The sequence below is a fragment of the Diachasma alloeum genome, unplaced genomic scaffold, assembly GCF_001412515.2.
Source record: "Diachasma alloeum isolate Michigan unplaced genomic scaffold, Dall2.0 Dall_scaffold_01213, whole genome shotgun sequence".
Classification (NCBI taxonomy): Eukaryota; Metazoa; Arthropoda; class Insecta; order Hymenoptera; family Braconidae; genus Diachasma; species Diachasma alloeum.
In genome coordinates this window covers 1-56411 of record NW_021681322.1, presented here as the reverse complement: position 1 = coordinate 56411, position 56411 = coordinate 1, and the positions used below count along the sequence as shown (strand labels likewise).

Below are 56411 nucleotides of genomic sequence, written 5' to 3'. Positions count from 1 at the left end.
ACTGGACCCTGACTTTCATGGCAGTTTATATTTTTTGGTTACAGAGATTAAGGGATGAAAGAGGGTTAATTGATGGAGAATTTAATTCTCCGTCGAACTGCCCTTTTTTCATCCCTTAATCTCAATTAGGAGGGGAGAGGTGAATTTTTAATTACCGGGAGTCACTGTGCGCCGCAAAACAATTATTTTTCTTACTGGCCCCTGAATTTCATGGCAGTTTTTAATTTTTTGTTACAAAGATGAAGGGATGAAAGAGGGTTAATTGATGAAAAATTTAATTCTCCGTCGAACTGCCCTTTTTTCATCCCTTAATCTCAATTAGGAAGGGAGAGGTGAATTTTTAATTACCGGGCGAATGGTGAATAGTCAGTGTGCGCCGCGAAAAAATTATTTTTCTTACTGGCCCCTGACTTTCATGGCAGTTTTTATTTTTTTGTTACAAAGATTAAGGGATGAAAGAGGGTTAATTAATGGAGAATTTAATTCTCCGTCGAACTGCCCTTTTTTCATCCCTTAATCTCAATTAGGAGGGGAGAAGTGAATTTTTAATTCGCGAGCGAATGGTAAAAAGTCACTGTGCGCCGAGAAGAAAATCATGTTTCTCCCTGGCCCATGACTTTTGTCGTAATTTGTATTTTTTTGTTACAGAGATTAAGGGATGGAAGAGGGTTAATTAATGGAGAATTTAATTCTTCGTCGAACTGCCGTTTTTTCATCTCTCAATCTCAATTAGGAGAAGAGGTGAATTTTTAATTACCGGGAGTCACTGTGCGCCGCAAAACAATTATTTTTCTTACTGCACTGTTATTTGCATGACAGTTTCTTCCATTTTTTACAGAGATTAAGGGATGACAGAGGGTTAGTTGATGGGAAATTTAATTCTCCGTCGAACTGCCATTTTTTCATTCCTTAATCTTAATTAGGAGGGGAGAGGTGAATTTTTAATTACCGGGAGTCACTGTGCGCCACGAAACAATTATTTTTCTTACTAGATCCTGACTTTCATGGCAGTTTATATTTTTTGGTTACAGAGATTGAGGGATGCAACGTGGATCGATTGATGGAGAATTTAATGCTCCGTCGAACTGCCCTTTTTTCATCCCTTAATCTCAATTAGGAGGGGAGAAGTGAATTTTTAATTCGCGGGCGAATGGTGAAAAGTCACTGTGCGCCGAGAAGAAAATTATTTTTCTCACTGGCCCATGACTTTGTCGTAGTTTGTATTTTTTTGTTACAGAGATTAAGGGATGCAACGGGGATCGATTGATGGGGAATTTAATGCTCCATCACACCGTCTGGGTTTCATTCCTTAATATTAATTAGCCAGCAAATGAATCACCTGAAAAACATTAAGAACATGTTGAGAGACGAGGAGGGCATAAATTGCCCTCCGAAACTATCCCTGTGACAGCGGGACTGCTACTGCCGAGTTACCCGCACAGGCAGTTCGCCCAGCCGTTAGAGTCGCCCGTGGCGCTATCCCTCCGTTGGGGTCGAACTATTTTTGGCTTGGGGTCACTCCAACCCCGAGATCTGAGCTTCTACTTTAGTCAATCCTCTTTGGCTACTGCCGAGTTACTCACGCACCCGACTCCAGGGTTGGGCATATCTCGCAGATGGAAGTTTATGACGTGACATTGTCAAATACCGGTAATTTACCTCTGGGNCAGTTTATATTTTTTGGTTACAGAGATTGAGGGATGCAACGTGGATCGATTGATGGAGAATTTAATGCTCCGTCGAACTGCCCTTTTTTCATCCCTTAATCTCAATTAGTAGGGGAGAAGTGAATTTTTAATTAGCGGGCAAATGGTGAATAGTCAGTGTGCGCCGCGAAAAATTTATTTTTCTTACTGGCCCCTGACTTTCATGACAGTTTCTAATTTTTTGTTATAGAGATTAAGGGATGAAAGAGGGTTAATTAATGAAGAATTTAATTCTCCGTCGAACTGCGCTTTTTCATCCCNAACAAAAAAAAGCAAGTAGGTTCACAAGGATCAAACAGGTCACTAGGTCACGGCCTAGTTATCGTGATTGACCCTTATGATTTACCTACTTTGTGATTGTTTCTTGATCCTTTGTGATTTTCCTGCTTGCCTGCGTCTTAATTTTAACTCTTGTGATTTTTCAACTTATCTCTCCTGTAGGCAGAACAATGACAAGGGTGGAATGATCATGAATTAANGGAGAAGTGAATTTTTAATTCGCGGGCGAATGGTAAAAAGTCACTGTGCGCCGAGAAGAATCATGTTTCTCACTGCCCCATGACTTTCGTCTTAGTTTGTATTTTTTTGTTACAGAGATTAAGGGATGAAAGCGGGTTATTTAATGGAGAATTTAATTCTCCGTCGAACTGCCCTTTTTTCATCCCTTAANCCCTCGCAAGTTATGATTGCGACGATTAACCCTCACGAGGCATAACCTCAGTGGGTATGATTTTTTTGAATTTTGACCCTTGTAACTTTGACAGGCGGTATTCTCGGTAAAAATCTCCTGGTTCCCCAAGGTGCTAATAGATGGCGCCACCTAGGTTTTTGACAGGTTAAAAAGCCGACAACTCGCCCGGGTAATTTACCTACTTTATGACCGGTCAAAAACCATGTAATTTACCTAAGGTAATTTACTTGCCCAACCCTGCCCGACTCACATTTACCGACAATTCGACCGGGATGCCGCCATTCGGGTGGGGTGTCAACTAACTTTTTTGGACTCAGTCAAACCCCCCGATTCGGGCCTGTACTCAGGTCTATCCTCTTTGGCGTCATCACTCGGCGGAAAAATTTCTCTAAAATTACGGTCGATAATTGAAAAAATCCCGCCGTCTAAAATCTCTACCATGCCGACGTCGATTGACGACCCGAACATGAAAATCCGGCGTTGTTCTCTGTAGACTCGTTTTCTTGTACAGTTGTGTTCTGTAGACTCGTTCTGCGAGGTTTCTCACTAGATGGTAACTTTCCCTAGATGGTGTCGTCTCCATGCTCACTGGGAGGTCGCCATGACAGTTTTCACTCATGAATCTTTTTTATTAGGACTAGCGCCGCCGCGGCCGCAAGCGGCCGCGACGTTGATGCTCTTTTATTGTGCCTTTTTTTATTGTTTCTTTTGACAATTAATGATTTATCATCATTCCATTATGCTGAGTGTTAACACGCACAAAAAAAATTCATAGAAATTCCTAGCGAATTCGCTAGACAATTCTATTGTATTTCTACTGGACTTTTTATTAGTTTTTGGCCCTTTCCATCGAAATGTTCAAGAGAACATATTCTATAGAAAAAATCAATAGAATTCTATTTTTCTATACAAATTATTCTATAGAGATATTTTCTGTGCAATTTCCTTGGCTCACATTCTCTAATTTTTTTTTGTTCAATTTTCTTCATGANGAATGATTTGGATATCTATAATTGATTTGTCAATCGAAAATACAGAGAAATTAGGTACAGAATATTCATGTCTTGAATCAGAATTTAAAAGTAACTTTCTATCTTCACGCTGTTAAGACATTGAATACCGTCTAATTTTCAGTAGAATTTCAATTTTCATGATTTTTCCCTCTCAAACTGAATTANCAATTTTCTTCATGAAAAGAAAAAAAAATAGAGTCAAAAAAACTTGGAAAATTTCAGCCGAGGAAATTTCATAGAAAATATCTCAATAGAATAAGTTGTATAGAAAAATATATTTCTATTGAGTTTATCTACAGAATATTTTCTATTGAACATTTCAATAGANCTCTAAGAATAATTTTTCCTGAATTGTAACAAATTTTGCCGATTTCAGAACTTCACCAAAAAACGATTTCATAGGAAAAAATTATATTTTTGGAAGGTTGAACTATTTCTATTATTCATTCCTAAGAAGGGAATTTTGAAAAAAGCAAGTTTGTGGCATTCCCTTCGAAAACCGTTGCTAATCCATGCTTCATTTTCGATCTTCTAGCCAATTTAATAATGATTGAAAATCTTGACATAAACAGTAGTCAGACTTTTTTTTTCATGGAGAAAATTCAATATTCTNGGGAAAATTCCCGAATTATCCTACATTTGGATGAAAAAGCTGACGATTCTCTAATTTTTGCGGGAACTTGCGAACTTCCTTGAAGTTTCTATAAATCATTCTCTATTCACCTTTTCAGAGATGAATGTTATATATAGAGAAGCTGAAATATATATTCAATAATGAATTAATTAATTTCTGAAAATGTTCTCTTAATGAGTGCTCATATCGGGAATAGGACCTACCCTAAAATTTTCATATTCCTAGTATCAATAGTTTCTGATTTGCATTATTATTTCAGGCAACCTTTTCACATTTCTAACGCAATNAAAAATCGAATAAAAAAATTTTAATCGAATATTTTTAGACTTCCAATTTTTTTCATTCCATTATCGACATTCAAGTTTATCTAATTATCAATCGGTCAATCTTATTAGCTCTTCACACTTGTCACCAAACAAAAAATTTTTCATTCCAGTAATTGTAAAAAAATTCTTGTGTAGAAAATATACACTGATGTATTCAATGTATGTATATATACGATGCTTGTTTCTTCTTTTCGAGGTAAGAAATCAAATTTGTAATTCTCGCGCACTTTCTTGAATAGCGCCGTCGCAGTCGCATTGCTCATCCTCATGAAAATTCACATGAGAACTCGCCAAAAATTCTCATCAATGTGCCCATGAGCNATAATGAATTAATTAATTTCTGAAAATGTTCTCTTAATGAGTGCTCATATCGGGAATAGGNCAAACAAAAAATTTTTCATTCCAGTAATTGTAAAAAAATTCTTGTGTAGAAAATATACACTGATGTATTCAATGTATGTATATATACGATGCTTGTTTCTTCTTTTCGAGGTAAGAAATCAAATTTGTAATTCTCGCGCACTTTCTTGAATAGCGCCGTCGCAGTCGCATTGCTCATCCTCATGAAAATTCACATGAGAACTCGCCAAAAATTCTCATCAATGTGCCCATGAGCAGTGCACCATGACACTTGCGGTAGCCGCCATGACAGTGCTCTCCTTTTTTAGATAGGATAGCCCCCCAGATTAGCTGAATTGATTGTATTTTTTAATTACAAAAAAAGTTGAACCTGATGCTTTGATCAATAAAATTTGTTTTGAATTATGAAAATTTTTTCGTCTTCATAGACCCCAGGTACATATGTTTCACCTAATGAGTGTATGAAGGTCTTCGCAAGGGATAAGAGGCAAAATGAACATTGTCAAATATCATTTGACTGTTGAAATACACCTATTAGATTGTACAGGTCAGAATGTGACGTATATTTAAAAAATAAATCCCAATCGGCTGTATCCTTGATACAGCCGTCAGATTTAACGTGGATACGTCTATGGACGGAAATCCTCATTGGCAATATCCTTTTTAACGTAATTCGTCACAATAATTTAATGTTATATTCAATTCCATACGTCCCTATAATTTCATAAAGAATTTCAAAATTGAAAAATTCGTGAATCATAATTAGAACCTGCTTAATTGACGAATTCCATGGAAATACTCAAGAATTAGGGCATTTTTATCAAGCTCAACGCAGATGGCACCATGTGGCCATCAACTGTGGCCCCCTCGCCTCCCTCGGCAAACATTTCGTCTAGGGACCTGACCGTCAGGCCTCAGCAGCGCCAGCAGCGTAAGCAGGAGTTAGGGCCCCGGCCTGAGTTCGACTGACGGTCGATAAAACAGTATTCTTGCCACTCGTGCCCATGTGCACACGCAACAGCTTTCAAAGTCTTTGTATTAATCATTCTACTTACCTTAAGGGTGTTAAATAAATATTCAGTTGACAGTATCCCGCAATCTTTATTCTACGGAAATACCCTCACATTTCCTACAAAATTGGTGACCCCGACGTGATTCCGCCGGATATTGTCACTAACCTCTAAACTGCACGTGCAGCGTCTCATTATGTCGCTTCCCAGGACACCTGCAAATATCAATCGCACAATGCCCGTGCTGAGTCCTCAGCCTGACAGCAGCAGACAGCAGTTCAACCTGTCATTGATCGAGCTGGATGATTTCACAACGAGCCTCACCTCCAACGGCAACACGAGGACACAGACCAACGCAAATCCCCAGGTTCTGGCCTACGACAACGTCAACAACAACATCCAGCCTCGGTCAGTACACTTTCAACTCACCCATGTAAACTCACAAAGTTCATTAGAACAAATCCACGTGCATGGTTCAGCCAAGTAGAGTCTGCATTCAACATCTACAACGTTCTTGATGAGATTTCAGACATTTTACTAGACCCTCCCGTCGAAAACCAGTATGGTTATCTCAAGGAGGAGATCCAGAAGCGCTTCACTGACTCAGTAGACAAATAGCTCGAAAAGGCATTGTCTCAGCTGACTCTTGGTGATCAAAAGCCTTCCCAGCTCCTTCACAAAATAGGAGCCTTAGCAGCAGGACGAGCCTCTGAGAACATTCTACGGGTCAGATGGCTTTCCCTCCTGCCCCTCGACGTTCAGAGAATTCTCAAGGCCACCAGGTTCACACCCTTGAGCGACCTCACCCCCATCGCAGACGAGCTCGTGGAAGTCTCCTCGACAGCATCTAAACAACTAAAGACAACTAAACTTAAAGCCCCTGGTCAGCTGTGTGAGACTTCTATCTACAGCGTCTCCCCAGTTGAGCAAAGCCCCAAGCTTCCTCCATTTTATAGCGAGCTTCTCCACAAGTACATTGATGTCACGAAGCCAGCAGCGATCCCATCCATCAGCACCAGCAGTCGAACGGCTCACCACATCCCCACGACTGGTCCCCCAGTAGCAGAGCGACCACGTCGTCTTGCTGGCGAGAAGCTCCAAGCAGCCAAATACAACTTCGATCTTCTCTTGCAGTATGGCGTTATTCGCCCCTCCAGTAGCTCCTGGGCCAGCCCAGTCCACATGGTGCCAAAGAAAAATGGTGGCTGGAGAGCCACAGGAGACTACAGACAGCTGAATCGGCAAACACTGCCCGATCGTTAACCAATTCCACACATTGAGGACGTCATCCAATCCTGTCATGGCAGCAGCAACTTCACAACGCTCGATCTTGTACGAGCGTACCATCAGATCTCTGTCGCTACCGAGGACATCGCAAAGTCCGCCGTCACCACGCCCTTCGATCTTTTTGAGTTTGTCGGCATGCCCCCTGGGCTGTGCAACGCCGCACAAACCTTCCAAAGACACATGGACGGCCTGCTTCGGGACATCGACTTCGCTGCGTGCTACATCGATGACATCATAATCTTCTCCAAGGACCCTGAAGAGCATCAACGACATGTGGAGATCATCCTCAAGCTACTGCTGGACAACCACCTGTCCACCAATCCCAGCAAGTGCCAGTTCGGTCAAGAAGAGGGTGAATACCTAGGTTATATTATAAATAAACATGGATATTCACCTCCATCAGCCAAGGTTGAGACTATCCTGCAGTACCCCAAGCCCGAGACAATTGAGGATCTACGCCGATTTCTCGGGATGGCGAATTACTATCGACGTTGCATTCCCCAAACCACTGCCATACAAGCTCCTCTCAACGATCACCTGAAAAATGCCAAGAAGAAGGACAAACGCAAGGTGCCATGGACCCCAGAATCCGAGACAGCTCTGGAGCTGTGCAAACAAAGCGTTGCCTCCGCAGTCAGAGCCTCTTTCCTGTCCCCTGTAGCACCACTGGCCCTGTCAACAGACGCTTCTGACTCAGCAATCGGAGCAGCCCTCGAGCAGTTCGTGAACGACACCTGGCAGCCCCTGGGATTTATCTCGAGAAAACTGAGCACCACAGAGACTCGTTACAGCACGTACGACCGCGAGCTTCTGGCCATTTTCTCCGGCATCAAGTACTTCAAGCATATAGTCGAGGGCCGTGAGTTCGTTGTCAAGACAGACCACAAACCCCTCGTCTACGCTTTTCATCAACATCCAGAGAAAGCATCACCGAGACAGGTAAATCAGTTCAATTTCATCTCTCAATCCACTACTCAGATCCTACACGTCAGAGGCGAAGGGAACATTGTAGCAGATGCACTGTCTCGAGTAAATTCCATCAACATGCCCAAGAACCTCAGCTCAGATATCATCCACGAGGCTCAGCAGGAAGACGACGAACTACCGCAACTCCTCACTAGCAGCTCTCTCAAGATCCAGCCCATTGTAATCGAAGGTCACGAGATCTACTGCAACATATCCACTGGATATCTGCGCCCCTTCATTCCAGGTGCTCTCCGCCAACGTGTATTCAAAGTTATCCATAACCTGTCGCATCCATCTGGCCGAGTCACAGCTCGTCACCTGAAGGAGAAATTCGCCTGGCCTGGGATCAAACGAGACGCCATTCGCTGGTCACGTGAGTGTTCACCCTGTCAAAAATCCAAGGTGCAGAGACACAATCGACTCGATCCGATGCACATCGATGTCCCAGACAACCGATTCGACCACATCCACCTCGACATAATCGAGCTTCCATGAGTGAACGAACTCCGCTATTGCTTAACAATGATCGATCGATTCACCCGCTGGCCTGTGGCCGTGCCACTCTCCTACATTGAGGCAGACACCATTGCCACTGCTTTCTACGGACATTGGATTGCGCAGTTCGGCACCCCGCTCACAATTACCACCGATCAGAGTAGCCAGTTTGAGTCGAGACTCTTCACGGCCCTCGCTCGCATGGTTGGAGCAAACAAGATCCATACTTCTCTATACAACCCCCAGTCCAATGGGATCCTGGAGAGATGGCATCGGACAGTCAAGGCCGCACTTATGTGAAACGCACCAACACCCTGGCCCGAGCTGCTTTCCACCGTCGTGCTCGGCCTGCGTATCTGCATCAAGGAGGAATGCATCACCAGCTCAACTCCTTTACGGTACTGAGCTCAGGATTCCTAGAGACTTTTTCGTCTCAGAAGACCTCCCAGCGGACCCGAACTTTTTCCTGGAGAAGTTCAAGGAACACATCAGGAAAGTTCGTCCATCACCAACCGCTCATCATATCAAAAGCCGCTGTTTTCTCCTGAAAGACCTCTACACCTCCACCCACGTCTTTGTGAGGATTGACGCAGTCAGAAAACCGCTCGAGCCGCCTTATTCTGGCCCCCACCGAGTCGTCAGGAGGATCGATGACCGCAACTTCGTCATTGACCTAAACGGCACTGAAAAAAGCCTCTCGGTAGACCGACTCAAACCAGCATATGTTGCCAAGGAGTCAGCTTCGCCCCCAGCATCTCCAGAGGAGCCCCGCCCACCTGCAGCACCTGAGAAACCCAGCCGACCAGCTTCACCACCACCAGTACCTGATTCATGCCCATCAAACACGATGGACAGGCCCTTCAGAACGTACCCTGCAAGGAAGAGAGTTTCGTTCCCTTCATCTGTACCAGACCAGGTAACTGGGGAGGGAGTAGATGTGGCCCCCTCGCCTCCCTCGGCTGCCACTTCGCCGAGGGACTTGACCGTCAGGCCTCAGCAGCGCCAGCGGCGTAAGCATGAGTTAGTGCCCCGGTCTGAGTTCGACTGACGGTCGATAAAACAGTATTCTTGCCACTCGTGCCCATGTGCACACACCACAGCTTTGGCAAAGTCTTTTTGTATTAATTATTCTACTTACCTTAAGTGTGTTAAATAAATATTCAGTTGACAGTATCCCGCAATCTTTATTCTACGGAAATACCCTCACATTTCCTACACAACCGATATTTGTGGCGGGAGTGTGTGAATAGCCAATTCTATGGAGGTTGGGACGGGATGATGTTTAATTATCTTTAATTATGTGTTATATCTTTTAAAAGTATATTGAATCATACAAAAAATGGACTATGGACAGATGCCAGTGCCATTGTAGTTTGTACGGAGCAATTTTTCAAATATTTCGGTTCTGTCTGTGTCTCTCTGGTTTCCCTCAATCTCAGGTCAATCTGTGTCTCTTAACTCTCTGCCTCTTCGAGCTCTTCTAGCTCATCCAACCCTTCATATGAACAATAGATATTTTCAGAATTTTCATCAGTACTCGCCTCCTCTCAACAAAAGTCCACGTCCCCCACACCTACAGTGTCGACATGCCCTTTCATTATCCTTCAAAGTCCCTTCAGCTTACCGTCTTCAATCCTCTTTATGCCCTCAATATCTCGAAGTTCCTCTGCTTGATGGTCTTGACATATTCTTTTTATTTTATCAGTATTTCCTTCCATCTCCAAGGACGTAGATCTGACATGTTTCCCAGGACTTTCAAGGGAAAGTCTGGGAACAAGGGAGTTATGAGGGTGAGCGTGCGAAAAGTTGAGCACAGTTGTTCCTTGACCTATCAAAACAAATCGATATCTCATGAGAGTGTAGACTCTCTAACACGAATATTTTTCTCTCTCTTCTTTCTAATTAACGAACCTTTCAAATGGCCCTCCTTCTCGAGCGATTTTATCGTGGGAACAGCGCCAGTCTTCAACCTCTTTCTGATTAACTTTTCTCCTAATAGACCAGTCTGTATTCAGAGGAGGGTGAGGTGGAATGGACATTTCATTTTTTTTTAAATATTAATGACTTTGGATTGTTCATGAAATGCATTTTTTTTATTTTCAAAAGAAAACTACAATCGTTACTCTTTGTGATGAGCCTAGACTGAGTTTAATTGATAAAGAATATTTTTAAAAAATAAGTGTACATTTTAGCCCACCCTCTTATATTTTCCAGTACCTTTGCCTGATGTATGCCAATGTTAACTGAACTCCTCCATGGAGAGTTTTCTCTCAATGACCAGTTATGTGAGTCTTGATTGTCTTGGGATGATAGCGGGTGTCTTAGCATCTGGCTCCAGAGGTGTGCGCCTGAGCCGCCCGCCAAGACGAAGCGTCTGATCTTCGTCTAACCATGGTGTTAGCTTTGCCAGGGGATGATTGTGCCAGATCTCTCATCCATTCTTGAGTCGATTGATGAGTGCCTCAAAATGTTCGTTTTGAGTGAGTTTAATCCAATAGATTCTGACATCATCCAGCTCTTCAGGTAGTAAAACTGGAGAATCTGGTACCTCTTGCTGTCTCATGAGCTTGATCGCTCTCATGACCCTTGCTGATACTCTCAGAACCTTGTCAAGTGTAGAATACCTCTCCAACAAGTCCTGAGGTTGTTCCACGTGTGCTACAGGATGAGCCAGCACTGGTCTTTCCTCCAATGCTGCTTCCGTCGTCGATTCCATTACCGTTGATGAAGATGCCCACTCCTCCTGTGGTGACTTGAGCCATGGTGGACCATTCCACCAGAGCTAATGATCTACCAGTTGACTTGGAGATAGTCCTTTCGATGCACAATCCGCTGGATTGTCTTTCCCACTGATGTGTTTCCATGTTGCTGATGGTAAGGAGTTTTGAATTTTAATAACTCGATTTTGGATGAAGTCCTTCCATCTTGATGGGTGTCCATTGATCCAAGTAAGTGCTGTTGTTGAATCCGACCAGAGAAAGAGTGATAAATCTTCTCTCCCCAGCATCCTCTGCACGTAAGTAACCAGATTTGATAATCATACTACCGCTAGTAGCTCCAACCGTGGGATGGTGATCTTCTTCAGTGGTGCGACCTTGGTTTTCGCACATACCAAGATGATTGATGGTTCCAAACCGTGATTATCTACCCTGATATACACCGCAGCCCCCATGGCCAGATTTGATGCATCAGCAAACCCATGAATGTAAATCCTTGATGATGTTGATGAGGTTTGAAGCCATCTTGGAATCTGAATCTGTCCGAGTTGAGTGAATTCTTCTCTGAATTCGTTCCAACGTTTGATGTGACTCATTGGCAATGGGTCATCCCAATCGATTTTTAATAGCCATAATTTCTGGATAAAGATTTTTGCTCTGATGATGACTGGTCCGATGATTCCCAGAGGATCGTACAGTTGTGCGATCTCTGAGAGAACATTCCTTTTGTTGATAGTAGCCTTTGATTTTTCTTTCGCCTTGTAGGTGAAGACATCTGAGATTGGATTCCAGCACAGTCCCAACACCTTGACCGTGCTATTCTCAAATTCCACTGTTCTGGGGGGTGATGATGTCAAATGAAGTTCCTGGAGAATTTCCTGACAGTTTGAATCCCATTTTTGCAGGGGGAGGCCGCCCGCCGTGCAAAGTCCGATCAGTTGATTGATGAGTTCCTTTAGTTGATCCTCTGATTCTGCTCCTCCGTAGATATCGTCGACGTATCTCCCTTTTGTCAAGAAGACCGCCGCCATTGGAAACCGATGACCTTCATCTTCCACCAATTGTTGAAGAACTCGTAGGGCCAACCATGGAGCACAGGTTTGACCGTACGTGACCGTTGTAAGTTGATAGGTGATGAGATTGTTGTCCTCATCCTTCCACAAGATTCTCTGAAGATCCCAATCCTTTTCATTCACGTTGATTTGACGAAACATCTTGACGATATCTCTTCCGACTACCCAACGATGTGTTCTCAACCATATGAGAACGTCTGATCCTTCTACCTGAAGCTTTCCACCAGAATGAAGGATTTCATTCAGTGAAACTCCTGATGATGTCTTGCTCGACCCGTTGAAGACCACCCTGAGCTTGGTCGTGATGCTATCTTCCCTCAGAACACCGTGATGAGGGAGATAGAAGACCGGTGATGGTTCTGATGCTTCTAAGACTCTTTTCATGTGACCAAGAGCCTCGTACTCGTTGATGAAATCCTTGTAGAGTTTCCCATATGATGGATTTGATGATAATTTGGTAGATGTTCGATTCAACAGCTGGAGAGCGTGTTTTCTTGACTCACCCAGTGCTGATGGTGTTGTTTTGAGTGGAAGACGTACAACGTAGCGTCCTGAGCTCTCTCTTGTGTGTGTGCGTTGGAAATGTTCCTCACATTCCAACTCTTCAGGGCCTAATTCCATGTTCTCGTGTGATGGAGGTTCCTCTTGAACCCAAAACCGTTTGAGTAGGTCTAGAAGCTGCTCACTCGACGACTCTCGTACTGCAGTTAGAGATGTCTGCGGTTTACAACTTGTACAGCAGACCGTCCCTGATATTATCCACCCAAATATGGTCTGTTGTGCAACAGTCTGATTATCAGATGATTTGGGGATGTTGTTACCAATGATCTGACCGTAATGATCTGCACCGATGATGATATCAATTGACCCAGGTTTGAGAAAATTGTTATCTGCCAGTTGAAGCCCTTGAAGATGATCTAATTCCGCCTTAGTACAATGGATTGATGGTAGAGTTGATGTAAGCTTCGTCAGGACGTGAGCAGTGACCTCGACTTGGTTTTGATGATTAAATCGAGAGTGAAGATTGACTTTGACTGCTCCACGTGTTGACCCTGACTCTAGCCCGCCGATTCCGAAGACCTTGATGTTTGTCGACTTGCGTCGAAGTTGACGGATGTTGACCAGTTTTTCCGTGATGAAGATGACCTCTGATCCCTGATCGATCAAAAGTCTGACGTGATGATAGGTTCCGAATGATGATGCTGCAAGTGCCTTGGCTGTTGCCAATAGCACTACCCGTTGTTCTGATGTTGATGTTTGATGAATGACCTTGGGGTCGGCTGATTGCTCAACTGGTCCAGTTGATGATGATGGTGATGCCAGTTCCCTTGGATTTGTTAATGATAATCCTGATGATGATTGACCTGGGGGAGAAAAACACAGGATGAGGGCCGTATCATTTGCCAAAGATAATAATTAAGAAAATGATACTTAACCTCTCAATCCTGAGTTCTTCGATGTCCCCAGTTATATTCCAGAACTTCCTGGTGACGGCTGACTCAGCTGAGTCTGTTGTTGAAGTTCCCTGCGATATTCTGGTGACCCCTCATGGATCAGTGTGTGATGATTCCCATTGCAATCCTTAACTTTGCATCTTTCTTTGCTGGTGCATGTTGGAGCTCGATGAGGTCCAAGACAGTTGTAGCAAAGGTTCTTTGCTGTGACGATTTCTCTGCGTTCAGCTGGAGTCTTCGCCCTGAAGCTCTCACAGTTGAACCTCAGCCAGTGATCACCTCCACAGAGTCGACACTCCTTTACTCCTGATTTTGATACCTCAGCTGGAGCCTTTGCTTGGCCTCCAACCCCAGAAGCATGATGAACTTTGACTTGCTGATGTTTTCCTTTGAATTTTGATGAAGAATCCTTAGAAGTTTGAGCTGGTTTGTCGTGTGCCACATTCTCCAGTGCACGAGCCCTTGCCTCGATGAAGTCGAGAAGTTCTCTGAGTGTTGGAGGATCCCTTGATCCACCGAGATGAACTTCCCAAGCTTTCTTGGTATCCAAGTCGATACAGCGTCTCGCTACCCTTCCAACGATTAAGTCCCAATGATCAACTGAAGCGTCAAGAGCCCTCAGCGCGTCCAGTGCTTGCGTGATGATGTTGCTGAGATTGCTCAACCCCTTGGCTGGGTCGTCAACCACAGGTTTCAATTCCAAGATTTTGTCGATGTGAGCTGCTATAATCAACCTCCTGTTGTCATAGTGCTTTACCAATTTGTTCCAAGCAATCTCGAAATTGTCGTCAGTAACTGTGAGATTAGAGATCATGTTGAGTGGCTCTCCTTTGAGTGATCCCTTGAGTCGAACCATTTTTTCCACACTTGGAATGCCTTTTACCAGTCTCACCATAGAGTTAAATAGATCCTCATATGGTTTCCAAGCCTCATACCGACCATCGAATGTTGGTAGAGCGATTCTCGATAGATTTCCTCGATTGTTGTCCATTGATGTTGATGACCTTGATCTCTTGATCTCGCCCCTCAATCTTCCGATGATTGTGATGATGTCACTATGAATAGTCATCGTGAGTCCATGAACATTCTCCTTGTAATAATCTGAATCGAGGAACTCCTCTGTTGGAGCATTTTGAAATGTGTTATGATACGTATTGAAATGTTCAAAATGCTTATCTGCGATCTTTTCCATCGAATTGAGCTCCTCCTCCGTGAGATCTTCCACCCTTGTATTCCTCAGGCGTGCAAGCCCTCCCTCTAGATACGCCTGACGTGAGTATTGTACCCCCAACCGAGCTATCATCATCTGAGATGGTGTGAGTGGGGCTTTTGAATCAGAGCGAGGTGGTAGGTGGAACTTGGTCTCTCCACTGCTTTTCTTCATCCCCACCACCGTGTAGAACGTCATGATTCCCTTCCGGATTATCCCCACCAGTCGATGCCATGATTCTTGTAGCTTACCGGATTGATTGAGCACCGTTGATCCCGTGAATTTTTGAGAACCCCTGTCTCTCGCTTGAGCCCGAGTTTAAGCGACTCGAAACAATGTTTGATTTTCCGCAACACCGATGTAAACAAACCCCGTGATACTCTCCCGACACTGATCGTCTGTCCAAAATGTAAACACTTGATAATTTCGCCTTTGTTGAGTGTCCTTGACGTCAGGCAAGCCGTTTTGGGCGTTGCCCACGCGGTCGATAATTTTATGAAGATGATTTTTTCCACTAGTAAAACACACGAATCACTAATTTCAACTCCTCCAAGCCGGCTCGAAGGACCATTTGTTGCGGATTGAACGTGTGGGTGGATGGGGAGTAGGTTTCGTGTGTGGAAATTTGGGAAAGTATACTGGGAAAAATCAATTACGATGATGTAGCCGTAAGGCGAGTCGATATATTTTCAAACAAGTATTTACACGACTATTTGTCCACTAATTCACTGATAATGTTCACAAAGAATTGTTGATAATTGTCCAATAGAACCGAAACTGATAACTGACCAATAAACGTGATTATAAACTCCGTGATAACAAACTGAAATGATATAATTCCAAAGATACAAAATGCCTGAAATTAACTTCCAGAACGATATAAAAACGTGTTGTCTGATACAATTCCGAACGATGAGTGAAGCGCGAGGGGTTTTTGGGTATTTCCCCCTCTTCTGATCATGTGACCGAAGATGGCCGATGACCACCGACTGGTCTGGATGCCTTTTCAGGCCGAATTTCCAACAGACTTAGTTGATTAAGAATGCTTTCTATTCAATCGCTCCTTATCTAAGAAATGGTACTGTCTTCGGCCTTGGATCATTTTAACCCCACCATCGACTCACTAGCCAATCAAAAGGTTTCTCCCCACCATCGACTCATTGGCCAATCAGATTTCTAACTTCCCACCATTGACTCTTCAGCCAATGGTGAGTTTTTGCGTAGTAACCTTCTATAAATTTAGTGCACCCAATCCGCCTGGGCCATTTCGTCTCGAGCAGCAGAAGAACAGGGAGCGGTGTAGCAGAGTAGCAGAACCAGAATTCGAAAACGAGAAAGGAGGAGACGAAAGAGGAGGAAGGGAGCACTCTACGAGAGGAATCTTTAGCTTTAAACTATCGATAGTCATTTATTGGAAAACTCAATTTTGCCTTTGAGATTTAACTCTAGTCTTCAGGAAAATCTCAGTTCTCGCTGTACCCAAGAAACTCAATTCCGCTGACTAATAAGGAAAACTCAATTTACGCTTTTAAGCATCGCCGATAGATGGCGCGGCTGCATAAGCATTTTTTCGCCGAGTGACGACCCAAAACGAAACCATAAACGTATCTACGTCAAAAATTCAATAGCCAATTCTATTGAACAAAAAATCCATTGATTTATTTCTAATTCCCATTATATCACAATTCATCGAGATATGTTGTCATTTCTTATACCCCAAGACCTTCGAAATAATCGAAATATGATCGTTTCTTCATTAACGTGGGAAATTTCACATATACCCCCACAAATCCAGTTCATTCCAACCTTCAAAAGACGTCGTAATATCGTGAGCGTCATCACATGACTTCGGTATTTTGATTGTTCATTATTGACCCACAATCACATCCCCATGAACTCAAAATAACAACAGCCTGTCATCGTCAAGTATTAAATCTCACAAATTCAATTAGTCCCAAAAATTCTAGGGTTTTCATTTATTAAGCTAACAGATCGCTTTAAAAATACACAATTCTTTTAATGATATACCATTTTTTTCCTTTGCTTTATTTACATCCATGCTCATTTGTATGACCACTCGTGGCAATCGCTACCAAAAAATTTACTTTAATATCGTAATATTTTTTTAAACCCTAAACATGGTTATTTTGTTTCAATTTTTCTACTACCTACATACAAATCATCCAAAAGAAATAGTCAGTCTGTTTAGTTTGAAAAATCGAGGAGGTATTGGCCGAGAGTTGTACAATCCCTCATCATTATGTACAGATTTTTATTTTTTTTTCATCAATTCATTTTTTTTATCTCCAACAAAGAACACTTTGAAGAGAGACTTGGAAGCCAGATTGAATCAACGAAAAGGTTAAAAGAACTTTTTTTTCGTTTTTGTCATCCATAAGGATCAATTAGTGTCTCAACAACTAACAGATTGTAGCGAGCGTTGTGGCAAAAGATCGTATTTATACAACTCAGTTTCCCGATATGGGCTTGTATTAGCAGCCAAGAAGCGCATGGAGTCGATCTGGATGATTTTGATTCTAGAAGAAAGCACTCCTAAAATGCACAGATAACCCTTCGTGGAGTACCAATAATATTCCGTGCAAAAGGTTGGCTGGTACACAAGCCAATCTTTCACATAGAGCCTCGAAAGTTTTAGTACCGGAGAAACAGTTGTATCTTCGTACGATAGAGTGTTTTCAAAATTAATTCTCAAATTACTTCTCAGCATATAAAATTTCCCGGACTTTGCTCCACAAACTTCTAAATACACTAATTAATTAAATAACCCACACAAGCTTTCACCACAATTCTCATGTTATTAATAAAATACCAAGAATAATGTGCGTTTATCACTCATATAAACGAAAAAAAAACAATCTTGAATCACGCTCGACGTAAGAAGTATACATAATAAATATATATGTAATACACATATTTTCTTTCGTGCCCCGAAGAACGATGAGTACATGACTAGTCATCTATATAATTGAATGCCTAAACGCTTTCTCCTTAAAGTTCTCTACGTAATGGAGAGAAGAGCGAAACTGATGATTGAACGTCAACAGCTATGGCATTTTTTTTTCTTTTTCTGTTTTCAAATTCTTAACAGTGATTTATTCGCTATACAATACCACATGGAGATATACAATATCCAATGTTCACTGAAAACTGGAAAATGAATAATTTTTATCCCCTTTCATCGATTCCTATCCTGTCTTTCTTTCTTTCTACGTTTATAATCTACCTCTCAACAACTTCCCATTTCTCCTTCAGTGAAAGTAACTACTTATGCCAGTGGATACATCTCTAGAGATAATTATTTTCATCGTTTCTAGAGTGAATATAAAACAAGCCCAAAAATGTCCTCCAGACCGTTTTGTAGATATTCTTCAAAGTAAGAGATCCAGCGGAATTAGTCGAACATCTTGTGCATCTCTTAGAGATCTGATGGAAAATTCTATGATGAATGAACAAAGAGAGATTCTCAATATTTTTTTTCTATGAACTGGTTACAGAGTTATTTTCAAAATGGTCTGCATGATATTTTTCGACTTATTCTACCACTTTCCTGCATTATTTTCATCCTGATACTGCAGGAAACTCTTAAATATAATCACTAAATCATCTTGAAAAACTGCAAAAATTGAATGAAAATGCTTTGCCTAACAACATTATCGACCAACATGGTCACTGGTTAATCATTCAAAGAGAAACACTCGAGATTTGTCATGTTACTTGTGTCAATTTTAGTCTCATAGTTTCAGCACCTCGTTATCGAACGAGATACATTCTTCTTTTGCATTTTTGTAAGGTACAAATTCAGCTTCACGTGGGAATCAATTATGAAAAGATAAAACAAAACGAAACAAAGGTAATATTAAATTTCAGAGCGGATCAACTTTTTCATGAATGTTTTCAAATCGAAGATATATAGATGAATGAATCTTTATAAGAACCTTTTTCAAAACTTTAGATTTTGATCTAAAAAAAGGCCTCGAAAAAATTTCATCGTCTCCCTGTAATCCTAGAATATCCCAAATAAATTGATCTAATGTGTCTGAAGTGAAACTGAGTCATTCGGTTCTATCATTTCACAATGAGAGCAATTATTATCGGTCGATTTTTTTCCTAATTGAGTGCAGTGAATTTTAATAGTTTATCGTCACATAATGACAGTTGAATTTCAATAGTTCATTGCCACATAATGATCATTCCATAGTCCAGTGATTAATTATATGAGTGAAGTAATAAAAGCAGAATGAATGGGTAACGTATTATTTCGCAGATACCTTTAAAAATAAAAGGTTTTAAAAAAACAATCAAAATTTTAGGAGACAATTTGGTGAAGTACAAAAATCATTTCCTAACATTCTGTTCTAAACTCAATAATTTCCGAAATAAGAAGATTTCACAATGAACACAATGCAGGCTTGACACAACGCTTTTAATTGTCAGAATAATCAAAAACAGTTTAGTGATTGTTTTACGATTATTTTAACAATTGCAAGCATTGCATTAATGCGACTCGAGCGTAGTTATATATATTGAGACAAGCGAAGGTTTTTTTGAGACATCCACACGGTTTTTTGACTGAAGGCCCGGGTGGATTATCTTTCGAACGTTATCTCGATTGTTTTTCCATCTTCATAATGTAAAATATATCATAATTTCCATTGGATTTTACGTCACGCAGGAGTCCCTAAAAATTATGATTGTACAATCAAAAAATGTACAAAAAAAATGAACATCTTCAAAGAGCGTTTTTAATAAAGATTAAGAAATAAGTCCGATAGAGAGGAAATAGTAAATGGATAATTTATCATGGTAACTAACGATCTGACAGCCATTGACTACTATGACAAATGACGACCTCACAGCCATTAGATACATCAAATTATTAATTTAAAATTTCCTCCCTATTGCGTTCATTTCCCAATATTATTCAAAAACGCTATTTAAAAATGTTCCGCTTTTTTCAACGTTTTTTTCATTGTGCAACCATAATTTTTGGAGACTCCAGGGTTATGTAAAACTGAACAGCAATTGGAGATCATTTCCTATTATCAAAATAAAAAAACCAACCAAGATCACGTTCGAAAGATAATCCACCCGGGCCTGAGCCAAAAAATATGATCCTTAGCTAGAAATTTACGTTATTTCATGTGGCTGCGGCTGAATTAGATCACGGGTCTTTTCTCAGTTGGAAAATGGAGTAACTCATAATGCAAACTTGTGAATTGGTTTGCACCCATACCCTACTTGAGTTGGCTGTCAAACCAGGTGGCATATTTCCATTATAATTCACACAATTTTTCAGCAGAGTAAAAATCTCTTATCTATTTCAGCCGCAGTTGGATAGAGTAAGGTACATTTCTAGCTAAGGATCATATTTTTTTATTCACCCATAAAAGCGTGAGGATGTCTAAAAAATCACATCGTTTTTGCAATATATATAGCTACATTCGAACCGCGTTAAGGCTGCAAGAGTTATATTCATCTCCTTAATGCGTACAATGACTCAATAAAAAAAAGATAAAATATATAATGGCAAGAAAAATTCTCCCCTATATGAAACCAATAAATTAATGAAGGCCTTGTGCAAATGAAACGTCTGAATGTCTAAATTATGGATAAACAGTCGTAAAGTATCTCTACCGTTGGCAACAATGTGATACACTTAAGATTACACTTTTCAATTAAAGTACGGCACATAGAAGAATATCATTTTTGTTCAATCTACCATTATCGTATAACTACTCATATAAATTCTGATGTATATATATATTTGTATATGATTTCTTTTCTCATTTTTTTCAATTAATAAATATTTTCTTTTTTATTCTCTGGCACACCTGTTCTACTGAAAAATAAAGGTACCGGATTTAATAATCTAAACATTGAAATATTTCACGTATAATAAGTCGAGAAAAATAGACGTATGTTCTTTAGAAGTGTGCACTAATTTGTTTGTAAATTTTAAGCATCAATTCTCTAATTTTTTTCAGGTGATAAAGTACAAAAACTACAATGGAAAAATCTTATTTGTTTCAGAATTAATTTAAAATATAAAAGGTACATTTGTGCATAGTTCCAATCAATGAGTGGAATCCAATACTCAGAGAAGAGAAAGTGGTGGTAAAGCAGTACCAACTGATTTTTGTTATCCTCCGTTATTTTGGTGAGAAAGAATTTTACATTATAAGAGAGTATGAGTGGAAGAATTAAAGAAATAGTATATTTCGTAACAAGTGCAAAAAAAGTGTTTTTTGGCGAGTGGGAGGTTTATATCACGAGCCGAAGGCGAGTGATATAATCCCACGATCTAAAAAACATTTTTTCACGAGTTGCGAACAATATTTTTCATCACAATGTGGCGGAAATTGGACTTTTAGGCATGCGGAGCGTGCCGAAAAGTTCACTTTTCGTCACAGCGTGATGAAATAGTATATTATGTCATCAGGCGATAAAAGTATTATATGGCGAATGTGACTTCGCCTTCGACTCGGATTATAATCACATTCGCCAGATAATGCTTTTATCGCCGTGTGACATACGATATTTTATGTCAAAAATCGCGATTTTATCGGGCTTAATGATATAAAGAGTATTTTGCAAATATCTTGAAGATTATTAGATTCAGAGAAAAATTTCAAACAGCTGCCGTGTTTGGAGAATACACAAAAGGGCTTTTCGATGAATTTCTCTGAATATCTCAATATTTTTTGCTAAATAACCACCTATTCTTTTACAATTTTACTGTTAAATTGAAATAGTGGACCGTGATATTGCTTTACCACTAATAAATACTACTAAATGCTCAGTCTACATACATAGGGAGAATAATTACTTATTGTTCAAAAGAAAAACCTGAAAATGGAGGCGGTGAGCTGCGTGAAAGAGTTGAGTGCATTTTCACTGGTGTCTGCTTATCAACATTGCGACTACTGCTCCTGTAGAGCGTAAAATCGCAACTGCGCTATCGTGATCTGATTTCGTGAAATCAATACCGTCGACTTCGAGAATTTTATCGCCTGGGCGGAGAGTTCCTTGCGCTGGACCGTCTGGATTCACTTTAGTTATGATTATGCCCTGCAATAATCAAAAGAATTGATAAAATCATTTTTTTAAGTAAGGAAAGCAAAATAAGGAAGTTTTTTCTCACGGTTTCGTTTCCGACCACTCCACCAGCAATACTAAATCCTAAGCCTGGGTTTTTTCTCACTTGAACAGGAATCTGTAAACATATTGAAACAAAAACTTTCAATAAGGATTTTCGAACAAATTAAAATTCTATTCTTACGTTCGGTACATGTATAGATTCTTATTATATAGATTAATTGAACGGAAAGTCTTAGAATTATCCGTTGTTTTCTGTATCTGTCAATTCAAATTTTCTGAAAAAATTGGTCTTGAATTGCGTCTTGAAAAGGGAATTTTTATTTAAAAAATAATAATAATAATAATAATAATAAATAATTGAAAAAAAAATACATTTCGTTTGGTTTTGTTGATGTTGAAGAAGTGGACAAAATAAACATAAGAGGCATTCCATACTATTTCAATCGGCTTTTTGTCAATTTCCATGACAATGGAATGATGTAGAAGTGTTACAAGTATTCCTTGAAACGTCACAAAAAAAATTGAAAGTTATGCTAAACCAAATTTTTTTGATTGAACCAGGTATATAATTTTTTCTCTTCTTTCATTCTGTTTGGAAGCTGAAAACTAAAATGGCAAAGAAAATTATATAAAAATCATATAATTTACCACATTAACGTTTCTATGTGGTCCAAACATCCACTTGAGCTTGGGTCTACTCTCATCTCTGGCTTTTGATCTTTCCACTCCATTAACATCTCCCTCGCCATTCCTCATCGTTGTATTCCTTCCAGAATTCCTCTCATTCTGCATCTCAACCGAATTATTCCCACTCTGTCCACTCAATCCCTCTAGTCCCTCCCTAAAACTTCCATTAATTTTCCTCCCTCCGTCAGAGTGTTTCAATTGGTTATATGCATTGGACAATGGACTTCTGTACTTTCGCCCCGTCACAGGTGACACTGGTCCCTCAATGCCACTCAATATTACCTCATGACTTCTCTCTCTATCATCAAAAACATTAAATGCCAAATTGCAATGTCCATCATCAGCGAAATTACCCTCAACGTCACAAATACTTTCGTGATTTTTCCCTCTTAAAATAGGAATTCTACTGGGTCTGTCCTCCATAAAAATTAAATTCTTGTCATGCGAATGATCTATTATTCTACCACCAACATTTCCATCAATTTGTTCATTCTCATTTTGATTATTATTTTGACACGATTGTATTTGAGGAGAATCGTTAAAAGAATTTCGTGAATGATTGTCAGCCGTCTTGGAAGGTGTCGACATGTCATCGATCAAATCACATTGATTAAGCTGTTGGAAGAGTGCGGCCTTCTTCGAGAATGCTGCAGCAATGTGATAAGGTGGAGGTGCTAATGGAAGATCTTGAGTACTTTTGCTTTGGTCGTTGGGACTGTTTTCTGGATTCTTATGAGCCTCAGCCAGCTTCTCGGATTCTACTATTTTGGCTGTGTTCGTTCGTGAATATTCTTCTGGCTTCCAAGTTGAACTTACGTAGTCCGCGATAGTCGGGGGTCGTGAGAGGTATTCAGAACCTGGGTTTCTTACGCATTTGGCTTCACGAATTTCAGGAGTCTTTTCCTGGGCCAGAACTGGCTGGTTTGGTTCTTCTAAGGGGTCATCATGTGATTTCGGAGGGGAGTGAACAGGGGATTGGGGATGGAGTTGGGAACTGGAAAGGTTGAGGGATGGAGTAGATTTTGCTACAACTGCTTCTTTTATCACTCCATCTCTTTCAAGGTGGATCTGAAAAAGTGAAATTAATCATCAGAGAAATATTTCAATGTCTGAAAGGTTCCCCGACTTATTACTGGTAAAGAAAAGCCCGCAACACAATCTCCACGGAGAAACATCCGTCCTAAAATATCTTTCCGAGAATACATTCAACATTTACTTTTGGATTATTTAATTGTTGAGCTTGGGGTCAAGTGCATCGGGATCCATTCATCAGAATTCCTGACTGTTCGAATTACAGAAGACCGTTGTCCGTAAATTCCGAAAATTGAATGTGTCGCGTAAATGAATGACCGATACAGAAAATATCCATTTTCATCTTTAAGCATACATAGTGTTGTTATTACATGCTAAAATTAATGTTTTTCAGTCGATGAATTAGATTAATTTTCCTGGTTACTTTCTTTTATACAACGGATCTTTGTTGTCTGGATTTTGCAATTCATTGCATATTGTCAGACTATTCAATTTGACAAAGGGTATCTGTTGAGGATACTACTGAAGTGAATTTTTTAACGTAAGTTAACAAGATATTTTTGTCCATAGAGTTTCCAAGGATTGAGGTTTCGTTCCAATAATTCATTCTATCGAATGTTGCTCCCAAGAGATAATGAGAAGTAATTATTTGCAACAATTGAGAATGTGATACCATTCGATTTAAGAAATTGGCATTTCATAATGTTGGAACATAATGATTAGACCTCATACACGAAGCGACATAACTTTTATGATACGAATTACGAATTGTCACCCTCGTCATTTGAAACAATAGAGTGAGAGTCCCATTATATATTTTTCATGAAAATTCTTTTATACTATCCAACGAAAAAACGAATAATTTTCCAGCTGATTAGATATTTTACAAATTATTAATACGTACAAAAGCTAATATAACGGTTTTGTTCATTGTTAATATACATTCTATCGTTCATTCACCCCCGACCATATCAATATACGGTAGTTACATCTAGGGACCTCTAGTATTTCAAATTGCATTCTGGGGCCCTATTCTCGACGTTGGTGAATTCTTCTTCGTGCACGAATCGGCAATCGTTAACGAATCTTCTATACAACTACTATACGCAGTTCGTCAACGAACGTCGATTCGTGGACGAAGGACTATTCACTAACCTCGAGAATATGGCCCCTGCAAGAGACGAATGACCAAGAAAACGAAGGTTCCTTCGTGCAAAGGAAGCATTTGAGCGTGGGAAAATTGATTTATCCCAATACCTGTTTTACCGATCGCGACTCCCTCGCCGGGGAACCGACCGAGTTTTAGGACAAATCAATTTTCGATCACCGTTGGATTTCAACCGCCAGATATTTGGATGCTTTCATTTTTGATGCATGTAAAATCAATCGATTTCAATTTCAGTATATTAACTAATTAGATGACGAAAGATTCTCAAGATGTTCACTATGGCACGTCTAATTCATACAATTTTCCCACTTGAGAATATCCCATTTTGAGGTCGCGTATCGGCACGTTTGTAATTTAACATTACGAATCTTGTAAATAATATAAATTATTCGAAATATCGCATAGATAAATTTCTTCCTCTTGTTACGATCCATTTCGGCCTTCTTTTTTGGCTCTTCAGATCAATTTGTAATCGAAAATTGATGCTGTTGGTGGCCTCTACCAGCATGCCTACAGATATGTACGAATTTTGTTAAAAAAGTTCTTTGCGTGCACAATTAAAATTTTTTTTTCTGCGCCACGCTTCCTCTATTGATTCATTTTCTGAACTATTGTAATTAATTTAATAATTCAAATTGGAAAATTCATGGTAGTGTTGATTTTTTCAGCGTAGGAAAGTTAATGCAATCCATTTTTGCATCGTGCATTCATAGGTACTTGTTTAAGTATATTCAATTCAGATGTGCATGCTCAAATTTCGCGTATCGTCGGAAGTAATTATCCGGAAAGATTTTATTTCAACTATTTCACTATTTATAGAAATAAATATATGCATCAACGATTCTACTCAATTCGACACATAACACGTTTTGAATTCTCAATTCATTCTCCATCAATATATACTTTCGATAGTCCACTCCAATAACCTGGTAGTAACGAATTCATACGATCAATACGTATTGCAAGCCATGTCTTGTTAGTATATTGGTTTTGAAAACTTATTTTCCATGATTCAGTACAATCGGAAATATAACTATTTTATTCGAAAAAAATTCCTAGACATATTGCGGTGGGGACCGTTAGATTCGTTCAGAAGTCTCCCGCGTATTCTTCAATTCCGATGCACTTGACCCCAAGCCGACTGTTGTATTTATCTCTTATACGCTAGCTACGTATCTGATGAAGGGCACTAATAACACCGTCTCAGCGACGTTCTTTTGCAACTTTTGGGTGTTAATAGCCAACTTCATAGTTCCATCTCTTAAATTTTCGAATTCAAACTAAACATTCAAATGGACAATACTTTGAATATATCATTCAAAGTAAAAAACCGACGTACAGCCTTCCTTGATCTGAGCATGAATTTCGCAGTATGATTCCATTCAATTCAAGTGTGGTTATGGCATTCAGTGACAGGTGAACATTGAAAAAAGTTTCTGTCATTTGTTTTTTGGGCCTATAGTCGGTCCAAAATTTCGTTTCCTTTATTTTCATTGACAAACTCGGTGCCTGAAACTAAGTTCATGCGAGAAATAGTACATTACATGCCCAAGCCTTGGAAAACAGATCACCGTCCCTCACGTGCAAGATTGCCCTCCGAGCCGAAGGCGAGGATGGCAAGCACGTGGGGGAGGGTGATATGTTTTCCATGGCGAGGTGTATATTAGTATATTTCGTCATTAGGCTGAAAAAAAACTTGTCTCTCGCCTTCGGCTCGTGCTGCAAACCTCATATTCGCCAGAAAAGTTTTTTTGGCCGCATGACGAACAATATTTTTTTGTCATTCCGGCCGTGAATCTCTGCCTACGGCCATCATAACAAAAAATACTGTTCGTCATACGGCCAAAAAAAACTTTTCTGGCGAATATGAGGTTTGCAGCACGAGCCGAAGGCGAGAGACAAGTTTTTTTTCAGCCTAATGACGAAATATACTAATATACACCTCGCCATGGAAAACATATCACCCTCCCCCACGTGCTTGCCATCCTCGCCTTCGGCTCGTGCTGCAAACCTCATATTCGCCAGAAAAGTTTTTTTGGCCGCATGACGAACAATATTTTTTTTGTCATTCCGGCCGTGAATCTCTGCCTACGGCCATCATAACAAAAAATACTGTTCGTCATACGGCCAAAAAAAACTTTTCTAACTCATATTCGCCAGAAAAGTTTTTTTGGCCGCATGACGAACAATATTTTTTTTGTCATTCCGGCCGTGAATCTCTGCCTACGGCCATCATAACAAAAAATACTGTTCGTCATACGGCCAAAAAAAACTTTTCTAACTCATATTCGCCAGAAAAGTTTCTTTCGGCCTAGTGACGAAATATACTATTGTAGTGACGGCTGTAGGCAGAGTCCGTGAAACGCTGCCTTACGGCCGGAATGACAAAATAGTATATTACGCAACAAGTGCGGGAAACAAGCGGTTACGCGTAGCCGCTTGCTGCCCGCACGAGTTGCGTATACTATTTTATACCATAAGTGCGTGCGCGGCGAAAAGGGGTCGGGAGGGGCAGAAAGGGGTTAGGGGGCGAAGCCCCCCGGTAGGGTCCAGGGACGAAGTCCCTGGTGGGGTCGAGGGGCGAAGCCCCCCCCCCCCNATCAAAATCAAGATCAAAAATAAAAAAAAAGTTCAGACTTGGAAATTGTTTAAAATCAAATTTCTCAATTTAATTGGGTGAAATTTCATAGACAGTGTTGTATTTATCAACCGATTTTTCGGGGATCAAATTATTCCTCACTTCTTGTCCTGATTTCAAAATTTCTGGTGGAAGATTTTCATCATTCCAGTTGTTATTTTCATCATTTTCATCATCCAGACACAGCTTTTTATTTGGCGGAGAACCGACGGTTGCTTCGGTGAGGAATGTCGAATCTCCATCAAATAAATCTCCTGAGAGATCAATCTCCTTCTTCAATTCAATCTTAATTTCACTGCTTTTATATTGAATAAATGAATAAATTTAACGACAGAATATTGAGAGGGTTATGTGGATACCAACAAGTGAGGCAGTGGGCGATGTTATGAGTCGATGCGTGAGTCGATGCGCAATGGATGTGTGGAATCCAACGATGATATTGCAACGACCATTTGCGCATCGATCTGCGCATCGACCCGTGCATTTGCGCATGCCCATGGGTTATGCACGGGATTATACNATCGACACTCAACTGAAACCGGACGGATTTCACGCACGTATGGTATAAATTAATTTTCGTGTCGAAGGACCTGCAAAACGCCAAGTTTTGAAGTTTTTAAGGTCCCGTGACACGACAAGAAGTTTTTGGTTGGATTATACAATTTGTTATTTTCCGCCACAAGCGGCGCAATTGGTAGGCAGCTAGCATATAAATTCAGACAGTTTTGCGATTTTAAAGAGCGTCTGAGCGTTCTGGGCTTGAATAGATAATGAACAATGACATTGACGACTAAAATTCCTACGTGATTCGTTAATTTTACGTTCACGTAGATGTTAGTTTTTTTAGATTTTTTTCTATATGATATATTCTTATACCCCTTTTCACAATGCAACGTGGTGTCGTCGTGTGCGACAAATGAATAGAAGCGTTAACAATATAGGTCACTTTGCTACAAACTACTCCAAATTTGCCTCGAACTAGTTGACGTCAGCCTCAAAATATTTTTTTTTTCAAGAAACTATAGCTATCTTCATTATGGGGAAATTGTCGGAGGATAAAGGTATCATGGATTTCGACGCAGATATTTTCTGAAACATATTTCCGAGGATAATAAGTCGGGCTACCTGTTTGAAATTGGTGAGCGAGTAATAAAAAATTTCAAGATTATTTGTAAAAAAATGTGGAATCTGTGAATTAGACGGTTATACTCAAAATGAGTGATTAGGAGTTTGAAAAATGTTAAGAGATTATCTTTAATGAGGAAACTTGTAATTGAAAATGTCTCTCAATAATAGTCTAATTTCCCCACATGTATTATGTAAAATCAAGAGAGTGGATGATGGTAATGATGGGAAAAAATATATACCCTTTGATCATGCAGAGACTGCTGCTGCAGATTGCGTGCGTGTCTCGCGAGATTACGTAGCTCCTTTGGATAAGGGGTTGGTGCACGATGAAGCTGTCTAGGGACCTCGGTGTCGACTTCAGCAGCAAAACATATTCTCCTTCCGGTTCCAACGATTGAACCGGAAATTGGCCCCACTGCTTGCTCCATTTCTATCAACAATTGAATCCGCATATTGTTGAAACAAAATCAAAAGAAAAGATACTTATTTTCTACTTCAATAGAAGACACTCTTCCATCAATGCTATGCAAATTTACCATTTCATTCCTCATCCTCCGCCACCTCACTCTCCACTAAGCAGCATAATTACAGAATTAAATGGTAATTAGTTGAAACAAACCTTGTAAAATCATGATTAAAGTAGATAATTTTCCCGAGGATTAACGATATTAACCAAAAATTATAAGACTTTCCTTATTGGGAATTTCCTTGGTTACTAACAAGTTCTCATAGTGATGTATTCTAATATGTCCCCCTACTAAGATGTTGAGAACAAATTTCAACTCCAAATATTCTATCACTTCTTTACCAAATTGATTGGAAATTAAAGAGGAAACAGACTTACGTTCAAGTTCTTTTCTCTGTTTCTGCGGCAGCATAAAGCAGCTCAATACCATCATATCTTCTTCTCTGTTGAACTCCTGCTGGAGAGGAACAAGAGGCTGACTCTGATTATCACTCAACCAAAGTGCCTTGAGGTTGGTCAAATTGAGCATGGAAACCGGCAAGAATTGTATACAATTATTAACAAGATTGAGAACACGCAACGAGGACAAGTGTCCCAGCTCAGGAGGAACACCCGATATATTATTCGATCTCAATGATAAGAGTGATAGTGCACTACAGCTACCGATTTCAGGGGGTAATGCACGGAGATAATTATTGTCAGCGTTTAAACAGTGTAATTTACGTAGCAGACCAATTGACGATGGTAAGTGCTCCAAAAAATTCTTAGTCACAATAAGTTCCTCCAAATTTGACATTTGTCCAATATCATCTGGCAGTGAATTCAATTGATTATCATCAATTTTAAGGGTGACTATTGTGCGTAAATAACATAATGTGTCTGGCAATTGATAAAGTTCATTTGATGAAAAATTAATGATTGATATGTCACGCCAGCCTTGAATCTCCGATGGCAATTCATGGACAGCATTCATCGTACAATCAAAGTGATTTAATCGATATAACTGCTCGATGTTTGCCGGAATACGACGAATGTCGTTACCATCGATCCAGAGCTCAGTCAAGTTTGTCAAATCGCCGACTATCTCGGGGAGTTCTGTGAAATCATTGTTACCAATGTCGAGTCTCTGTAGATTTGTTAGACGACTCATACTCTTTGGCAGAGTCATCATATTGTTCTCACGGAGCTCAAGTGTGCGGAGGGATGAGAGACGACCAAAGTTGGCTGGGAGATACTCTATGTATGCGTCGTTTATGTATAACTCACGCAAACCTACTATGTGCGTTATGGCGTCTGGAAAGCGTTCGAATGGATTCACAGATAGGTCGAGGAAACGCAGGTTCTTGCATTCTTTTATGCTGTCTGGAAGCTCTTTTATACCTGCAAGAGATAATAAAATTATTCATGACATTGAAGTTTGCAGATTTCAATCACAAAAAATTTTTGACATTGCATATCTCATCAGGAAACTGTGATATCTATAAGAAAAATCAAATTCTATGAGTAGGGTATGGAAAAATTTGAACGTGATCGTTGGTATATTTGTTAAAATACGATATAGTATTAGTAAATAGGCTAGTATATTCAAGACAAATTTGTGAAAACACTCAACACGGAATATCTATTCTTAGAATAACGCTATTGAAAAAAGTAAAAATCTCACACTTCGAACTCAATGAAATCTCATCGTAATATTTTTTTGTTTTTCATTTTTTATACCCATGGACGACTAATTCACTGATATGCAATAAAACTTTGTCGAGCTGTAGCGCATATATGAGGGGCTCAATGGAAAAAACAAAAAAGGTCACGTTTAAAAAATAGGAAAATCTTCTCGTGATTATTTTTAAAATGTTTTTTCAACACTCTATCTTCTTGTGAGGTTCGTGACTTTCCTCTCCTTACCCATTCAAGAGCTGAAAATGGCACTTTACAACTCAAAACCAAATTTTCATGGGTGAATAACACGATAAAATGAATTCAGTTGTGTTCATCCTCAAAAAATAAAACTAACAATCTTCACCCAAAAAAAAAATTTCAAGTTGAGACTTACGATCTCAAATTAACACTTATGAAAGTCCCAAGTTGAGACTTTCGAAAGTCTCAAGTTGAGACTTTGAAAGTCTTAAGTTGAAACTTTCAGGCTTCACAGAAAAAAGTGTAACATTCACTGAACCCCTGCAAATGTTGAATGACCCTCAATTTGAATGATCCCCAAATAAGGGCTTCTTTACACCCAAATTGAGGGTGATTCAACCATTGCGGAGATTCTCTCTATTTGGGGGTGAATAAACCCCAAGAATGTCATTGAAGTTGGCAGATTTCAATCAAAGAAAATGTTTAACATTGCATATCTCGTCAGGAAATTGTGATATCTATAAAAAATCAAATTCTATGAGTAGGGTATGGAAAAATTTGAACGTGATGGTTGCTATATATGTTAAAATATGATATAATATTAATAAATAGGCTAGTGTATTCAAGACAAGTTTGTGAAAAACACTCAACACGGAATATCTAGGCCTAGAATAACGCTGTTGAAAAAAGTAACAATCTCCCAGTTCGAACTCAATGGAATCTCTTCGTGATATTTTTTTGTTTTTCATTTTTCGTACCCATGGACGACTAATTCACTGATATGCAATAATACTTTGTCAAGCTGTAGCGTACACATGAGGGGCTCAATGGAAAAAACAAAAAAGGTCACGTTTAAAAAATAGGAAAATCTTCTCGTGACTATTTTTAAAATNCTGTTGAAAAAAGTAACAATCTCCCAGTTCGAACTCAATGGAATCTCTTCGTGATATTTTTTTGTTTTTCATTTTTCGTACCCATGGACGACTAATTCACTGATATGCAATAATACTTTGTCAAGCTGTAGCGTACACATGAGGGGCTCAATGGAAAAAACAAAAAAGGTCACGTTTAAAAAATAGGAAAATCTTCTCGTGACTATTTTTTAAATATTTTTTCAATGCTCTACCTTCATTTTATGCAATGTTGTTTTTCCTGCGAATTATTAACATCGAATATCTCTGAAATTACTTGAGCGATTTTGAAAATACAGACCCAAATTCTGAGTCATATTAATATCTTGACGTGAGGATCTTCATAAATGGTTTTCCATTGTTCCAATTCCGGGAATCTCAAAAATTCGACAGGGAAATGCTATCAACAGAGAATATCTTCCATAAAAATAATAATATGGCGACGCAATAGAATGTTATGATTAAATTTTTCACCTACCCTCTTGTGAGCGCCGTGATTTTCCTCTCATTACCCATTCAAGAGCTGAAAATGTCGTTATATAAAGAAAAACCAATTTTTCATGGGCGTATAACGTGATAAAATGAATTTGCATGGGTCCATCCTTGAAAATGGAATCGACGCAGTCTTATAGATTATTTTACGCTGATTCCAAATCCATTTGATAAGTTTCTCTAGTATAGTTTTTGAATAAAAAAAATTATTGAAGTATTGGAAACAATGCAAAATGGACAATTCGAAAGAAGAATAGAAGATTACATGATTAGGTCCACAAAGTGTTTTCAGCCGAGTGATAAAACTAATTTTCCTGTACAATGTCTGTCTGTTACCAAGACAAGCTATATTTTATGATACACCCAAGTGGAAATTTTGCTCAGATTGTCTGGGCCTAAGTGAGTTTTAGATCCACTGCTGGTCAGGATTTTCTGATCAGGTCTCCCGGATAAGGATCCAGTCATCGCCTGAATACATTATCTACATCCGGGATCGCTCAATCACTTCAGATCCTATTCTGATCAATCACAAATAGCCAAATTAGACTCAACATTTTTTATTCAGTTTGGATCTGAAACGTCTGACCCCAACCCAAGCTTGGATCAGGGCCCCTATTCTCGACTTTGGCAAGTTCTTCTTCATATATGAATTGCTGTTCGTTCACGAACAGTAAATGAGAATCGTTTAGCCGATTCGTTGAAGAATGCCGATTCGTACACGAAAAAAAAATCACCAACTTCGAGAATAGGTACTAATCAGACGGATTTGATCTTACACTGGCCCGGGAGTTTGGATTCATTACTGAATGAATAATCAAAATTATTCCATTTCATCAAGAATTTAATGGGTCATTAGCGTTCCAAAAAAATTAAAAAGGTCTTTGTATCGACTCCACTCTCCCCTAATCCTCACCTTCGGTTCCGATTATGAAGCCACATTGGCCGTAAAATACTTTGTGAATTTAATGATGCAATGTACTACTCATCTTCCGATTTGTCCACTTCGCCTCGTTTTCAATACTTTAACATTTTTTCCTCAAAAACTATGCTAGAAAAACTTTCCAACCGGATTTGGAATCAGCGTAAAAATATCTATAACACACAAAAAAAAGAAATTTTATTTTAAGATTTCAAAGATCTCAAGTTGAGACTTTCGAAGCCTCAAGTTGAGACTTTCGAAAATCTCAAGTTGAACACAAAAAAGTCTAACGTTCACTGAACTCCAACCTTAACGGGTTGAATCAACCCCACTTACGGGTTGAACAGAAAAAAAGCTGAGTTTCATTGAATCTCTACAAAGGTTGATTCAACCCTTCTTAGGGTTGAAATAGAGCGCATCTCCACCTCCAAATAGAGAGAATCTCCACAATGGTTGAATCATCCCCAATTTGAGTGTAAATAAGCCCTTATTTGGGGATCATTCAAATTGAGGGTCATTCAACATTTGCAGGGGTTCAGTGAATGTTAGACTTTTTTCTGTGAAGGCTAAAAGTTTCAACTTAAGACTTTCAAAGTCTCAACTTGAGACTTTCGACGTCATAACTTGGGACTTTCATAAGTTTTAATTTGAGATCGTAAGTCTCGACTTGAAATTTGTTTTTTTTTTGGGTGAAGATTGCCAGTTTTATTTTTTGAGGATGAACACAACTGAATTCATTTTATCGCGTTATTCACCGATGAAAATTTGGTTTTGACTTGTACAGTGACATTTTTAGCTCTTGAATGGGTAAGGAGAGGAAAATCACGAACCTCACAAGAAGATAGGTGAAAGATTTAATCATAAGATTCCATTTCGTCGCCATATCATTATTTTTATGGAAGACATTCTCTGTTAATAACATTTTCCTGGCGATTTTTTGAGATGTCCGGAATTGGATCAATGGAAAACCATTTTTGAAAAACTTCATGTCAAGACATTAATATGACTCAAAATTTGTGGCTGTATTTTCAAAATCGATTAAGTATTTCCGGGGATATTCGATGTTAATGATTTGCAGGAAAATCAACATTGCATAAAATGAAGGTAGAGTGTTGAAAAAATATTTTAAAAATAATCACGAGAAGATTTTCCCATTTTTTAAACGTGACCTTTTTTGTTTTTTCTATTGAGCCCCTCATATGTACACTACAGCTCGACAACGTTTTATTGCATATCAGTGAATTAGTCGTCCATGGGTATAAAAAATGAAAAACAAAAAAATATCACGATGAGATTTCATTGAGTTCGAAGTGTGAGATTTTTACTTTTTTCAATAGCGTTATGCTAAGAATAGATATTCCGTGTTGAGTGTTTTCACAAATTTGTCTTGAATATACTAGCCTATTTACTAATACTATATCGTATTTTAACAAATATACCAATGATCACGTTCAAATTTTTCCATACCCTACTCATAGAATTTGATTTTTTTTACAGATATCACAATTTCCTGATGAGATATACAATGTCAAAAATTTTTTGTGATTGAAATCTGCAAACTTCAATGTCATTGATTATTTCATTATCTCAGACTTAAAATCCCGATTGGAAATGGAATCGAAAATCCAGTAATGCATAAATATATTAAATATGACTCCGTAGAAGGGTTTAGTAAACTCTGGTAATGTTGTCCTTTCGTGAAAATCTTCATAGCGATATAAAATATTCCTCGACATATTTGTGTAAAATCGAAAATTTTTTTTATCATACCGCAATTAACAAAGTTGTAACACAATCGACTTATTGCACAATCCTCTTCCAAGAATAACAGTATCTGACAACACTATTATACTCAAATTCTATTATTGATGAAGGTCATGTTGTCCTTCCTATCAAACTCACTATTTTTACTGAGATCTAGATGCTCCAGATTTATAAGGGAAGCTATGGCGGGTGGTAGTGTAGTAATTTCATTATCACTGAGTGATAACACACGAAGTTCATGGCACTGGAATAATGGTCTTGGCAGGTCCTTTATCTACAAACAAAAAGAAATTTTCAAAAGTCCCTTCTTTTCATTTCAGGAAAATGTTCAGGAGTAGTCAAGGAATGACCGAGGGCAAACGTTAAAGAGATTTGCTAATTCTGTAGCGAAGTGGTAAACTAGGATAAGTGCAAAAATGGACTTTTTTCAGGAGAATTAGAAAATTTCATCACGTTTAAGAGAATTTCCAAGCAATAGAAAAATTTTCAACAAAATTGCACTTATTCTAGTTTATCACTTCACTACAAAATTATTTTGCGAATATCTCCAAAACTTGGCAAAACGAAGGTTTGAAGAACTCTATCGGAAGGACTATTCTGCAGAATAGTGCGGATATTCCCGTCTCACATGTGTCAAACAATATTTTTGACAGTGATGTTACGTTCAGCGAGTGGCCGAACTGTGCCTTTTTCCTTTACAAGCAAATGAAATAGCGATTTTCGTTACAAGGCCGAAAAGAACTTTTATGTCATTAGGCCCGATAAATCGCGATTCTAACCTCGCTTCGCTCGGTTAGATCGCGGTTTTCGGGCCCAACGACATAAAATAGCGAATATAACACGGCGATAAAATAGTCCAGTCAAACTGTGAGGAACTCACAACCAATAAATAAAGAATAATTTGATTTTACATTTTAATTTGATTTTATGCAATTAAGAATAAGTATTAAGATATACGAATTTGAAAAATTGGAGCAAAGATGGTTGAGTGGGCTATTGACTCCCGGGGAATATTTCGAAATTGAGTAGTTCCGCGACCGACCTAGGTGGCGCATTATTTCTACGAGTCAAATAGCGCTGTAAAGGTATTAAATTTCGAGCAGCGGCTCAGTTTCGGGATTCAGGTGTGGTGAGGCGATCAGGAAGGCCTCACCCGGGTTCACCTACGATCCTCGCCGGAGGAGAGAAAAGTAACCAATTGTCAGCAGCCAGCGACATTAACTTTTAGTTAAAAGCGAGCTGTGGTCGAGCCATTGACAGCAGCCAGTGACACTAGTCTTTTGACTATCGCGAGCTGTGGTAGAGCCAATTTGTCAGCAGCTACTAAATTAGCATTTTGCTACTTGTGTGCTGTGGTCGAGCCATATTAGTGTTTTTGTCAGCAGCCAGCTTAATTAGTCTTGGACTAAAAGCGAGCTGTGGTCGAGCCCTTGACAGCGACGGGTAAAACTGTCGTGGTAGAGCCACGCGGGGAGGAACGTCCGCGAGGGGGAAATATTCTTTTGGGGTGGTAATTATTATTTGCGGAGTACTGAGGAGGGGAGCGAAGTCACTCGTTCGCCGACTCAGCCATCTTGAATTTCGGTGGATATTCTGTTGTACCGACGGTCGTGAACTCGTTTTACCGACGGACGATCCAGAGGAGTGCGATTCATGGACTGAACGATTGGCGCGAATTAAGGTTAGAGTTTTAGAAAAATTGATTGTTGAGTTAATTGGTTCATTTACTTAATTGGATTTATTTAATGGAGGAGAATAATTTCAAATTGAACAAAAAGGGAAAGATTTTATGTACAATGATAATATTATTTGGCTTCTATCTAATTTTTGAATTGAGAAATGTATTGGCTATTTGTTTATTAATAAAAATTGTGATGAAAACTATAATCTCTATGATGACCTCAAGGCTAGATGAATCGGCTTAAACTGAGAGATTCGTTTTCATGTTTAAATAGAACTTTTGAAATTTAACTGTCGGGTAAAATAATTCTCGAGAGGATCTCGTAGAATTATTCTGGGGAATCGTTGTGTTTAGGGAGGGTCGAAAAGCGTTAACGTTCAGTCCAAAATTTTGGTAATCAAACTCTTCTGGTCTCTGGGGGGCTGACACTTTATCGCGAAACTGACGGAAAACTGAACACTCGATTCAAAATTTGTGGAAATCTGGTATCTGGGAAATCTGGGTAAAAATTTGGTAAGTCTGGAAAAAAATCTGGTAATAAATTGGAAAAGCTGGTAAAACGGGAGAACTGGGACAAATTTGAAATTTGGAGATAATTTACTGGACGAACGGCGTTTTAAATTAATTTCCTTCATTTAAACCCTGGCAACTGAAGCACCGGAGCACAAAGGAAAATTTAAACAATTTCTTGAGCCAAAAGGTTCGTCACATCTCCTCGGAAATTCAATATCGTTGTAGTCTATTTGATTCATTTTTATATATATTTAGATGTGAAGAGAAGACGGGGCAAAANACTAGATCTGAAAATGTCGTTTATATCGAAATTAACCAAAGGACACGAAATTACACCAATCGATAGCTAAAAGTGTCATTATTAATGTTTTGAAAAGTATATGCTCCAATTTGCCGGGTTGATTCATAATTTGTTATAAACAATTGGGAATTGGCGACAGGCCGTCTTCAATCCTAGATATCTTTAGTTAACCTCACCAGATGGGAAAAAAAAAATATTTCTTTGTAGCTGAGAAAATTTCCTATCGGGGGGAGTTAGAAACTTATAGCCCAAAATGTACCGTTAATTTATTATAAATTATAATAGCAATTTCGGAGCAGTCGGCGCAACGCGTCAGCTGTTCCCCTCCCTGCACCAGTGCCATGAGTCACGTGATTGGCGCCATGCGCAACTTATTCAAACCTCCTGCTGCGCTCAACGCAATAGCCCTCAGCTGGGTTTTTGATGAATATCTCCGAATCTGTGGGTGGTAGCCAAATTTTCATTATCAACTTTTTTGTAGATCTTTATTTGCTCTATAAAAATGGTCTCGACAAAAATTTTGCTATTCTCCAAAGTTTCCGAGATATTCAATGAATAATTAACAATATTCAAAATATTCAATAAAGTTGAATTTTGTCATCCTTGAATTTGTTTAAACCTCCGAAATTCCGAGACTAAATACTTGGATTTTTTTCTGGTTTCATGAGCCCTTCAATTACAACAAAATATTTTTGTGTGAATAATTATTTTTTTATCGGTGAGAATAATTTACTGGATAAATTAGAGACATTCCTAGACATTGCAAAATAATCGTTCAAATTTCTAGGAATTCCGACAGGATTGAAGAACACAATAGAAAAAAGTAATTCTCACAATTTCCAGAAATTTCTGAATGATTTGAAGATTTCTAAAAGTTGTGGAGAAATCGAAGAAACTTCGAGAAAATTCTCGAAGCTTCTCAAAATTTCCAAGAAATTGAAGAAATTTCTAATTTCAGAAGAAATCTTGCGAGTTTCTAGAAACTTTGAGAAGAGAAATTTTAGAAATAATTCTAGAAATATTGAAAAAATTCTTCAAGCATCTAGAACTCTAGAAGGAATTCGATAAACCTAGAATTTTGGAAAGAATTGCTTCCGTTTATGAAAATTCCGAAGAAATTTTGAAAATTTCCAGATTTCCATGAATTCCGAGGGAATTGAAGCAAACACTAGAAAATAGAGAATTCTCAAAACTTCCAGAAATTTCGAAACAATTCAAGGATTTATATACGGAGAGAAATTTCCAAGAGAAATTCTAGTACTAGTACTGGAAAAGAGGGTTAAAGTGACGGCAAGAGAAAAATTCTAGTGCTGGCAATGGACATTTTATTGGTGTTCTTGTGAAAATTTCACCTAAGTACACGAAAAATTGGCAGGAATACCAATAAAATTTCCAGTGCCAGCCTGGAATTTTTCCCTGGCTGCCACTTTGCCCCTCTTTTGCAGTGCTAGCACTAGATTTTTCCTTGAAAATTTTCTTAAAAATTTTTCTAGAAAGTTTCGGAGGAATCGAAGAGACTTCTGGAGAATTCCAAAGAATTATGCCGGTTTCTCGAATTTTTGGAGGAATTCAAGAAATTTCGAGAAAATTCTTCGAACTTCTTGAAATTTTTAAGAAATTCAACTAAATTTAGAATTTCTGACGGAATTTCTCAAGTTTCTAGAATTTTTGAGAGGTTGAAGCAGTTCTGTGAATTTGGAAAGAATTTAAAACTTCAGGGAAATTTGGAAAGAATTTATGCATTTGTGGAATTTGTGGGGGAATTCAAGAAATTTCTAGAACTTCTAGAAATTGCGAAAGAATTCAAGCGTTTCTGGAATTATTAAACAAATTCAAGACACTTCCAGAAGTTTCAAGATAATCCTTCAACTGTCTAGGAATTCCGAAAGAATTCCTAGAAATTCGGCATTTCCTTATTCTCCCATTGCTTAAGGAGTTCAAAATACAATGAAAACAGAAATGCATAGAACATTCAATGAATATATTTTTGAGAAGAAATATTTAGTTTCACAGAATATAAGAAATTCAAAATATATGAAAAGAGAAAATCATGATGTGATAATAATAATAATAATATTTAAAGTTCTCAACATTTCTTCAACAACAATGCCACGCTTTGATCTATCAAACAACTATTATAATTTGAATATTCATAAATTTCGCAAATTTATAGCAAATTTCGCGGGCATTCGGATTTTTAATTATAAGAAGACCATATGAAAACTCTCATCAAAATTGAAATTTTGAAGGTACAAAACAAAAAATAGGAAAGTGTTCCCTTGGACTTATGGCACGGAAGTTAGCAGATGCTCTCCAGCAGATGCATTGGTACGGCCCTGGAGTCGGGCCCCTAATGTACTGTATCTAACTAGATACTTGTGGAATTATCTCGAGTCGTATCACACGTAGTAGGTTTGCGCAATACGGATACTTCTGTATAAATCACTATCATTGTTGGAACAATGAACGTCAATTCAAATTCAAATTTTGATACCTTCCTTAATCCTCCTTCAATTCACCCCTCAAATTTCAAGCCCCCCCCCCCGATTCTAGGGTCAAAATCCCCACTCTAACATCCCTACAAAATGAACGTCAACTTAGATTCATCCTCAAAACCTTCCTCAACCCTCCTTCAATGCACCCCTCAAATTTCACGTTTCCACCCCCGATACAAGGCTCGAAATCCCCACTCTAACCTCCCTAAAAAATTAACGTCAATTCAAATCCACCCTCAATACCTTCCTCGACCCTCCCCCAATATACCCCTCAAATTTCAAGCCCCCACCCCCGATACGAGGGTCAAAATCCCCACTTCATTCCCCTTAAAAAATGAACGTCAATTCAAATCCACCCTCAATACCTTCCTCGACCCTCCCCCAATATACCCCTCAAATTTCAAGCCCCCACCCCCGATACGAGGGTCAAAATCCCCACTTCATTCCCCTTAAAAAATGAACGTCAATTCAAATCCACCCTCAATACCTTCCTCGACCCTCCCCCAATATACCCCTCAAATTTCAAGCCCCCACCCTCGATATAAGGGTTGAAATCCCCACTGTTAACTCCCTAAAAAATTAACTTCAACTCAAATCCACCCTCAATACCTACGTCGACCCTCCCCCCAATATGCCCCTCAAATTTCAAGCCCCCACCCCCGATACGAGAGTCAAAATCCCCACTTCATCCCCCTTAAAAAATGAACGTCAACTCAAATCCACCCGCAATACCTTCCTCGACCCTCCCTCCCAATATGCCCCTCAAATTTCAACCCCCCCACCCCCGATACGAGGGTCAAAATCCCCACTTCATCCCCCTTAAAAAATGAACGTCAACTCAAATTCACCCTCAATACCTTCCTCGACCCTCCCCCAACAAATCCCTCAAATTTCAAGCCTCCACCCCCAATATAAGGGTTGAAATCCCCACTGTTACCTCCCTAAAAAATTAACTTCAACTCAAATCCACCCTCAATACCTTCCTCGACCCTCCCCCCAATATGCCCCTCAAATTTCAAGCCCCCACCCCCAATACGAGGGTCAAAATCCCCACTTCATCCCTCTTAAAAAATGAACGTCAACTCAAATCCACCCTCAATACCTTCCTCGACCCTCCCCCCAATATGCCCCTCAAATTTCAAGCCCCCACCCCCAATACGAGGGTCAAAATCCCCACTTCATCCCTCTTAAAAAATGAACGTCAACTCAAATCCACCCTCAATACCTTCCTCGACCCTCCCCCCAATATGCCCCTCAAATTTCAAGCCCCCACCCCCAATACGAGGGTCAAAATCCCCACTTCATTTGGACCCTTGTATCGGGGGTGAAAACTTGAAATTTGAGGGGTAAATTGAAGGAGGGTTGTAGAAGGTATTAGGGGGGAATTTGAGTTGACGTTCATTTTTTAGGGAGGTAAGAGTGGGGATTGCAACCCTTATATCGGGGGTGGAAACTTGAAATTGAAGGGGTGAATTGAAGGAGAGGTGAGGAAGGTATTAAGGGTGAATTTGAGTTGACGTTCATTTATTAAGGGGGATGAAGTGGGGATTTTGACCCTCGTATCGGGGGTGGGGGCTTGAAATTTGAGGGGTATATTGGGGGAGGGTCGAGGAAGGTATTGAGGGTGGATTTGAATTGACGTTCATTTTTTAAGGGGGATGAAGTGGGGATTTTGACCCTCGTATCGGGGGTGGGGGCTTGAAATTTGAGGGGTATATTGGGGGAGGGTCGAGGAAGGTATTGAGGGTGGATTTGAGTTGAAGTTCATTTTTTAAGGGGGATGAAGTGGGGATTTTGACCCTCGTATCGGGGGGGGGGGCTTGAAATTTGAGGGGTATATTGGGGGAGGGTCGAAGAAGGTATTGAGGGTGGATTTGAGTTGACGCTCATTTTTTAAGAGGGATGAAGTGGGGATTTTGACCCTCGTATCGGGGGTGGGGGCTTGAAATTTGAGGGGCATATTGGGGGGAGGGTCGAGGAAGGTACTGAGGGTGGATTTGAGTTGATTTTCATTTTTTAAGGGGGATGAAGTGGAGATTTTGACCCTTGTATCGGGGTTGGAAAGTTGAAATTCAAGGGGTTTATTGAGGGAGGGGTGAGGAAGGTATTAAGGGTGAATTTGAGTTGACGTTCATTTTTTAAGGGGGATGAAGTGGGGATTTTGACTCTCGTATCGGGGGTGGGGGCTTGAAATTTGAGGGGCATATTGGGGGGAGGGTCGAGGAACGTATTAAGGGTGAATTGACTTGACGTTCATTTTTTAAGGGGGATGAAGTGGGGATTTTGACTCTCGTATCGGGGGTGGGGGCTTGAAATTTGAGGGGCATATTGGGGGGAGGGTCGAGGAACGTATTAAGGGTGAATTGACTTGACGTTCATTTTTTAAGGGGGATGAAGTGAGGATTTGGACCCTTGTATCGGGGGTGGAAACTTGAAATTTGAGGGGTGAATTGAAGGAGGGTTGAGGAAGGTTTTGAGGATGAATCTAAGTTGACGTTCATTTTTTAAGGGGGATGAAGTGAGGATTTGGACCCTTGTATCGGGGGTGGAAACTTGAAATTTGAGGGGTGAATTGAAGGAGGGTTGAGGAAGGTTTTGAGGATGAATCTAAGTTGACGTTCATTTTTTAAGGGGGATGAAGTGAGGATTTGGACCCTTGTATCGGGGGTGGAAACTTGAAATTTGAGGGGTGAATTGAAGGAGGGTTGAGGAAGGTATCAAAATTGAATTTGAATTGACGTTCATTATTCCAACAATGATAGTAATTTATACAGAAGTATCCTACAGATACCTTTGCAGAAGTGCAAACCTACTACGTGTGATACGACTCGAGATAATTCCACAAGTATCTAGTTAGATACAGTACATTAGGCGCCCGACTCCAGGGCCGTACCAATGCATCTGCTGGAGAGCATCTGCTAACTTCCGTGCCATCTTGGACTTGTCAATTTGCATCAGAGGAATTATAAAATTAGTAAAATTTCAGATATAAAAAAATGGATCTTGAACAATAATAAGTGAAATTGTCCGCCGACAATTCAGTACCAAATTTTTCAATTTTATTTTGACTATTTTTTATTTTTCATTGAATATCTCGAAAACGTTGGAGAATAGCAAAATTTTTGTCAAGACCATTTTTATAGAGCAAATAAAGATCTACAAAAAAGTTTTGTTTGAAACGTAACTCAACCTCTCCAAGACCAAGGTCGATCAGCTCGGCCAATTACGAAAATCATCGGCCTTTTCCGGGTCAACGCTCAGGTCTAGTAGAGTCACCGTAAATCAACGCGAGTCAGTACATCACGGTCTGTCGTATAGCACGTTTTGAATAGAATTCAACTCTGTAGAGTTTAGACCACAGTACATTAGCGTCTATTAACTCGGCGATAGAAATTCGGTAAAAGAAAATCACGTTATTTATTGACCATTCAACGAGTGACTCACAGTGCTAAAACTATAGACAATTAATTCAATTTAGTACGATCAACAAGTGACAAGGTGTTTTTGTAAATTTGACAAAGCGTGGTTCGACTCGAGAATAAATGCACGTTGATATTAGGTCAAGACTCTCAACCATTATTTCACACCGACGATCCTCTAACCTCCCAATCCACCCTAAATCTAGTTCCTCACCAAACAAGTTTATAACGGAAATTTGGTTACCACCCACAGATCCGGAGATATTCATGAAAAACCCAGCTGAGGGCTATTGGGTTGAGCACAGCGGGAGATTTGAATAAGTTGCGCGTGGCGCCAATCACGTGACTCATGGCCCTGGCGCAGGGAGGGGAACAGGTGACGCGTTGCGCCGACTGCTCCGAAATTGCTATTATAATTTATCATAAATTAACGGTACATTTTGGGCTATAAGTTCCTAACTTCCCCCGATAGGAAATTTTCTCAGCTACAAAGAAATTTTTTTTTTCCCATCTGGTGAGGTTAACTAAAGATATCTAGGATTGAAGACGGCCTGTTGCCAATTCCCAATTGTTTATAACAAATTGTGAATCAACCCGGCAAATTGGAGCATATACTTTTTAAAACATTAATAATGACACTTTTAGCTATCGATTGGTATAATTTGGTGCCCTTTGGTAAATTTCGATATACAAAATCTAATTTGACTGGACTAAAAGCATTATTTGGCGAACGTGATTATAATCCTCGCCTTCGGCTTGGATTATAAAGCCACATTCGCCAGACAATAGTTTTATCGCCTTATAACATAAGATACTATTTCGCCATATCTGCACGAAAAATTCGATTTTCCTCCCCAAATGACGGGAAGAAAGTGGCTTATTTCATTCCTCGGATTTCGTTGCTTTTGACGATCCTCAAAATGACATAACCCACATTCCCCCCTGCATTTACGAAGAAAAATTGAACTATACCGTGCAGTTATGACGAAAAATATCGTTCGTCAAACCGCCTACAACAATTTTTCTAGCTCATATGATTGCAAGCCTGGCCTTCGGCTCGGGCTGGAAACTCCTTTTCGCCAGAATAGTATATGGGCCATTTCGCCGAATATCGGCGGAAAGCTGGCCTCAAAATTTTCGATACTTTTTTTTTTGCTTCTTTGTACTAGTTGTGTATAGAAAAAAAGAGTTCTCGACTAGGAAAGGTCCCGTCTTTTAATTAGAGGGGCTGCGCAAGGTTCAACGATTTTACGCGAAAATTGTTCAATCGAATTGAACGTTCGTAGAAATGCTTAGAAAAAAAAATCAAAACATAGTTTTTGATCGGAATTTTCCGGAAATGATGTTCATTTTCTCCCCCACCCCTCCTCCATCGTGAAAATCGAAAAAGAAACCTTTAAACGTCATTTTTGGCCAATTCGCCATTTTTTTTAAATCTAATATATTTTTTTTTTAATTTAGAAAATTTCCGATCAAAATCATATTTGAAACTTGTTCGCTTCTATAATGCTCAAGTAAAGAAAAATAACACACAAAAAAATGAATATTCGAAAAGTGATGAATATCATAGAACCAAGACCATATTTCATGGAAACATTCTCTATTTTCTATATCATCATCTTCTATGGAAATATCGTCTTCTTCCTACAATATTATTATTTTTCGAATATTCGCTTTTTTAGAATCATTTTTCTGCAGATGAGCATCATAGGAGCGAACAAGTTTCAAACATGATTTTAATCGGAAATTCTCTGAATTTTTGAGATAAAATATCAGATTTGAAAAAAAAAATGGCAAATTTGTCAAAAATGACGTTTAGAGGTTTCTTTTTCGATTTTCACGATGGAGGAGGGGTGGAGGGAGAAAATGAACATCATTTTCGGGAAATTCCGAAAATTTCCGATCAAAAACTATATTTTGATTTTTTTTTCTTACCATCTTTTAATACGTTCTATAAGAGCGAAAAATTTAAAATCTAAAACTCGTAATCATGCGGACGGCCTCTAATTGAGCCGCGGGACCTTTACGCGTTGAAAAATCTTCTTTTATATACATAAGAATTCAGAAGAAGAAAAAAAAATTGTCGAAAATTTTGAGGCCAGATTTCCGCCGATATTTGGCGGAATGGCCCATATAGGTTATCTTCCAGAAGAATAGCAGTGGATTTTTGGAGTGGGGTCCAAGCATGTGAGTGGGAATTACGTAGAGTGGGGGCACCCTCGGAAGGATAAACTTCTACTGGATAGCCTATATTTCGATACGAATGAGACGAAATTTTCACGAGGGTGAAGTTGACGGCCCGAGACGAAGCCGAGGACGAAAGCCTAATGACGAAATATACTGTGATTTCATTCCCTCTCGAAAAATTTTACACAAATGACTATTTTTCAAGTATCCTCCAAAATAAGGAATTTAGAAGAAATCGCCAAGAGACCAATCTTGTAGGTACTCCTCAAACTTTCTTATACAAAGGTTCCAAATAACTAATATATAATCACCGGACTAACTCTTTCAACCCTCCACCACTAATTATACTCATCCATTCATTCATTGTAAATGACAAATGTTCGATAATTACTCTGTTGGCATCCAAATGAAGCATCTCCAGTGTTCTCTCATAAATGAACACATCCGGTGGTACATCATACAGATTGCAGTGATTCAACTGTAGCTCGCAGATGTCCTCTTCCTGCGCTCTGAGGCATGCGGTACACTGCCACCAAGAACTCCCCATTTCACCTACTACACCGGTAAAAATAACCCTCAAGCTCTCTAAAACACCCCATTAGCCACAATAGCCCTTAACCCCAATTGTGCTACCAATAATTACCCTATCGTTCGTCAGGAGCAGCTTACCAACAGCATGGACACTCTGACTCACACCAAAGTTAATAACAATAGCAACCTAGTCTATCACTCCGTGATAAAATCTTGACTTTTTCTTCTAGTGGGTCTCAAGCACGTCATCTTTCCTTCTTAACTCACTTCCCAAATAATAATAAAATTCTGCACTTTTCAATGATTAAAAATACTGATTATTAAATCAGATGTTTTTGAGACACAAAAAATCATATTTTTAATAACAGTTGAATGATGGCCTCATTAACTCACACGCTTTATTATAGTCACCCACCATGGTCACCATTTAACGTACTGCGAGCGTATGTACACGAGGGGTTGGACGGGAGAGTGAGTGATCGATAAGGAGGTTTTGATATAAAACGATATTCTCGTATAGTGGTTACACCACCGAAATAACGAAAAAAACGAGGGAGAAAATTCGGGTTGGAGGTTTATGCCAACTCGAACTGGCTCCAATGCTACCACCGGAGCCGTCAATGCCTCCGTCCTACCGACGCGTTTATTTATTGCAATTAAATGGCAGTCGGGGATCTCTTCATAATCAACATAGTGTTGGAAATGAAGAAATCCGAGATATTATCCATTACAAACAGATGGAGACACTCCACTCTTTTACAGTTATCCCGTTGTTCTTCAAGTGCTTTTTTATTTCTTCGACTCGAAAAAAGGCGAACGGAGGCATGCGCATATTTATGTCAAATATAGTGTAAGGGAATAATATTTTGGCTTTCGGGGGCCGAAAATTACATAAAAAATGGTAAGGAGTTTTTTTTACAATTTTTTTTCATGTTCACTATTGTGGTTTCTTAAGAAGTTTAGGTTGTGGATAGAAAGACGTATCTGTTCCTGAAAAATTCTGAAATGATTTTTTGGTGGCAAAGAATTAACCTAAACATCGTACTAATCTCAAATCGTTCACTTTGTTTCGGTGTAATTGGAGTCGGTAGGCAGAAAAAAGCCACTGAACAAAAAGAGCACGCACCGATCACGTGTTAAAACCTATGCGATATTGTTATTTTCTCCGGGATTGTTTTTTTCCTAGATTCATTATAGTAGAGTTTGTCATTGAATGACTCAGAATGCTCATTCTTGTACCATTGATGCCTTGATTTTTTTTCGGAGTTCAATGATGGAGTTTGAGAGAAGGCTTCGTTTAATTTTAGTCTATTGTGGTTTTCTTTTTGCAGCATAAGCTGAAATTCTCACAAAAGGACAAGGTTAAGAAATTTATAACTTTCACTCAGACTGGCGAACAGACCGCTATTTATTGTCTGGCACAGAACGATTGGAAATTGGATCTAGCCAGTGATAATTATTTTCAAAACCCTGATGCCTATTACAAGGAGTCAAAGAGCATTTTCAGTGTAGATAAAAAAAGACTAGAGGCACTATTTGCCAGATACCAAGGTAAGAGGGCCAATAATTTCAGCGATAAAATCATAAAAGTACTTTGCTCATTAAAGTAAATATGATTTTGAGTAAACTTATTTCCACATCAAGAACAACCAGTTCCAACCGAATTTGCCTACAGGATTAATAAGATTTTTTCTGCAGAATTCTAAATATATTTCTGGACAGAACATTATTCCTAGTTTAAGGATATTTGTTTTCCATTAAAAAATTAAAATTATGCAATTATCCTCGTCATGTTTGTTTCATATTCTTCAGTAAAAATTTTAATTGCAACGCTTAGAATTTAAAATTTTATACTTACAGTGGACATATTTAAACCATCTTTCTTGAATCGTTTAGGTACTGTTCAGCAAAAGAATTATTTTGAAAACAGTGTGATAGGTCGGTTTGAACTGATTTTTGAACCCAAATAATCAACGAATATTGAACTGAATTTCGTATGAAATTGTTTAGATGCGAGTGAGCCGGATAAAATTACTGCAGATGGGATTATGAAGTTTCTGGATGACCTTGGACTCAGTCCTGAAAGTAAACTGGTATTGATCATTGCCTGGAAATTCAGAGCTGAAACACAATGTGAATTCACGAAAGATGAGTTTATAAATGGAATGACAGAGTTGGGGTAAGAGTTTCATCGATTTTAATTTTTTAACCATTGACCCTGCTCGGTGATGAATGTTGCTAGGAGGAATGATGGTGAGACATTGCCTGTAGGAAACCCTGAGGAAATTTCCTATAGATAAGTCTCATACTACTTTCTTCGAAATCCACTCATTTCCGAGATAATCATCTAATAAATTAAGAAACTATCTGGAACGGATGAGAATGTTTTATGAATTTCTTAATGTAGAGTTGACAGCACCGATAAACTTAAGGCAAGACTGAACAGCCTAGAAAATGAGCTTCGAGATTCCCAAAAATTCAAAGATTTCTATCACTTCACATTCAATTATGCCAAGAATCCGGGGCAAAAAGGCCTTGATCTTGACATGGCCATTGCGTATTGGAACATCGTTCTAGTGGAGAAATTCAAGTTTCTGCAGCTTTGGTGTCAATTTCTTCAGGTAACTGTTTCATCAACTCGAAATGTGCATTGAAGTGCCTGTAAAATCCATGATAAATCCATTTTTCTATGAAGGATATCCATATATCTTTTACAGTTTGGTACCTACCACACTATAGATTCAACCATTTTCAATCATAAAATTTGTCAACTAAATTGCGTGAAAAAAATTTGAAAAAAGTCATGAATATTCAGTGTCAATGAAATTACACTTTGCCCAGAATTATTATTTTTTTAAAGATTCGTTGTTTATAAATAAATAAATGAAATTATTTACACTTTCGCAAAACTGATTTTTTTAGACATGAAATCGATTTCTGGTAAAATTTTGAATATGAATAAATTTGTTACGATTCAGAACAAATGTTTTTTATGGTGGAAAATTGATTGTTTATAAACTATTTATAGAAAATGCTCGTAATTTTTACATTATTGCATTAATCTCCCTCCAAAAGTAAACTGTAATTTTTTATCGAATTTTTAAAATGTTTGCCAACGGTTTAATATAGAGATTCAAATTGAGACCAGCAAAGTAAATAAATACAATCATTGTAAAATGTCCGGAAACTTAGGATCAAATGGGGCTTATGTGAAAGCACTGATGTTCGGCTACAGAAGTAGAAAAGCATTTCACTGGGGAAAGAATAGCCAAAGCTATTTGGATACCCTTAATCTCGGAAACATGTCATTCCATGGGAAAGTAGTAGAAAACTTCGTTGTGCCTGGACAAATTTCAAACGAAACAAGTCGTTCACATTTTCGCGCAAAAAAGGATTGATAAAAAATTATCGTGGCTTGTTCACTACTTGAACCAGTTGATAAAAATGTTGACGAAATAATTTCAGACAACGGGAATTCCCTTAATTTCGTTGTTTTTTCCTCAGGAACATCACAAAAGATCGATCCCTAAAGACACTTGGAATCTTCTTCTGGACTTTGCACTGATGATAAATCCAGATATGACTAATTATGATGAGGAAGGTGCCTGGCCGGTGCTAATTGATGATTTTGTGGAATGGGCACAGCCTAGGGTTAGTCAGTCCCTCTAACATCCCCTCGTTCTAATGAGAAAAATGAAATATCATTAATTTATTTCGTTGAGTATTTTTTCGAAGAAAGACACAACGTAACTACTTTCATACGATACCACGTAACCTGATGCTTGGCTTTTGTGAAAAATCTCGTGTAGGTGACACTATCGTTTCTGAGGAAAGACACTTGAGATGAATCAATGTTGATTCAATGAAAATTTCGGAACTTCTAGGATAGTGGGTAGAACATTGAATTGTGAAATGAAAGTGAGAAACATAGTACGGAATTTTTCCAATTGGGGGCTGAGAAAATAACATTGGTAGACATTTTTTCCTTGGAACCGCGCATTTAGATCGTTCTATCAACCAGCATATGAAACTAACAAAAAAATCGTTCATCCGACAGACATCGGGAGAGGATAAAAACATTTTTTTCATTTTTCTGATATCAATTTTTTGACAAAGTCGTAACAATCCACTCTTCAAGTTCCACAAATAGAGTCGTCAAAATAGTGAAAGAATACATCGAATCTCACTTGAAAAAACGAAAAGGTTTTATCAGATAATTCTTTAATCAATATCAAACAAAATTGCTAGAGCGAATTTACACATTCCAATTATTATTCATAACAATACGCTTTCCCATTTCGACATAAAAGTTACAAAAATCCTATGAATCTACATCCTGAGGAGAGTTCAAATTAGTACAGTTAAAGAGGGAACCTCAATTTCACTTCTACAATGAATTGAATGATCCAAAAAGCCACGAGTGGCAAGAACTGGTCATTAGTTTCAAAAAGTCAATACCAATGATTTTGTAGATAGCTTGAAAACCATTTTCGCAAAAATACCAAGAAATAATTTTTAAAGCCTGTCAAATCTTCAGCTAAAGAAAGATATTTGATAAATTTTCCTAAATTACTTCGATAGGAAGTTATTTCCATCAGCATTTCCGATTGCCCAATAATATCATCTGAATAATTCGTAATATTGTCAATAAATTTCATAAGAAGTTCTTGAAAACAATTTTGTCAACATTGAATAATAACTTTCATAGAACATTGACTTGAAATCATAGAAATAAAAACAAATTTTGAAATGCAATTTTTAATTGTATACCAGAGCCAAGAAAAAATGCATTTAGAACTATAAAAAAAAAGTAATCAGTCATTGCATTTTAAACAATTCAATTCAAACTCTCCTTCGGCTTGGAAATATATATTTTTACGAAAACACAAAAAAGAATCTGTTCATACGATTGTTGTAGATATTAAATACCTTAAAGACTTCTAGAGAGAAAAACGTTGAAAGGGAGACAAAGATAGGAAAAATTGAAGATTTTGTCATCGAAGTTATGAGGCCTCCTCACACACTACAGTTGTAAAATATAAACGAAATTTTCCGTTCATCATCATTTATCAAGAGAAGAGAAAGATTTCTGTAAAGAAATTTTGTTCCACGTGATTCCAATTTTTTTCATTCATCGTTGATTTTCATCTTTCATTTTTTTTGTTTTCTGATTTTTAACCTGCACTTACTGTTCATCAGATTGTAAAATTTGGGTGCATTTGGTACCATTTGTTCTTATCATTTTTTATGAAAGTCTTTTTTCCTACTTTTTACCCACGATCATTTTGTTTTTTCAAGTTTTCTACCGTGAGATACTTCAATGCAACGTAAAACGTCAACAGAGTACTGTATTATTATACATGAAGTGATGCGCAAAAAGAAATGAGAATAATTAGAGTTTTGTTAAAGATTTTAAGATTAGAGGGAATGAAATCTATGAAGTGGATAAAATGAGTCCAATCAGAAATTTGATTATCTAGTGATATCGAAAGAGCTGGTGGATTCAGAGTAAAACGTCAGACTTTTCTTTATTGTTATTAAGGTTCTACAGGATACAGGTCCCGTGATACATTCTCCTGGCATCAATCCATCCGAATAATTCAAGAATTGACAAATATGTTTAATAATCCATGAAATAATTTACATAAAAAGTGCTAATTAGTTGATCATCTCGTAAATGAGACATTTTAACGAAAAATGCCAATAGACCTTTTCTATAGCTGATGAAAATTCCTCCAAAACATATCTCTCAATAATTTCCTTGATATCCCTTTCTTTTATTCATATATTCACAACATAAAGCGCAATCAGGTTTTCTGTGCGCTTGTCTCCAGCTCTTCAACTCTTCGGTATTGAAATTATCATATGATTCAATAACTCTTAGGATGTTTACATAGAACGGGTAAGAGGGAAAAAATCTACGTGAAATTGATGCTCTAGGAATTAACTTTTTTCCTAGACTCCAGCACCATGCAATAGACATTAATATTGAATATTTGAATAAATCAATCGTAGATGTTCAATATTTTTCATATTTTAATTCTCAAACTGTTGGATTGGAAATCAATGGATTAGCTCATCTCGAATTTTCGTTGTTCAGCAAAACATTTTGGATGGAATTTATACTTTTTGGTGATAGGGAATATTAACAAATTGTAATACTCATTGAAAATCTATAAGCTCTGCTGTACACAAAATTAGAAAAATTCGAAGTGGCATAAAAACATTAAAAAAACATAAGCACATGAAAATAATCTCTTGAGAAACTGTAAATAATGTAAATAAATGTCAGTATATCTGAATACGGAAGTTTTAATTTTTTGTGGCTCCAATAAAACGAAATAATGAAACAAAGTAGTGAGTTTAATTTTTTGTTTTTTTCCTTTATAGTCGAATAGTTTTTATTCAGCAATTGTTGCAGCCACAGTCACATGGACTTTCTTCACTTTTGCAGCAACCGGCGTCTACGTAATAGAGGAAAGCTAATTCGTACTGATCTGCGTAGACGTTAAAGCAGTTGTGGAGGACGTCTTGAATGTACCAGTCACATAAGTCGTATAATCTTTCGAATTTTGCCTAAAGAAAAATGAGATTGTTACAACGATTGGAGTCCTCTCACCGAAGTAGCGGACAACAATTGAGTTAAAATTTCAACCAGGGTTCTGTAAATATCACTGAAACCGGAAGGTTTAGGAAAACATGTCAAAAGACGTTTCCGAGAGAATGTAGAGTTATTCGATGCCTGTTAATGCATTGTTACTAATTCATGAATGTTTCTCAATGTTTGATCTTGAATAATATTTAATAGGGAAGAATGGGGCAAAATGACACATAGGACAAAATGAAACAGCGAAAAACGACTATTTGACGCAATTCAAGCAAAAAAAATTAGAATTTTTTTTTATTACTTTTTCTTTATCAACTTTTTTTTATTATTGGAATTGCTGATGAGAATAATAATTTTCTATTCGGTAGAAAAGAACATGTGGTGCAAAAAAATCACTGATATTCGAAGCCCCGATATAGCGTAGCGACTGAATCCCACTCTTGTTAGATCTCGATCTCAACGTCCACTAATCAGCCTGACTTTGACCAACTAAGACCTCGTTATTGCTGAGTCTACGTTCTCTCCTCTTTCGACACTCCGGAAGGTTTTTCATATATTTCTTATATGGAAAAAGCAATATTAATCATTTTCACTAATTTTATCCAGTTTTCTTTTCAAGTAATATGAAATATTTCATCTATAATTGAAATAGATTAGGACGATTACACTTTTCTTTTTTTATTTGATTGAAATTCAGCATCACATTGTCCTGTTTCCCCCTCTGGGTGTCCCCCTGGGCCTTCCTCTGGACTTTAGATTTTTCTGTTTCATTTCGTTTTCTTTTCGATTAATCCATTAACAAAATCTTCTCCGTTAAAACTCCTCAATAATTTTCCATTCTACTGAATGGACAATTATTATTCTCATGAGTACTTCCAATCGTAAAAGAAGTTATAAGAATAAACAAAAGTTTACAAAAAAAAAAGTTATTAACAAAAATTTGTTGTGTTTGAATTGCGTCAAACAGTTGTTTATCGACTGTTTCATTTTTCAAAAATGTTTTACCAATTTTGTGCACTACCAAAAGGGTTTTTCTGTCATGTATCCGGAATAATCACATGATTAATAATGAAACAGAGATTACTTGAGCAACTACTAAGCCTCTGTGTGGATTCCTGACTGTACTGTGTCCATGAGAATCGAAAAGTGTTATTTTATTCGCCCTGCTCTGGAATAGCAATAATACTGTTCGGCCACATGTGATCAGAAGCATAATAAGGGTTTCGCCTCGGGGTTTCTGGTACCAATCATGTAGGAATCTTTGAATGTTCGTACAGAGACTTGTCTCAATATTTTCTCTGAAGACCTGAAATTGCTGCAGATGAAAAGCATAAAATTATTCATCAATTGGTTGGAATTAGATGTAGGAAATTTAAATGTACATGTGATTCAGTAATTCACAAATATGAATCTAAACTTAATTCACATTTTCTAAACTGGTGGGTTTCGAAAACAATTTCAACACATCATTTGGTATAGAATTGTCGAAACTCAGGAAGGAACTTTTTCTTCGAAGTTTGCGTTTAAACCGCCGAGTTTTGGAAATGTTTATTCACAAAATAATTTATATTACACCTTAATTTTGATTTTTGATAAGATTTCAAAAAAATATTCGAAATATTCAAAATTGTTAATTACCCATTCTACAATACTTTTTAAACGTTTGCCACCAAATGTGAGGGCCTCGTCTGTGTTCAAATAAGGATGGGGTACTAATCCTCGTCGAAGGATCCAAGCATGAGTGTCATTTCCTTCTACAATCGATGCTCCAATCATCGCTGTTAGCTGAGGAGAAGTCTCTACATTCTCAAGTTGCAATTTTGACTCGCAAATGCGTTGGGCGACAAGAAGACATATCAATGTGCAAGCTTCGCTAACTGCTTAAGAGTAAAAGAGAAGAATTCAAAGAAAATTGAACAGTGAAAAAACTGATTCTGCATTGGAGTGTTAAAACCTAATAATTTAACTTATTGCAGTTTGGTGATAATGGAAATATCTCGAGAATTTGTGACTTTCGAAGTAATTACCATGAAATATTTCGTGTAATTAAGACTAGTCAAATCGATTATTTACTTGAATAGTTCCACTATTCAAATGGTAAAATGTCATAAGTCAACCACAATGTTTTTTTATGATCATCATTCTGTCGTGATATTTTTGTAGAGGAAAAATCTTCTGATTATTTTCAATGTCACTTGCAACCGAGTTAACGAGTTTATTAAAAATTCAAATGATACGTGTACAATCATTTAGTCTCTTATTATCCTCGGAACGAGAGATCTTTTTTGTGGCTGAGAATATCATTTATGAAAAATGTATGTGGATATTTTCCCCTAAAGTGGCATATTCTGGAAAGAATTTTCGAATCACCAGCATTTATAAACTTATCTTTTATTTTAAATACAAAAAATAAAAACATTTTTGCCTTGTTGACCAGGTGGATATCGACTCTGACTGAAATCCGGATGGTACCAGTACACTTGAACGTCCCTCACTGTGTGATCCCTAACGTAGGATAGAAAGCCACAGGTGAAAAAAGGAGGCAACGTCATTGCACTTTACACTTGGAATTTTTAACAATTTTGTAGAATTAATCTAGTCATTTAGTGTCAAAACATGTTTTAATTTATAATTTTCTCATTTTTGAATTTTTCAGTTTTTCTTTGGTGCATCTAGAGGAACCTAAATTTCCGCAATTTGAAGTTGATTACTTATCTAGGCAAAACAAAATCCTAAACATATGTTTTTGCTCGATTAAAATGTTACCAAAAATTGTCAAGCGCCATTGTTCTCTGTTCCAAAATTACTATTAGTATTTTCTTCATCTTTAATTCTGCTTCATTCATTCAATTAGTAAATTTTTGTCATGATTTTTCATATATTTCATCGCTCAATTTGCATTCGAATAAATTCACACATAAGGGTGCGTTTCGGAATCAACTATCGTCACTACCAAAGAGGATAGACTAAAGTAGAGGCTCAGATCCGGGGGTTTGGCCGACCCCAGCGTCAGGTTAGTACGACCCCATGGCAGAGAGGGCACCGCGGTCGAGCCCAGGGGTGACCACAAAGAGGATAGACCTGAGTAGAGGCCCGGATCGGGGGGTTTGATTGACTCCAAAAATGTTAGTTGGTACCCCACGGGAAAGGCGGCGACCCGGTCGAATTGTCGGTAAATGTGAGTCGGGTGCGTGAGTAACTCGGCAGTAGCAGTCCCGCTGTGACAGGGACAGGTTCGGAGGGAGATTTTTGTCCTCCTTGTACTCAATGTGTACTTTATGTTTTTCAGTTGATTTATTCGCCCCATAATTAATATTAAGGGATGAAACAAAGACTGTTCAATGGAGAATTAAATTCCCCATCCATCAACCTGCGTTTCATCCCTTAATCTCTGCAATAAAANCAGGTTAGTACGACCCCATGGCAGAGAGGGCACCGCGGTCGAGCCCAGGGGTGACCACAAAGAGGATAGACCTGAGTAGAGGCCCGGATCGGGGGGTTTGATTGACTCCAAAAATGTTAGTTGGTACCCCACGGGAAAGGCGGCGACCCGG

At 38.4% G+C, this 56411-nt stretch overlaps 4 protein-coding genes across 5 annotated transcripts; 1 reads left to right on the top strand and 3 right to left on the bottom strand.

The window, feature by feature from the left end:
• Positions 1 to 10919: 10919 nt before the first annotated feature.
• Positions 10920 to 15140, bottom strand: LOC107046130. Its single transcript, XM_015268651.1, has 4 exons — positions 13778 to 15140; positions 11601 to 13642; positions 11283 to 11498; positions 10920 to 11240 (listed from the first exon to the last, which is right to left on the bottom strand). Exons 1-4 carry the CDS (start codon positions 15138 to 15140, stop codon positions 10920 to 10922), a joined length of 3942 nt encoding a protein of 1313 aa, XP_015124137.1.
• A 4859-nt stretch (positions 15141 to 19999) lies between these two features.
• On the bottom strand, positions 20000 to 46804 carry LOC107046131 (protein lap1). Of its 2 annotated transcripts, XM_015268654.1 has the most exons (9): positions 46363 to 46804; positions 46111 to 46274; positions 35262 to 35397; positions 29559 to 30560; positions 28954 to 29144; positions 22710 to 23816; positions 22105 to 22176; positions 21810 to 22031; positions 20000 to 20802 (listed from the first exon to the last, which is right to left on the bottom strand). In XM_015268654.1, the coding sequence occupies exons 2-8, from the start codon at positions 46264 to 46266 to the stop codon at positions 21855 to 21857; spliced, it is 2841 nt and encodes a 946-aa protein (XP_015124140.1). In that variant the 5' UTR covers positions 46267 to 46274; positions 46363 to 46804; the 3' UTR covers positions 20000 to 20802; positions 21810 to 21854. The 2 variants fall into 2 exon arrangements, with proteins under 2 accessions (XP_015124140.1, XP_015124139.1); XM_015268653.1 differs by lacking the exon at positions 20000 to 20802 and having other exon boundaries at positions 21447 to 22031.
• A 223-nt stretch (positions 46805 to 47027) lies between these two features.
• LOC107046132 (DCN1-like protein) lies at positions 47028 to 52792 on the top strand. Its single transcript, XM_015268655.1, has 6 exons — positions 47028 to 47151; positions 47582 to 47801; positions 48261 to 48429; positions 48658 to 48871; positions 49755 to 49901; positions 52705 to 52792. The coding sequence occupies exons 1-6, from the start codon at positions 47149 to 47151 to the stop codon at positions 52720 to 52722; spliced, it is 771 nt and encodes a 256-aa protein (XP_015124141.1). The 5' UTR covers positions 47028 to 47148; the 3' UTR covers positions 52723 to 52792.
• On the bottom strand, positions 52534 to 55409 carry LOC107046133. Its single transcript, XM_015268656.2, has 4 exons — positions 55283 to 55409; positions 54496 to 54734; positions 53942 to 54172; positions 52534 to 52826 (listed from the first exon to the last, which is right to left on the bottom strand). Exons 1-4 carry the CDS (start codon positions 55407 to 55409, stop codon positions 52656 to 52658), a joined length of 768 nt encoding a protein of 255 aa, XP_015124142.1. The 3' UTR covers positions 52534 to 52655.
• Positions 55410 to 56411: the final 1002 nt, after the last annotated feature.

What these genes read in the sequence shown, in the direction of transcription:
- LOC107046130 (XM_015268651.1), bottom strand. Translation starts at nt 15,140, where the DNA reads ATGACGTTCTACACGGTGGTGGGGATGAAGAAAAGCAGTGGAGAGACC. An exon ending in TCAACAACAGACTCAGCTGA is followed by an intron (nt 13,643 to 13,777) that starts GTCAGCCGTCAC and finishes TTTCTCCCCCAG; the next exon opens with GTCAATCATCATCAGGATTA. An exon ending in TGGAACCATCAATCATCTTG is followed by an intron (nt 11,499 to 11,600) that starts GTATGTGCGAAA and finishes ACTTACGTGCAG; the next exon opens with AGGATGCTGGGGAGAGAAGA.
- LOC107046131 (XM_015268654.1), bottom strand. Translation starts at nt 46,266, where the DNA reads ATGGGGAGTTCTTGGTGGCAGTGTACCGCATGCCTCAGAGCGCAGGAA. An exon ending in AGTCTCTGCATGATCAAAGG is followed by an intron (nt 23,817 to 28,953) that starts GTATATATTTTT and finishes TCACTTTTTCAG; the next exon opens with ATCCACCTTGAAAGAGATGG. An exon ending in GAGTGGTCGGAAACGAAACC is followed by an intron (nt 22,032 to 22,104) that starts GTGAGAAAAAAC and finishes TGATTATTGCAG; the next exon opens with GGCATAATCATAACTAAAGT.
- LOC107046132 (XM_015268655.1), top strand. An exon ending in ACTATTTGCCAGATACCAAG is followed by an intron (nt 47,802 to 48,260) that starts GTAAGAGGGCCA and finishes GAAATTGTTTAG; the next exon opens with ATGCGAGTGAGCCGGATAAA. An exon ending in TTTGGTGTCAATTTCTTCAG is followed by an intron (nt 48,872 to 49,754) that starts GTAACTGTTTCA and finishes TTTTTTCCTCAG; the next exon opens with GAACATCACAAAAGATCGAT.
- LOC107046133 (XM_015268656.2), bottom strand. Translation starts at nt 55,409, where the DNA reads ATGACGTTGCCTCCTTTTTTCACCTGTGGCTTTCTATCCTACGTTAGG. An exon ending in ATATCCACCTGGTCAACAAG is followed by an intron (nt 54,735 to 55,282) that starts GCAAAAATGTTT and finishes ACTCTTAAGCAG; the next exon opens with TTAGCGAAGCTTGCACATTG. An exon ending in GAGGCTTAGTAGTTGCTCAA is followed by an intron (nt 52,827 to 53,941) that starts GTAATCTCTGTT and finishes ATTTTTCTTTAG; the next exon opens with GCAAAATTCGAAAGATTATA.